Raw genomic sequence first — 62,735 nt, 5'->3', positions numbered from 1 at the left:
GGAAGGAAGCATTCTATAGGCCCCCTGGTAGCAGCAGAGATACCGAGGAGCAGATTAGGAGGCAGATTTTGGAAAGGTGGCGAAATAACAGGGTTGTTATCATTGGTGACTTTAACGTCCCTAATATTGATTGGCACTGGTTTAGTTCCAAGGTTTAGATGGTGCAGAGTTTGTTAAGTGTGTCCAGGATGGATTCCTGTCACAGTATGTTGACAGGCCAACTAGTGGGAATGCCATACTAGATCTAGTATTAGGTAATGGACCGGGTCAGGTCACAGATCTGTCAGTGGGTGAGCATCTGAGGGACAGTGATCACTGCTCCCTGCCTGACCTTTAACATTATCATGGAAAAGGATAGAATAAGAGAGGACAGGAAAATTTTTAATTGGGGAAGGGCAAATTATGAGGCTATAAGGCTAGAACTAGCAGGTGTGAATTGGGATTATGTTTTTGCAGGGAAATGTACTATGGACATGTGGTCGATGTTTAAGGATCTCTTGCAGGATGTTAGGGATAAATTTGTCCCGGTGAGGAAGATAAAGAATGGTAGGGTGAACGAACCATGGGTGACAAGTGAGGTGGAAGAAGGCAGCATACATGAGGTCTAGGAAGCAAGGATCAGATGGGTCTATTGAGGAATATAGGGTAGCAAGAAAGGAGCTTAAGAAGGGGCTGAGAAGAGCAAGAAGGGGGCATGAGAAGGCCTTGGCAAGTAGGGTAAGGGAAAACCCCAAGGCATTCTTCAATTATGTGAAGAACAAAAGGATGACAGGAGTGTAGGTAGGACCGATTGGAGATAAAAGTGGGAAGATGTGCCTGGAGGCTGTGGAAGTGAGCGAGGTCCTCAATGAATACTTCTCTTCGGTATTCACCACTGAGAGGGAACTTGATGACGGTGAGGACAATATGGGTGAGGTTGATGTTCTGGAGCATTTTGATATTAAGGGAGAGGAGGTGTTGGAGTTGTTAAAATACATTAGGACTGACAAGTCCCCAGGGCCTGACGGAATATTCCCCAGGCTGCTCCACGAGGCGAGGGAAGAGATTGCTGAGCCTCTGGCTAGGATCTTTATGTCCTCGTTGTCAACGGGAATGGTACCGGAGGAATGGAGGGTGGCGAATGTTGTCCCCTTGTTCAAAAAAGGTAGTAGGGATAGTCCAGGTATTTATAGACCAGTGAGCCTTATGTCTGTGGTGGGAAAGCTGTTGGAAAAGATGCTTAGAGATGGGATCTATGGGCATTTAGATAATCATGGTCTGATCAGGGACAGTCAGCATGGCTTTGTGAAGGGCAGATCGTGCCTAACAAGCCTGATAGAGTTCTTTGAGGAGGTGACCAGGCATATAGATGAGGGTAGTGCAGTGGATGTGATCTACATGGATTTTAGTAAGGCATTTGACAAGATTCCACATGGTAGGCTTATTCAGAAAGTCAGAAGGCATGGGATCCAGGGAAGTTTGGCCAGGTGGATTCAGAATTGGCTTGCCTGCAGAAGGCAGAGGGTTGTGGTGGAGGGAGTACATTCAGACTGGAGGGTTGTGACTAGTGGTGTCCCACAAGAATCTGTTCTGGGACCTCTACTTTTTGTGATTTTTATTAATGACCTGGATGTGGGGGTAGAAGGGTGAGTTGGCAATTTTGCAGATGACACAAAGGTTGGTGGTGTTGTAGATAGTGTAGAGGATTGTCGAAGATTGCAGAGAGACATTGATAGGTTGCAGAAGTGGCAGATGGAGTTCAACCCAGAGAGGTGTGAGGTGGTACACTTTGGAAGGACAAACTCCAAGGCAAAGTACAAAGTAAATGGCAGGATACTTGGTAGTGTGGAGGAGCAGAGGGATCTTGGGGGTACATGTCCACAGATCCCTGAAAGTTGCCTCTCAGGTAGATAGGGTAGTTAAGAAAGCTTATGGGGTGTTAGCTTTCATAAGTCAAGGGATAGAGTTTTAAGAGACGCAATGTAATGATGCAGCTCTATATAACTCTAGTTAGGCCACACTTGGAGTATTGTGTCCAGTTCTGGCTGCCTCACTATAGGAAGGATGTGGAAGCATTGGAAAGGGTACAGAGGAAATTTACCAGGATGCTGCCTGGTTTAGAGAGTATGCATTATGATGATAGAGTGGACAGCCCGCACCTCTTCCCCAGGGCATCACTGCTCAGTACAAGAGGACATGGTTTTAAGGTAAGGGGAGGGAAGTTCAAGGGGGATATTGGAGGAAGGTTTTTCACTCAGAGAGTGGTTGGTGCGTGGAATGCACTGCCTGAGTCAGTGGTGGAAGCAGATACACTAGTGAAGTTTAAGAGACTACTATGCAGATATATGGAGGAATTTAAGGTGGGGGGGGGGTTATATGGGAGGCAGGGTTTGAGGGTTGGCACAACATTGTGGGCCGAAGTGCTTGTAACGTGCTGTATGTTCTAAACCGTCTAAATGGGGCAGCTGTTTAATTGGGCCAAAATGTACTGGTCCTGCCATGTGCCAATTAATGGAATCTACTTAGAGGCACAGGGAATATCAGAATCAGGTTTATTATCACCGGCATGTGTCATGAAATTTGTTAACTTAGTAGCAGCAGTTCAATGCAATACATAATATAGAAGTAGAAAATAATAATGAATAAATAAGTACAGAAAATCAATTACTTATTAGCAGCAACAGATACATACAGACCATATGAAAGACACGTGCACGAGAGAGAGGCACGCAAACGCACGACCCACATAGGAGAGAGATTCAAAGAGGCGGGCAGGACCTCCCAGTCCTTGTCACCAATTCCACTACCCCGCCTCTCCCCCACCGACATCAGGGTTGTTGATATGCGATTTCCCACTAGAGGGCGTGTGTGAACAGTTGGAGCTACCGACTGTCATCAGCGGGCACCAGGAGCCACGCTGTTCCCACTTTTAACGCAATGGTTACTTACTAATGACTTTCAAACAACCACCTTTACTTACAGAGTGCCTGCATCTAAGGGTAACCTCCCAAGATGCTTCAGTGGAGCGCTGTCTGACCCTGAACCATTAAATATATTGGAGCAGCAGAGTGTGAGAGGGAGGATTGATGCATTGGGGGGGGGGGGGGGTGAATTCCAGAGTCCAGGGGGCAGAAGAAGAGGCAGACTGTGATAGAACAACAGGAATCCGGGGATTAGAATAAAGTTCTCTTACAGGTATTGGCGGAGAAATGGTAACCTGGGCAAATGCGTACTGCACTTGCCCAATGCGTAATTAAATGGTTATTTTAACCTGGGCAAAATCGTACTGCACTTAGAAAAATGAAATTTAAGGGTAACGTAGGCAGTTAACGGCCAGACATTTTACTGCCGATGTATATAGGGATCTGGCGTTCCTAGTCCAAAGCTCTCTGAGAAGACGGCAAAGGAGGGTTGCCTTCACTGGTCGGGAAATTGAGTGGAAGAGTCCGGAAAATGTATAAAACTGGTCAGGTCACACTGGAGGGATTGTGTTCAGTTCTAATCGCTGCGTTCTGGGAGGATGTGAAGGCCTTGAGAGGTTCACCAGGGCGCTGTCTCGATTGGACAGTATGTTGTGCAAGGAGAGGCTGATCGAGGTGTGAGAAACAAAGAATTGGAAAAACCTTGCATACTCTTCCTACAGATCAGGCCATTGAAGAGTAGAAGAAGGTAAAACAATGAGGGAAAGCAGAATAAAGTGTGACAGCTACAGAGAAAGTGCAGTGCCGGTAAGCATTAAAGTACAAGATTATAACCAGGCAGGTTGTGAGGCCAAAAGTCGATCTAACCACTTAATAGTCTTAACTATTAATACGTAGTTATAGTAACTATTAATAGGGGTAATAGGCAGGGTAAGCGGCTGGTATTTTCCCCAGGGTTAAAATGTCAAACACCTGAAGCCATGCATTGAAGCTGAGGTGGGGGGGGGGGGGGTTCCCACCCAGAGAGTGGTGGTTGCTGATGAAAGCAGATCTGATAATAGCATTTAGACTTTGTCTACACTTCTGCCTCAGTAAAGCAGCCAACATCATCAAAGACCCCACCCATCCCAGACATTCTCTCTTCCCCCCTCTCCTAATAGACCAGGCTCAAGGACAGCTTCTATCCAAGTGTTATCAGACTCCTGAATGGATCTTTTGTACAAGAAGCTGGACTCCTGGCCTCACAATCTACCTCATTGTGATCTTGCACCTCATCGTTTACCTGCTCTGCTCTTTCTCTGTTACACTTTATTCTGCATTGTTGTTGTTAGTCTAACAGCAGAAGAGAGCCGGGAGAAATGCAGCTGAGGCTGCCGTCACTACCACGTACACACGTCCCACCTGCAATAGAGCTTGTGGGTCCAGGATAGTCATCAAAGATCTCACCGTTAAAGGAGAGGACATCGTCATCGGATTCCTATGGAGAACTGAAGGAGAAGAACTCAATGCGCCATGATCTGTGCAAGATAAGCTTTTCACTATCTCGTTGCATGTAACAATATTAAACCACTACCAGTACACATTCTATTTATACTGAACAAAGATATTCAATGGAATCACAGGGATATGGTTCATCTGCAGGCAGACCGGATAGAATTTAATTTGGCATCATGTTCAGCACAGGCATTGTGGGCCGAAGGGCCTTTTTCTGTTCTGTTTATATTCTGTGACTGGGGGAATATAGAACAGTACAGTACAGGCCCTTCAGCCCACAATATTCTGCTGAATTTTCAATCTACCCTTAGGATCCACCTACATCAGCCTCTATTTTTCTTTCATCCATGCGCCTATCTATGAGTTTCTTAAATGTCCCTAGTTTACCCCCCCCCCCCCGTTGAGATTTAAGAGGGCTGAAGGGGTTTGTAGAGAAAATGAAGGTGGGGGTATTCGGCAACGGGAGTGGATATTTTTAAGGGAATAGTTCGATGGGCGAGGGACCTCTTTGCTCCAGATAGACTCAGAGTAAATGGACAGCACAGTAGCGTAGTGGTTAGCACAAAGCTGCTGCGGTACCGGCGACCTGGGTTCGATTCCCGCTGTTGCCTGTAGGGAGTTTGTACTTTCTCCCCGTGGCCACATCAGTTTCCTCTGGGTGCTCCGGTTTCCTCTCACATCACAAAGATGTACCGGTTAGTAGGTTGATTGGCCACATGGGTGAAATTGGATGGCATGGGCTGCCTGGGCCTGAAGGTACTGGAACCATAAGGCTGTAAGACACAGAAGTGTAACCCCCAGGGTTCTGAATGAGGTGGCTGAAGGCATTAGTAATTATCTTTCAAGAATCACTAGGTTGCCAAATGTTTCTGGAGGACTGCTAATTTGCAAATGTCACTCCACGCTTCAAGAAAGGAGGGAGGCAGAAGAAAGGGAACTACAGGCCAGTTAGTCTGACCTCAGTGGCCGGGAAGATGTTGGGAGTCGATTGTTAGGTATAGGGTCTCAAGGCACTTGAAGGTACATGGTTTCCTTGAGGGAAAATCTTGCCTAACATGTCTGTTGGAATTCTTTGAAGAAATAACAAGCAGGATAGACAAAGGAGAGTTGGTGGATGTTATGCACGGGATTTTCAGAAGGCCTTTGACAATGTGCCACTCATGAGGTCCCTTAACACAATAAGAGCCCACAGTATTATAAGAGAGATGCCGGTATGGATAGAGCAGTGGCTGATTGGAAGGAGGCAAAGAGTGGGGATAAAAGGAGCCTTTTCTGATAGGTTGCCTGTGACTAGTGGTGCCGGGACTGCTTTGTACACGGTAATGTATGTCGATGATTTGAATTGATGGTTTTGTAGCTAAGCTTGCAGACGATAGAAGATGGGTGGAGGGGCAGGTAGTGCTGAGGAAGCAGGGAGTCTGCAGAAGGACGGACGTTAGGAGAATGGGCAAAGAAGTGGCACATGGAATACAGTGTTGGAAAGAGGATGGTCATACACTTTGATAGGGTTAGGGTTAGAAGCATAGACTTTTATTCTTTAACAGAGAAAATTCAAAAATCTGAGGTGCAAAGGGAATTGGAAGACCTCGTGCAGGATTCCCTAAAGGTTAAATCCCAGGTTGAGTCAGTGGTGAGGAAGGCAAAGGCAGTGTCTGCATTCGCTTCGACAGCAATGGAACGTAGAAGCAAGAGTGGGATGCTGAGGCTTTATAAGACACTGTGAAGTCTTACTCGGAGTCCTGAGAGAAGCTTTCGGGCCCTGATTTCAGAAAGGTCATGCTGCCACTGGAGAGGGTCGAGAGGAGGTTAACAGGAAGGGTTATGGGAATGAAAAGTTTCCCATAATCAATTGATGTTGCTGGGCCTGTACTGGCTGCAGTTTAGTTAAATGGGGCAATCTCATTGAAACCTATCAACCATTGAATGGCCCAGATAGAGTGGATGTGGAGAGAAGGCTTCCTATGGTGGGAGAGTCAAGGACCAGAGGGCACAACCTCAGAATAGAGGGAAGTCAATTTAGAACAGAGGGGAGGAGGAATTTCTTTAGTCAGAGGGTGGTGAATCTGTGGAATGTGTTGTCACAACCAACTGTGGCTTTACCCTCTGGCTAAAGAGATTCCTCCTAATCGTCATACTAAAGGGACATCCTTCCATTTTGAGACCCTTTTTGCTGTATATCTGAAAAATTATATTTACACATTGATACAATGCAGAATTAAGTTCCACAGAAACCTCTTAAACTAAATTAACTCAAGTTTGGACAGGAAAAATGCACATTCAAATCTTTATCTCTGAATCAATAAGTAAATCTTTCCACCGGAACATGGAGGTTCGCTGCTCTGATCTGCTGGCTCTTGGTGGGGAATGGATAGCTTGCTCCCACACACTGTCGGCTTTTATGGCCCGCCATCCCGGAATTGGAAGGTGCTCACCTGAAGGGGAAATACCCCATTACCATCCTGGGCCTTCACCCAACCTCAGCTGATTCAACACCGCCCCGAGTAAGGCAACCTTTGTGTGAAACACATCAGCATTTCTGGAGGGGGGGAGTGGGCGCTGATACATCAAGGGACTTCTCCTCCACGGAGTTGACCTGACATTTGTTCTACTTCAAAGTAGTTCATGAAGCATACACCTGTACCCAATAAACTGCTCACTGAGTATATCGTCATGGACGTCTGCTGCAGTAGCCCATCAACTTCAAAGTTCGATGTGTTGTCATCCAGAGATGCTCTTCTGCACACCACAGTTGTAACACATGTTTATTTGAGTTATTATCACCTTCCTGTCAGCTTGAACCAGTCTGGCCACTCTCCTCTGACCTCGCTCATTAACGAGGTGTTTTCACCCGCAGAACTGCCACTCACTGGATGCCTTTTTGTTTCTCACACCACTCTCTGTAAACTCTGGAGACTGTTGTGTGTGAAAATCCCAGGAGATCGGTAATCTCTGAGATACTCAAACCACCCCGTCTGGCACCAACAATCATTCCAAAGTCATTTAGAGCACGTTTCCTCTCCATTCTGATGTTGGTTTGAAGAACAACTGAATCTCTTGACCGTGTCCGCATGCTTCTATGCTGCCATGTGATTGGCTGATTAGATATTTGATTAATAAGCAGGTGTACAGGTGGTCACAGAGTGTACCTTCGACAGGTGTAATGTTGAAAATGTCCTGACTGGTTGTATCGTGGTCTGGTATGGCGATCAGAATGTGCAGGAATGAAAGAAAAGATAAAGATTAAAGATTAGCTTTCTTTGTCACACATACTTTGAAACATACAGTGAAATGTGTCATTTGCGTCAACAACCAACACAGTCCGAGGGTTGTGCTGGAGACAGTTTGGAAGCGTTGGCATGTTTTCGGTGCCAACTTGGCATCCCCGCACCTTACGTACCCTAACCCAGACGACTTTGGAACGTGTGAGGAAACCCACAAAGTGATGGGGGGGGGGTGAGGGACGTACAAACACCTTACAAAGAGCAGCAAAACTAAACCCCAATCTTACAGCTTGCGCTAACCACTATACTGTACTACCATGGAGAAGATGCAGGGGCTAGTGGACTCTGCCCAGTACATCACGGGCACATCCCTCCCCACCATCGGTCGTATTTACAGGAGTCGCTGCCTCAAGAAGGCAACGTCCATCATCAAAAATCCCCACCACCTGGGCCAGGCCATCTTCTCACAGCTCCCATCGGGAAGGAGGTACAGAAGCCCGAAGCCCCACACCACCAGGTTCAGGAACAGCCACTTCCCTTCAACCATTGACTGGCACAACCCTGATCACCATCTCAGTACAGAAACTGTTACAAGGACGTGGCAGTGGAACCCAAGTGCTGAACACGGGCACGGAGGCCGAGCCGGGAGGCATTGCCATCGTAGCGAGCGTGGGAAGGGTTCCAAGGGAGTCTTTGCCCGGAGTCTTGGTTTGTAGTAGATAATACAGGATCAAGGTTAGACTTAGAACTGATAGTCCTAAGTCCCATGGAATGAGGTTACTCGTACACGAGTCGACCAACGAACTGGCACCTTCTAGTCATGGTCACAGGATTCTTGTACTGCATTGGTTGATGGGATGCAGGTGTACCGGGGAATGATTGGGAACTAAACCAGGTGGTTAAGGCCCAATTCCTGCGGAAGATAGCCAGGTGCCAGAAGGGACCATGACAGTAACACTGTGACCACTTTGTACCACAATGGACTTCGAGCGATTTTTCCTCTAATTGTATTCTTTTTTATAAAAATACAACTTTATTGTTTTTTGAAAACAGCTGCTGAATTGTCTGGACACTCTCAATGACCACTACTCTGAGCTGATAGTACGACCCACAGACTTTCTTTCAAGGAGTCTTTCCAACTCATGTCCGAAGTTCCCTCTAATTTGTAATGTCCAGCGTGCACAAAAATCTTGTGCTGTGCAATTTTTTTTTGCCCAGTGACAACAACATGTGCGCAACTGAATAGTTTCATCGACAAAAACGGTATAAATGAGTCAGTTTGAAAATCTGCAGACAAACCATCACAAACTCCACGTTGTCAACACGGTCCGCATCAGAAACCGGAAAAGGAAATGTGATTGCGTACGATCGTGACATGTCCTCACCATGCCAACCAGGTAGAGGGTGACTACGTTGCGTGCGCAGTTTAAATTCCTTTGTGTGCTAGTAGCCAGGGTTGTTTGCGTGCCCGCGGAGAAAACACTGCTCGTGCTCCCATGACGATCATGTTTCTCTTTTGCACGTTGGTTGTTTGTCACTTTATGTATCGTGAAATTCGAAGTTCAAAGTACATTTTTGTATCTAATGTATACCATACATTATATTCATACAAAGAAACATAGAAACCCTACAGCGCAATACAGGCCCTTCAGCCCACAAAGATGTGCCGAACTTGTCCTTACGCTAGAAATTACCTGCAGTTACCCACAGCCCTCTATTTTACTAAGCTCCATGTATCCATCCAGGAGTCTCTTAAAAGACCCTGTCGTTTCCGCCTCCACCTCCGTTGCCGGCAGCCCATTCCATGCACTCACCGCTCTCTGAGTAAAAAACGTACCCGACATCTCCTCGGTACCTACTCCCAAGCACCTTACAACTATCCCTCTCTTGCTGGCCATTTCAGCCCTGGGGAAAAGCCTCTGCCTGTCCGCACAATCGATGCCCCTATCATCTTGTACGCCTTTATCAGGTCACCTCTCATCCTCCATCGCTCTATTTATGTATATGATAAAACTCCGCCATGGCCGGTCCCAAGCCCGGCTGTGAAAGGGGGAGAGTTGGGCTGGGGGCGAGCAACCCCCTTCTACGGAAACAGAGCAGCAGAAGCCCAGAAGACTAATCCTGGAGGAGGAAGGACCTTGCTGTCCAGTAGTGCTGACGGGCTGAGGAAAAGGTATATACGGCCCTGAGGCACCCACAGGAAGACAAAGAAATATAGTCGAATCGACAAACACACACACACTCACACATTCACACACACACACACACACACTCTCACACACACACACACTCTCACACACACACACACACACACACACACACATACACACACACACACACATACACACACACACACACACACTCTCACACACACATACACTCACACACACACACACATACACACACACTCTCACTCACACACACACATACACACACACACATTCACACACACTCACACTCACACACACACACACACTCACACATTCACACACACTCACACTCACACACACACACTCACACTCACACACACACACACACACACACACACACACACACACACACACATCCGACATGAAAAGTGGACAAATCATGTAAATGATAAAATGATAAACAAGTAATGCTGAGAACGTGAACTGCAGAATCCTGAAAAGTGAGTCCACAGGCTCAGCAAATCCACTTTTCACAATAAAAACCTGGAAGAAAATGAACGTCAAGGTAGTGAGTGGAGACGTATATACACACTGAGATCATAAACTTAATTGGAACTTTGAAAACCCTGTATAATTCTGTTTTATTTTTGCAGAAGCTGCTTGTCTGCTGCGTTGGACCTGTGCTTCCACATGTGACAGTAAATCTGACTTTGACGATACTTTCGTGCACGATTTCTCTTTGATACACACCATCACCAGGTCGGTAAGCGGACTGTGGTGAGTTTGTAGCATCGTCAGTCTGGGTTTTAGCAATGACTGGCAGGCCGTAAAAATGAGAGAATCTGCGGGTGCTGGACATCCAGAGCAAAATCACACAGAACGCCAGAGGAACTCAGCAGGACAGGCGGCGTCTATGGAAATGAATGAACAGCCGGCGTTCCGGCCGACACCCTTCATCAGGCTCGAAGGTGACCTGTGAAACTGGGTGGGTAGGAAAGGTCAAGGGCTGGAGAGGAAGGTATCTGATGGGAGAGGAGAGTGGACCGTAGAGAAGGAAGAGCAGACGAGGTAAGAGGGGAGTGGGAGGGAATATTTTTCACTGAAGGAGAAATCGATATCCATGCCATCAGGATGGAGGCCACCCAGATAGAATACATATAGGGTGTCGCTACTCCGCCTTGAAGGTAGCCACTTGTGGTAGAAGAGGAGGCCATGGACCAATACGTCGGAATGAAAGGACAGAGCAGGAGAGGAATAGCAAGGTAGTGCGTGAGGATCATTCAGAAATCTGATGGTGGAAGGAAAGAAGCTGTTCCTGAAACGTTGACTGTGGGTTTCAACTCCTGATGGCAGCGATGAGGTGGGTGCGGGTCCTTAATGACGGATCACTTCCTGTTCTCGCTAACATTAAGTGCAAGGTTGTTGTTATGACACCGCTCATTGGTCAAAGTCCATCAACCCTCCCTCTCTCATTTGTTCACTCTCTGACTCATCCCCCACCCCCACCGGCGTCTTCCATTGTCAGTCTCTGCTATAAATTTGTGCATGGAATGAGCTGGCAGGTACAAAATGGGCTGAATGGCCTGCAACATTCTGTGATTAGATTTTTTCTCTCTCCTGGATAAGGAGACCATGACTACCCAATGCTCCCGGTGTTGTTGACCTAACAGCGAGACCTCCTTGCTATTCTGAATTGAATCTAATTGCTTTCAAAGACTTTGGGCATCAACACTCCTGTATTTTAGCACTTAACAAATAACTTTGTGCATTTCTGTTTGTGCTCCAAAATTTTTCTACGAACGACATTCCACCGCCAAAACTCCTGCCACAGCCTACTGCGCTTGCGCCGACTGCCTGGCAAAACTAATTCGGTGACGTGTCCTGAGCGTCTACACTCCGCCTCTTGTCCTGTTCATCTCGCAGAACGATTGGCGAAGACAGTAAGAAACCCTGCGTTGGGATTGGCGACTGTCCTAGATTTTGGCGTTGATTGGCTAATCATACGTCTCAATCAAAGCAAAGGCAATCGCCTCACGTCTGACGTCCTCTTACGTTTGCCAGTAAGACAGACATTCCCGGCTTTGATTGGTTGATATGGTCTGTCTGTCATACCGAGGACGGCAGTATTATTGGTTACGTCTCCCTACCCCACGCACGCCGACAGGCCAATGAGGGCAGAAAGACCGTTTCCGATTGGCTCGACGACCCAACCGGCCTCACCTGGTGTCAGGTGGCGCTCCTCCCCCTGCGCGCACAACGATTGGGCGTAAATGGACGAGGAAGGGCGGGGATTGGCTAAAGGGGTTGTCAGTCAGCGGCTGCGGGTGGGGGAAGCTGGCGGCGACGGCGACGAGCGGTGGGCTGACGGAAAATTGGGGCTTGAGTTCGGCTGGCCGAGGAATCGCGGGCCCTGAGGCCATGTCCGTCTTGACCCGCAGGTCCCGACGGGCCGAGCCGGCGGCCCGGGACGGGCCGGACGACGAGGAGAGGCAGCAGGTCGAGCAGCTGGAGGACGAGGAGGATCCGGGCGACTCCAAGGAGCTGCGGCTGACGCTCATGGAGGAAGTGCTGCTGCTCGGCATCAAGGACCGGGAGGTCAGGCCGCTGCTCACCGCGCTGGGTGGTGGGTGGAGGCGCCGGGCCTTCGTGGAAAATAGGGCCGTGGACCAGGTTAGGCCACTGGATTCCCGCGACCGGTGGAGGACCGGGTCCGCCTAGAGTTCAAGGAGCTGCCATAGTGGATCTCCAGGCAGACCCTGGAGCACTAGGTGGGTCACTGACATCTCCACGCAGAAGGTGGCCGTATGCCACCAGATCTCAGTGGAGGTCAGGCCTGTTGGGCCTCTGGAAGTCCAGGTAGCCAACTGGGTTTCCATGGAGATCAGGGCCAGGTTGTCCGTGGAGACTGGGATAGCTGTGGGTCTGTGCTGGAGCCCTGGTCTCCATGGGGTCAGGCCAGTGGGACACTAGATCTCTGTAGAGATCAGAGGAGGGCTGGCTGCTGAACGTCCATTTAGATCGGGCAGTGGTCTGTTGGTTGGGTTGGCGGGAGACTGGGTGCCCATGGAGACAGGATGATCAGCACAATGAGCCACTGGACCCTTTGGCGATCAGGTGAGTTGGACCACCAGATGTCCAGGTGTGCCACTAGGTATCAGTGGATATCAGGGCAAGGTTTGGCTGCTGGAGATCGGGGTATGGTCCACTGATCTCACTGGAAATCACTGATTTCTCATAGGGGAATACAGACAATTTTGATTCTGTTCCACTAGATCCCAGGGTGTACCATATAGGTTTCTTGCTGGTGTGAACAGCTTTACTCTTGTTACAGCAGTCAGATTATTCAGTTGCCATTGGAGTGGCCCTTGGGCACTGGATCCCATAGGGTATGGTCGTAAAATATCTGGAGCATGAGACGCAGGTATTGTGCATCACCTGAATGCACAGGATCATCCCTTTGTTGTTGGCTGGAGATGGCTGGGTGTATATGATGGTGTGCTAATCTCTCTCTGTGAAGGGAATGGAGATATCTGGTCAAATCAGATTTATTTATTTATTTATCAAGCAACACACACAAAATGCTGGTGGAACACAGCAGGCCAGGCAGCATCTATAAGGAGAAGCGCTGTTGACTTTCGTCAGTACATTTATCACATGTACGTGGAAACATACAGTGAAAAGCATCATTTGTGTTAACAATCAAAGGCATACTGGTTAGTAGGTCAATTGGTTATAAATTGTTCTGTGATTAGTTAGTAATGTTAAATATGTAGGTTGCTGCATGGTGCAGATGGCTTTTGTATCTCTAAATTTTAAAAACATTTATATGATCTAAGGATGTGCTGGGGGTAGACTGCAAATGTTGCCAACGTAGCATGCCCACAATGCTCACAGAACAACACTAGCAGCAACAGAGCGACAGCAAAACAGGCCCCTTCTACTACTCGTCCACATAGACAGTTCTCTAGCCCCAAGACAGGCTGCCTCCAGTCACATAGGTAGTTAGAAATACTGACCATGTCAGCATCTATGGGAAGGGGAACAGTTATGGTTACAGGATCTGAGAACCTTTCTCAATACTGACTATTGCAGTTCCTCTTTGTTTCAAAGTAATGGAGTTATCTTCCACCACCACTTGTCTTCTCTTCCACCATTGTCAGGATTCCCCCACCCCTTTAGATGATCTGCCCCTTGTCTCACCCCTGTGCCCCCATTCCTGTGCTGATAATATTTACGGTGGCATGGGGGTTAGTGAAGTGCTAGCTGTAAGGTTGGGGCTCAATTCTTGCCGGTGTCGGTAAGGAGTTTGCACGTTCTGCCCAAAACCACGTGGGTACCCTTGGGTGCTTAGCTTTCCTCCCTCATTCCAAAGACACTAGTTAGGGTGAATCAGTTCCGGGCGCGTTATGTTGGTTTTGGCTGCACCGCTCTTCCAGGCCTGTACGCCGATGGCCGCACCGCTCTTCCAGGCCTGTACACCGATGGCCGCACCGCTCTTCCAGGCCTGTACGCCGATGGCCGCACCGCTCTTCCAGGCCTGTACGCCGATGGCCGCACCGCTCTTCCAGGCCTGTACGCCGATGGCCACACCGCTCTTCCAGCCCTGTACGCCGATGGCCACACCGCTCTTCCAGGCCTGTACGCCGTTGACCCCACTACTGTTCTTTCTCTCTGTCATCAGGTCTACCAGTTTTCAGCTGCGTAATCCCTACCTGAGCCTCCCACTGATGAAGCCCTCATCCATGACTTTGTTAATTCCGTAGTACAATTTTCTGACCCTGTCCTGTGTAAACACCAGCTCATACAAAGGCCTGGCTTGTTCCCTCTTCCTTTCCAGTCCCGGTGGTGGGGGACTTGGCCCAGTACGTTGACTGTTTATTGCACTCCATAGATGCTGCTGAGTTCCTCCAGCATTTCTGTCTCTTGCTCTGGGTTTCCAGCATCTGAAGAATTTCTTGTTTGTCAAAAAATCTGCTGCCTAAGAATCAGAATCACATTTATAGCAGCAGTACAGTGGAAACCAGTGCGAAAGGAGACCAGAACAGGGTGGTAGTGTTCATTGACTTTTCAGGTGGAGGGGAAGAAGCTCAAACTAATGTATTGAGTGTGTGCCTTCAGGTTCTTGAACCTCCTCCCTGATGTTAGTGATGAGAAGAGGGCCTGTCCTGGGTGGTGAGGGCCCTTGAGGCATCACTTTTTGAAGATGTCCTGGATGATGGGGAGGTTTGTGGTCATGGAAACCTAACACTTACAGAGTCCCATTCACGCAGCTAAGCAATTTCTAAAATCCTTAGACTGGTTTTCAGATTTTCTTCCTCCCTGCCTCTCCTCTGTCTTTGCATCCATAACCCATTCCTGCTCCGTGAATCTCTGATCCCTGCATTCCCTGAACTCTGGCCTTGGGCTCCCATCACTCCGCAGTGGGTGGTCAAACCTGCAGCTGTAGGGATCCTGAGCACTGGAGGTCCCACTCTTAACCTCAGAGCCTCTCCCTCTTCCTCGAAAACACCCCCGAGGTTCGGGTTGACCCTGGTGTTGCCAAAGTAAACTTGTTACCAAAGCACATACAGTATATGTCACTGTATGCTACCTTGAGATTCGTTGTCTTGCAGGCATTTAGAGGAAAGTTTTTAAAAAATGCAATAGAATTTAAGAAAAACTATATGCAAATGAAGATCAAAGAACCAGTGTGCAAAAGAATGCAAATTGTGCGATTAAGAACAAAATAATATGGAGAGCGTGAGTGGTAATGAGTCCTTGAAAGTGAATCCATAGGTTGTGGAGTCAGTTACGCCTGAGGTTGTGGGGTAATCGCTGTTCCTGAAAGTGGTGCTGCGGGACCTCCTGCGAGAAGAAAGCGCGGCCTGGATGATGTAGGGAATGGCAGGGAGGGCGTTGCCTGGTATGGACTACGCTGCGACCATTGGACATACACTGGATTAAATGTTGTGAAAGTTAGCTTCTTGCAGCAGCTGACAGTACATACAGACATGATGACATAAACTTAATTAACATAAATTATACACTACTTGCATAATAAAAAACCAATATACATAACAATATGGAAAGGCCTGGATAGAGCAGACATGGTAAGGAGGTTTCCCTCTGCAGGGGAGTCTCGGATCTGAAAGCACGGCCTCAGAATAAAGGGGAGATGAGGGTGGTGAATCTGTGGAATCCATTGCTGGAGATGGCTGCAAGAGGGCAAGTCACTGGCTGTATTGAAGCAGAGGCTGACAGGTTGATGTTGGGTTGGGGGAGGTGGCTGAGTGGATTGGAGAAGAAAATGGCAACTGTTCAATGGATCCCAAACTGCCTGCCCTATGTCATCTTTTTAGGCAATTGGCGAAAGCTGTATTTGTCCTTTAAAATCCTTGTCCTTCAGCGACCGAGCTTCCAGGCACAGGGTTACAGGATAGTGTAATGGTTTGCAGTGTTGATATTGGAGGTTCAGTCCCTGCTGCTGTCTGTGAGGAGTTTGGAGTTGTACGTTCTCCCCATGACAGTGTGGGTTTCCTCCGGGTGCTCCGGATCCCTTCCACACCAAAAACATACTGTTAGGGTCAGTGAGTTGTGGCATGCCATGTTGGCACCAAAAGCACGTGGCAGCCCTTGTGGGCTGCCCTCGGACTGTGTTTGACATTGACATAAAATGATGCATGTCACTGTGTGTTTAGGACATGTGACAAATCAAGCTACTCTTTATTTAATGGGAGACCATGATAAAATCCCCAGAATCAGAATTAGGGTTAACATCATTGTCATATGTCATAACATTTGTTGTTTTGCAGATATAAGTAATAATTTTTAAAAAACTATAAATTATATACACTCACTCACACACGCAGTGGTTTACAGTACAGGCAACCCAGGTTCAATTCCTGCCTCTGTTTGCAGGGAGTTTGTACATTCTCCCTGTGACCATGTGGGTTTCCTCCGTGTGCTCCGGTTTCCAAAGGCGTACGTGTGGGTGGGTTAATTGGTCGTTGTGAATTGTCCTGTGATTAGGCCGGGGTTCAGTCAGGGATCATTGGTGCCGCAGCTCAAAGGGTCAGAGGAGCCTGTTCCCTGTTCCATGCCGATAAATAAATAAAATTAAGATGTGCAAAAAGAGATCAAAAACAAAACAAAATACTGGGGCAGTGTTCATTGTCCATTCAGAAACCTGATGGCAGAGGAGAAGCTGTTCCTGAAACATTGAGTGTGTCTTCAGGCTCCTGTACCACCTCCTTGATGGTAGCAATGAGAAGAGTTTTGTCCATCTAAACAAAATTGTCATGATTAACATGGTGTATATGGGAGCTCACTGAGTAGAAATTGGCCACTGTGTTTCATACATGACACAGTAACTATACTTAGTAATGGGGTTGATAACGAAGCTCTGGAGGAAGCATTCCATGAGCTCCTTCCTCAGCCTCGTTTAGGCCCAGGAAACATTTGCAGCTGTGACCACATGCCAGATCTTTGCCAACGCAATCTGTGTCTGCCTCTATTCACTGGCCCTCTTCCAGTCCCATGCTCCAGCCAGAAAGAAACTCTTCACACCTACCAGGCACTCGAGCTCCAAACAAGAGAATTGTTTCGGCTGGCTTTCAAGGCAGGCTGCAAATTTTTAAAAAGATTTTTGCTGAGCAGATCCATAGACAGGGCCTGAGGTGCTAAAATTTCTAACACTTTTGTTATTTATGGGTTTCCAGTGTCAGCAGTCGTTTCAGTGTGGTGGCTTTTTCAGAGTGGTTGGCCACTGTTAAAGCATATCACCCCTCCCCGTATCCCCCACACCCTGCTGCTGCTTAACTGACTTGCAATGCAGTGTACTGTTCTCTCCAGTAAGGGCTTCAGTCTAGCTTCATGGTGGCTCTGCAGTCCAATGTGTGGGTATTGGTATTGATTTGTTATTACCACACACGACCCATTCAGCCCATCAAGTCTCTTCTGCTGTTCGATCACAGCTGATTTATTATCCTTCTCACCCCTGTTACTGCTGGAAATGGGTCTGCCATGTATAACACTAGGGTACAGTTCTATCATTGTGTAACACTGGGGTATTGCACTAGTGGGGATGGGTCTGTCACTGTATAACACCGGGGTGCAGTACCGCTGGGGATGGGTCTGTCACAGTATAACACCGGGGTGCAGTACCGGTGGGGACGGGTCTGTCACTGTATAACACCGGGGTGCAGTACCGGTGGGGACGGGTCTGTCACTGTATAACATCGGGGTGCAGTACCGGTGGGGATGGGTCTGTCACTGTATAACACCGGGGTGCAGTACCGGTGGGGACGGGTCTGTCACTGTATAACATCGGGGTGCAGTACCGGTGGGGATGGGTCTGTCACTGTATAACACCAGGGTGCAGTACCGGTGGGGAAGGGTCTGTCACTGTGTAACACCGGGGTACGGTACTGGTGGGGACGGGTCTGTCACTGTATAACACTGGGGTACGGTACCGGTGGGGATAGGTCTGTCACTGTATAACACTGGGGTACGGTACCGGTGGGGATGGGTCTGTCACTGTATAACACTGGGGTACGGTACCGGTGGGGACGGGTCTGTCACTGTAGAACACCGGGGTACAATACCGGTGGGGACGGGTCTGTCACTGTGTAACACCGGGGTATGGTACCGGTGGGGACGGGTCTGTCACTGTAGAACACCGGGGTGCAGTACCGGTGGGGAAGGGTCTGTCACTGTGTAACACCGGGGTACGGTACTGGTGGGGACGGGTCTGTCACTGTATAACACTGGGGTACGGTACCGGTGGGGATAGGTCTGTCACTGTATAACACTGGGGTACGTTACCGGTGGGGATGGGTCTGTCACTGTATAACACTGGGGTACGGTACCGGTGGGGACGGGTCTGTCACTGTCTAACACCGGGGTACGGTACCGGTGGGGATGGGTCTGTCACTGTATAAGTTCGGGGTACAGTACCGGTGGGGATGGGTCTGTCACTGTATGACACCGGGGTACAGTACCAGTGGGGATGGGTCTGTCACTGTAGAACACCAGGGTACAGTGCCGGTGGGGACGGGTCTATCACTGTATAACACCGGGGTACGGTACTGGTGGGGACGGGTCTGTCACTGTATAACACCGGGGTACAGTACCGGTGGGGATGGGTCTGTCGCTGTATAACACCGGGGTACGGTACCGGTGGGGATGGGTCTGTCGCTGTATAACACTGGGGTACGGTACCGGTGGGGATGGGTCTGTCACTGTGTAACACCGGGGTACGGTACTGGTGGGGACGGGTCTGTCACTGTATAACACCGGGGTACAGTACCGGTGGGGATGGGTCTGTCGCTGTATAACACCGGGGTACAGTACCGGTGGGGATGGGTCTGTCGCTGTATAACACCGGGGTACAGTACCGGTGGGGATGGGTCTGTCGCTGTATAACACCGGGGTACAGTACCGGTGGGGAAGGGTCTGTCACTGTGTAACACCGGGGTACGGTACTGGTGGGGACGGGTCTGTCACTGTATAACACTGGGGTACGGTACCGGTGGGGATAGGTCTGTCACTGTATAACACTGGGGTACGGTACCGGTGGGGATGGGTCTGTCACTGTATAACACTGGGGTACGGTACCGGTGGGGACGGGTCTGTCACTGTAGAACACCGGGGTACAATACCGGTGGGGACGGGTCTGTCACTGTGTAACACCGGGGTATGGTACCGGTGGGGACGGGTCTGTCACTGTAGAACACCGGGGTGCAGTACCGGTGGGGAAGGGTCTGTCACTGTGTAACACCGGGGTACGGTACTGGTGGGGACGGGTCTGTCACTGTATAACACTGGGGTACGGTACCGGTGGGGATAGGTCTGTCACTGTATAACACTGGGGTACGTTACCGGTGGGGATGGGTCTGTCACTGTATAACACTGGGGTACGGTACCGGTGGGGACGGGTCTGTCACTGTCTAACACCGGGGTACGGTACCGGTGGGGATGGGTCTGTCACTGTATAAGTTCGGGGTACAGTACCGGTGGGGATGGGTCTGTCACTGTATGACACCGGGGTACAGTACCAGTGGGGATGGGTCTGTCACTGTAGAACACCAGGGTACAGTGCCGGTGGGGACGGGTCTATCACTGTATAACACCGGGGTACGGTACTGGTGGGGACGGGTCTGTCACTGTATAACACCGGGGTACAGTACCGGTGGGGATGGGTCTGTCGCTGTATAACACCGGGGTACGGTACCGGTGGGGATGGGTCTGTCGCTGTATAACACTGGGGTACGGTACCGGTGGGGATGGGTCTGTCACTGTGTAACACCGGGGTACGGTACTGGTGGGGACGGGTCTGTCACTGTATAACACCGGGGTACAGTACCGGTGGGGATGGGTCTGTCGCTGTATAACACCGGGGTACAGTACCGGTGGGGATGGGTCTGTCGCTGTATAACACCGGGGTACAGTACCGGTGGGGATGGGTCTGTCACTGTGTAACACCGGGGTACGGTACCGGTGGGGATGGGTCTGTCACTGTATAACACTGGGGTACGGTACCGGTGGGGACGGGTCTGTCACTGTAGAACACCGGGGTACAATACCGGTGGGGACGGGTCTGTCACTGTGTAACACCGGGGTATGGTACCGGTGGGGATGGGTCTGTCACTGTAGAACACCGGGGTGCAGTACCGGTGGGGAAGGGTCTGTCACTGTGTAACACCGGGGTACGGTACTGGTGGGGACGGGTCTGTCACTGTATAACACTGGGGTACGGTACCGGTGGGGATAGGTCTGTCACTGTATAACACTGGGGTACGTTACCAGTGGGGATGGGTCTGTCACTGTATAACACTGGGGTACGGTACCGGTGGGGACGGGTCTGTCACTGTCTAACACCGGGGTACGGTACCGGTGGGGATGGGTCTGTCACTGTATAAGTTCGGGGTACAGTACCGGTGGGGATGGGTCTGTCACTGTATGACACCGGGGTACAGTACCAGTGGGGATGGGTCTGTCACTGTAGAACACCAGGGTACAGTGCCGGTGGGGACGGGTCTATCACTGTATAACACCGGGGTACGGTACTGGTGGGGACGGGTCTGTCACTGTATAACACCGGGGTACAGTACCGGTGGGGATGGGTCTGTCGCTGTATAACACCGGGGTACGGTACCGGTGGGGATGGGTCTGTCGCTGTATAACACTGGGGTACGGTACCGGTGGGGATGGGTCTGTCACTGTGTAACACCGGGGTACGGTACTGGTGGGGACGGGTCTGTCACTGTATAACACCGGGGTACAGTACCGGTGGGGATGGGTCTGTCGCTGTATAACACCGGGGTACAGTACCGGTGGGGATGGGTCTGTCGCTGTATAACACCGGGGTACGGTACTGGTGGGGACGGGTCTGTCACTGTATAACACTGGGGTACGGTACCGGTGGGGATAGGTCTGTCACTGTATAACACTGGGGTACGTTACCGGTGGGGATGGGTCTGTCACTGTATAACACTGGGGTACGGTACCGGTGGGGACGGGTCTGTCACTGTCTAACACCGGGGTACGGTACCGGTGGGGATGGGTCTGTCACTGTATAAGTTCGGGGTACAGTACCGGTGGGGATGGGTCTGTCACTGTATGACACCGGGGTACAGTACCAGTGGGGATGGGTCTGTCACTGTAGAACACCAGGGTACAGTGCCGGTGGGGACGGGTCTATCACTGTATAACACCGGGGTACGGTACTGGTGGGGACGGGTCTGTCACTGTATAACACCGGGGTACAGTACCGGTGGGGATGGGTCTGTCGCTGTATAACACCGGGGTACGGTACCGGTGGGGATGGGTCTGTCGCTGTATAACACTGGGGTACGGTACCGGTGGGGATGGGTCTGTCACTGTGTAACACCGGGGTACGGTACTGGTGGGGACGGGTCTGTCACTGTATAACACCGGGGTACAGTACCGGTGGGGATGGGTCTGTCGCTGTATAACACCGGGGTACAGTACCGGTGGGGATGGGTCTGTCGCTGTATAACACCGGGGTACAGTACCGGTGGGGATGGGTCTGTCACTGTGTAACACCGGGGTACGGTACCGGTGGGGATGGGTCTGTCACTGTATAACACTGGGGTACTGTACCGGTGGGGATGGGTCTGTCACTGTGTAACACCGGGGTACGGTACCGGTGGGGACGGGTCTGTCACTGTATAACACCGGGGTACGGTACCGGTGGGGATGGGTCTGTCACTGTATAACACCAGAGTACAGTACCGGTGGGGATGGGTCTGTCACTGTATAACACCAGAGTACAGTACCGGTGGGGACGGGTCTGTCACTGTATAACACCGGGGTACGGTACCGGTGGGGACGGGTCTGTCACTGTATAACACCGGGGTACGGTACCGGTGGGGACGGGTCTGTCACTGTATAACACCGGGGTACGGTACCGGTGGGGACGGGTCTGTCACTGTGTAACACCGGGGTACGGTACCGGTGGGGACGGGTCTGTCACTGTGTAACACCGGGGTTCGGTACTGGTGGGGACGGGTCTGTCACTGTATAACACTGGGGTACGGTACCGGTGGGGACGGGTCTGTCACTGTGTAACACCGGGGTACGTTACCGGTGGGGATGGGTCTGTCACTGTATAACACCGGGGTACAGTACCGGTGGGGATGGGTCTGTCACTGTATAACACAGGAGTACAGTACTGGTGGGGATGGGTCTGTCACTGTATAACACCAGTGTGCAGTACCGGTGGGGAAGGGTCTGTCACTGTGTAACACCGGGGTACGGTACCGGTGGGGACGGGTCTGTCACTGTATAACACTGGGGTACGGTACCGGTGGGGATAGGTCTGTCACTGTATAACACTGGGGTACGGTACCGGTGGGGATGGGTCTGTCACTGTATAACACTGGGGTACGGTACCGGTGGGGACGGGTCTGTCACTGTGTAACACCGGGGTATGGTACCGGTGGGGACGGGTCTGTCACTGTAGAACACCGGGGTGCAGTACCGGTGGGGAAGGGTCTGTCACTGTATAACACTGGGGTACGGTACCGGTGGGGATAGGTCTGTCACTGTATAACACTGGGGTACGTTACCGGTGGGGATGGGTCTGTCACTGTATAACACTGGGGTACGGTACCGGTGGGGACGGGTCTGTCACTGTCTAACACCGGGGTACGGTACCGGTGGGGATGGGTCTGTCACTGTATAAGTTCGGGGTACAGTACCGGTGGGGATGGGTCTGTCACTGTATGACACCGGGGTACAGTACCAGTGGGGATGGGTCTGTCACTGTAGAACACCAGGGTACAGTGCCGGTGGGGACGGGTCTGTCACTGTAGAACACCTGGGTACGGTACCGGTGGGGACGGGTCTGTCACTGTAGAACACCGGGGTACAATACCGGTGGGGATGGGTCTGTCACTGTATAACACCAGGGTACAGTACCGGTGGGGATGGGTCTGTCACTGTATAACACTGGGGTACAGTACCGGTGGGGACGGGTCTGTCACTGTATAACACAGGGTACAGTACCGGTGGGGATGGGTCTGTCGCTGTATAACACCGGGGTACAGTACCGGTGGGGATGGGTCTGTCGCTGTATAACACCGGGGTACAGTACCGGTGGGGATGGGTCTGTCGCTGTATAACACCGGGGTACAGTACCGGTGGGGACGGGTCTGTCGCTGTATAACACCGGGGTACGGTACCGGTGGGGACGGGTCTGTCACTGTATAACACCGGGGTACGGTACCGGTGGGGACGGGTCTGTCGCTGTATAACACCGGGGTACACGGTGGGGACGGGTCTGTCACTGAATAACACTGGGTTACAGTACCGGTGGGGACGGGTCTGTCACTGTATAACACCGGGGTACAGTACCGGTGGGGACGGGTCTGTCACTGTATAACACCGGGGTACGGTACCGGTGGGGATGGGTCTGTCGCTGTATAACACCGGGGTACACGGTGGGGACGGGTCTGTCACTGAATAACACTGGGTTACAGTACCGGTGGGGACGGGTCTGTCACTGTATAACACCGGGGTACAGTACCGGTGGGGATGGGTCTGTCACTGTATAACACCGGGGTACAGTACCGGTGGGGATGGGTCTGTCGCTGTATAACACCGGGGTACAGTACCGGTGGGGACGGGTCTGTCGCTGTATAACACCGGGGTACGGTACCGGTGGGGACGGGTCTGTCGCTGTATAACACCGGGGTACGGTACCGGTGGGGACGGGTCTGTCACTGTATAACACCGGGGTACGGTACCGGTGGGGACGGGTCTGTCACTGTATAACACCGGGGTACGGTACCGGTGGGGACGGGTCTGTCACTGTGTAACACCGGGGTACGGTACCGGTGGGGATGGGTCTGTCACTGTATAACACCTGGGTACGGTACCGGTGGGGATGGGTCTGTCACTGTGTAACACCGGGGTACAGTACCGGTGGGGACGGGTCTGTCACTGTATAACACCGGGGTACAGTACCGGTGGGGACGGGTCTGTCACTGTATAACACCAGAGTACAGTACCGGTGGGGACGGGTCTGTCACTGTATAACACCGGGGTACGGTACCGGTGGGGACGGGTCTGTCACTGTGTAACACCGGGGTACGGTACCGGTGGGGACGGGTCTGTCACTGTGTAACACCGGGGTACGGTACCGGTGGGGACGGGTCTGTCACTGTATAACACTGGGGTACGGTACCGGTGGGGACGGGTCTGTCACTGTGTAACACCGGGGTACGTTACCGGTGGGGATGGGTCTGTCACTGTATAACACCGGGGTACAGTACTGGTGGGGATGGGTCTGTCACTGTATAACACAGGGGTACAGTACTGGTGGGGATGGGTCTGTCACTGTGTAACACTGGGGTACAGTACCGGTGGGGACGGGTCTGTCACCATATAACACGGGTGTTTATAACCATCTTTGCCTTCACATTGGAGTTCTGTGAATCTCTTTTTAGAAGGTTGTGTTTTCTCAAGTTTAGTCAGGACAAAGCAGTGATGTGTTTTTAGTTCCACCTGATGTATATTTCCTACTCCCACATTCTCAGAAGGGTGCTGGCCCATTATCTGACAGCACTTTCATCCTAATCTGTCACCCAGTAGTTTGGATAGCCTAACAGTTTGGCGTCTCACAAGACATGGGTCCAGAGTGCGAGGGGGATGTATATCTGGCGCTGGATCCCTGAGCATCTGGGATCAGGAGCACAGCTACGTTTGTGGCTGGGTACCGAGTCCAGAACACTTCTATGTTTCTTGCTGCCTTTAAACTCACTTCTGTAACTGGAACGTTGAAGATTTTTAGGACTTACCTTTGTGTCAACAACCAACACGGCCTGAGGGTGGAGTGGGGGCAGCCCACTCGTGTCACCGTGCTTCTGGCACCAGCTCAGCATGCCCACAACTCACTCACCCTGACCCTGGCCCTCATGGCTATGGAACGTGGGGGACACCGGAGCCCCCGGAGGAAACCCACGTGGCGACAGGGAGAACGTACAGACAATGGCAGGAATCGAACCCTGGTCACTGGAACTGTAAAGTGTCGTACTAGTGGTTACGTTTACATGCCGCCCAAACATTCAACTGCATAACTTGCAGTAACTAATTAGAAATGATGTTTATGTGTGAGTAATATAATACTCCAGAAAATCTGCGACCGAAGGTGCTGGGTTATCGGAGTTTGTGAAGGGCTCGGTGTCCAGTTGCACCGATCTCGGATTCAAATTCAAGCTTATTGTCATCTGAGTGTATGTGTCCACAAAACATGTATCACACAAGCCATATCACAAAGTGTTTCCATAAATAAGTTTATAAATTATAATTCAAAATGCATGTAGTGCCCAGTGCAGGTAAACACACGTGGTGACGATCTCGGTGGTGGCAGGGTATTCCTTATTACTCTCAGCCTGGGGGAAGAAGCTGGCAGTCCTATTCCCGATGCCCCTGTGCTTCCTTCTCCGTGGTACTGGGATCCCTGACAATGCTGCTGGTAGATATCCCGGGGGGGGGGGGGGGGGGAGGAGACTCGGCAGTTTTTACTATCTGCTGTAGGATCTTGTGATCCACACAGTGATAATGCCAGACAGGACAGTCTGCTTGGTATTTCGGTAGAAAGTTTTTGTAATGGGGATAGGGAGTGTTGCATGCCTCACACCTTTGAACTTCATATCAGCTGCAGTCTCTCAGCCCCTACAACCTGTTGAACCAGCCAAAGCTAGTTTGCGTAGTTTCACAAACAAGAGAAAATCTGCAGATGCAGATGCAGATCCAAAGATTGACTGGGTGCTCTTTTCCATAGATGCTGCCTGGCCTGCTGAGTTCCTCCGGAGCTCTGTGTGTGTTGCTTGCCTGCGCAGTTCTGCCTGCTTCAATTGTGAATTACCGAGAGGCAGTCCACACCCTAGCTCGAAGAAAGAGGTGTCACAGTCTACATTGGTCCCCGCCCACATGCCAAGCTGGACAAACAGACGGCAACACCGTAAAGGAAATTGTTTAGTGAGCAACGCACAGAGAATGTTGAAGGAACTCAGCAGGAGAGGAGTACATAATCGATGTTTCCTGCTCTTTATGCACTCACTGCCTCTTTTCACTCAGCATCACCTTCCTCTGGTTCCCCTCCTTCCCTTTCTCCCATGGTCCACCACCCTCTCTTATCAGATTTCCTCTTTAGCCCTTTGCCTCTTTCACCTTCTTTTACCCTCCTCTCCCTCCCACCCACCTGCCTTCTCCCTCAGCTGGTCTTGCCTATCACCTGCCAGCTTGCACTCCTTCCCTTCTTCCCCACCTTATTCTGGCTTCTGCCCCCTTCCTTTCTAGTTCTAATGAAGGGTCTCGACCCAAGGTGTCAGCTGTTTATTCCCCTCCATGGATGCCACCCAACCTGCTGTTTCTCCAGCTTTTTGTGTGCGTTGCTCAAGATTTCCAGTGTTTTTAGGAATTGAGTTCCACAGTTTAGGTGTAGTTTAAAAACAGCTGACCTGTGAAGGAGGTTGTTTAAATTTACGAGACCAACAGAAGAAGCCAGGTCATTGGGTAAATTTAAGGTGGAGGTGGATAGGCTCTTCATTAATCAGGGTGTGAACGTTATGTGGAGAAGGCAGAAGAATGGGTTTGAGAAGGAAATGGATCAGTCATGATGAAATGGCAAAGCAGCCTCAATGGGCTGAATGGCCTAATTCTCCAGCTGTGTCTTATGGACTAAGACCTGAGAGCTCAAGCTGGATTGTAAAACAAAAATGATTTTTTGATGCACTCTGGACCCAGACCATTAAGAGCTTTAAAAGGGACCAGTGAGACATTTTAATAGCAAGGTACCAGGATACCAGAGGATTTTGGTGTACAAGTCCAAGGTTTTCTGAAAGTGACAACATAGGTAGGAAGGCAGTGAAGAAGGTGTACAGGATATGTTCTTTCATTATAATAGAACAGGGAAGTTACATTACATTGGTCAAGGCAGAGTTGGGGTACTGTGGCCGGAATCCAAAACACTGTGAAGGCAGAAAGCTCTCACCACAGCTAAGCATGTGGACAAACACTTGAACTGCAAAGTGCTGGTCAGTACTGATTGTACTCAATAATCAGCATAGGTACAGTGAGCCGAAAGGACTGGCTTATCTACTGTCTATCTATATGCCTCTTTAGTGGAGCTGAAAGCTTTTAGTTGAGCCATTTCAACTAATTTGACCGGATGAGTTCTGAGAGGCGGCAGAGAAGATTAGATTAGCTTAATTTGTCATGTATGCTGAAATGTCATTTTGCGTCGACAGCCTACACGGTGCTGAGGGCAGCCCGCAAGTACAGCCAGGCTTCCAGCGTTGGCATAGCTTGCCCAGAAAGTTACTACCCCAACCCACAGACTCCTTACAGACAGCACCGGGAACTGAACCCTGGTCGGTGATCACTGCTGCTGTAGTGTGCTGCACGAAGGCCCAGGGTATTTTGGACTGAGCTGAGGCTGTGAATATTAGGAGGTTCATTCCTTTGGCCGGTGGATTTCTGTGTGTGAATAAAAGGATGTGGAGATTCAATACCTTTGTTTGTATCTCAAGGAAGTGATTGTTTAAACGAGACCAACCCAAGCAGGGAGCCCTCAAGCTGTTGTTTGTACTGTGGCTTATCTTACCAGATCTTCTGAACAGGTGGCTCCCACACAAGCTGAGCATTTTGAGTTTGCTAAGAGTTTGCGTAAGGACTGCCTGCAGGAAGGTATGGTAAAGAGATCCTGAAGGTGTGGGCTGGTGTGATTATGATCCACAGGTATTAGGAAGTGGTCCATTTGGTTAATGTAATAGGTTCCTTTTCCCACATTTCCTGGGACAAAGAGGTGCCCGTTCAGCCCACTGAGTGTCTGCTGGACCTCGTTCCCTCATTGTTTACCCCTATAACCCATTGTACCAACATTCCCCCAGATTGAGTCGCATTGATGAAGTTGTTAACAAGGCATATGGTGTATTTTCCTACGCTAGTCGATGGATTGAGTTGAAGAGCTGTGAAGTAATGTTGCAGCTCTATAAAACTCTAGTTAGACCATGCTTGGAGTATTGTGTTCACTTCTGGTTGCCTCATTAAAGGAAGGATGTAGAAGCTTTGGAGAGGGTGCAGAGGAAATTTACCAGGATGCTAAACACAGGGGATTCTTCAGTTGCTGGAAATACAGAGTAACACACACAAAATGCTGGAAGAACTCAGCAAGTCAGGGAGCATCGATGGAAATGATTAAACAGTTGACATTTCGGGCTGAGACCATTCTTCAGAACTCACTAGGATGCTGCCTGGATTAGAGAGTATGCCTTGTGAGGAAAGGTTGAGCAAACTAGAACTTTTTTTCCTTTGGAGTGAAGGAGTGTGAGAGGTGAATTGATAGAGGTATACAAGGTGATCAGGGGCACAGATAGAGTGGACAGCTGGAGGCTTTTTCCCAGGGAGGAAATGGCTAATGCAAGGGGCATAAGTGCATCGATGCATCGATGCATCGACCGCTCTCCCAGGGGTGATGGTACAGGAGATACATTGGGGATGTTTAAGAAACTCTTAGATAGGCACATGGAGGTGAGGAAAATGGAGGGCTATGTAGGAGGGAAGGGTTAGATTAGTCTTAGAGTAGGTTAAAGGGTCAGCACAACACTGGGCCGAAGGGTCTGTACTGGGGTGGTGCTTGGAGGTAACCTACTGCCAATTGACCCACTAATCCCCACTTCTTTGGTATGTGAGAGGGAATGGGAACAGAGTGGGGTGAACTGTTAAAGTGACAGGAACATGGAAATCGAACGCAAACTACACACACAGGCTTAAACCTGCAGTCACTGAAGATGCGAGACAGCTGCAACGTTGTAATCATCCACCTCCTTGTCCTCAAAACCTGTACCGCTCCCTTTTTAACCTTTGCTCATTATTGTTTCTACGCTGGGTTTCAGCACACCTTATTGTCTGTCCTTTGTCCCTGCACTCGCTCCTGGCTCGGATATATAACTGCTTTTCTCTAAAGCCCAGGGTAACCCTGGCGTACCACGTTGCACTCCAGCGACACGGTAGTGTAGCAGTCAGCTACTGGGGTTCAATTCCTGTCACTGCATGTTCTCCCCATGACCGTGTGGGTTCCCTCTGGGTGCTCCGCTTCCCTCCCACACTCGGAATGGTATCGGTCAGGATTACTAAGTTGTGGGCATTTTGCATTGGTGCCGCTGGAAATGTGGTGACATTTGCAGGCATCCCCAGGGCATCTTGGTCGCTAACACAAACACGTTTCTCTGTACACTTGACAAATAAAGCTAATCTTTCAATCTTTAGTCTTGACTTGCTTGCCAGATCCACGGAAATAAACAACTGCTTCTCCCCCCACCCCATCCCAGGGGATTTATATAACCCCTTCTGTTCGCTCATGTTTGTAAACAGGGCTGCTAATGGGTTTAGCACGGTTAAAAAACTCGTCCATCCATCTTAACGTAACCCTGTATTGCAGCTGACCAGCTCCTCACTCCCCACCGTACCTCCCACCCTATTGCTGCTCAGCTCCACAGCCCCTGTGGTAGAAGACTGAAACTCGTCTTCAGAGTTATGAAATAATGGAAGGCGGATGTAGAGAGGGTTCATATCACCTGTGATCTAATTCAATGACAGAACAGGCTAGACAAGCTTTGAGGCTCTTAACTCTCTGTGTCTTTCTTCCTCTCTCTCTCGTACACTCCCCATCTTTCTCTTTAACTGTCTTCTCCCCCTCCCACTCTCTGCTCCCTCTCACCCCCTCCCCCACTCTGCCCCCTCCCACCCTCTCTCAACCTCCCGCTCTCTGCCCCTTCCCACCCTCTCACTCCCTCCCACCCTTCCAGCCCATCTCCACTCTGCCTCTCCACCTCTCTCTCTCTCTCTCTCTTACTCACTCTGTCACTCTGTCTCTCTCACTCTCACTCTCTCCCTCACAGTCACTCACTCTCCCTGTCTCTGTGATGTGAGTGCACTTACGTCCTCTGCCTGCTCTCTCCCTCAGGGGTACACCTCGTTCTGGAATGATTGCATCTCTGCCGGCCTGCGAGGCTGCATCCTGGTGGAGCTGGCGTTGAGGGGGCGCATTCATCTGGAGCCCGTCACCATGCGCCGCAAGAGCTTGTTGAATCGCAAGGTAAGCGGTGGGACTGGGGCAGGGCCAAGCAAGGGAAGCAGAAACCACGGGCAGCCCCTTCAGGGTGGAAGCGTCTCTGTGCATTCTATCTGTAAAGTGCATCGCAGTGGTTTCGAAGGTGTATGGAGTGCTGGCTGTCATTAGTCAGGGGATTCAGTCCAAACGGCCACAATGTTGCAGCTCTATAAAACTGGTTAGACCACACTTGAGACTATTGTATTCCGTTCTGATTGCCTCACTGTAGGATGGATGTGGGAACTTCACAGAGGATGCAGGAAGGATTTACCTGAATTAGAGAACAGGTCAAACGTGGAAATGTTGAACGATCTAGGACATTGGGGCAAAAGAGAATAGAGATGACTGGATTTAGGTGTATAAGATGAGGCAGAGTTTGAATGGACAGCCAGTGCCTTTTCCTAGGGTGGCAAATGCTAATACTAGATGTTATCCTTCTAAGGTGTGTGGAAAGTCAGAGGTAGGGTGTTTTGGTTCTGCACTTTACTCAAAGCTAATCCCCTCCTCTTATTTTTCCACCCCCCTCCCTTTTTGTTGCAGGTCCTCTTCAAGTCCGATGCCCCAACTGGCGATGTCCTCTTGGACGAAGCCTTGAGACACATCAAGGCCACTGAACCCGCCGAGACAGTGCAGAGCTGGATCGAGCTGCTCACAGGTATTCGTCCTGCCCACAGGCTTTGGATTGGCAGCTACGCAGGGAGTGGGCGTGGGGGTAGATCGGGGCCTATGGTGATCAGTCCTGCTGCCCTCTGATCCCAGGATCAACTGCATTCCCTCCTGTACGAGAGTAGACCTTCGTTCACTGTCTGCCAAACTAGGGATCTAGTGAAATGAGGCAGCAGTTTTAACCTCTGCCCATCCCATGTTTTCATCACCCTGCTTTCTCTCTTCGACCTCAGACTCCCAGTTTGGACGTCTATAAGACCTGGAAGCAGAATCAGGTCTTTCAGTCCCTCTGGTGCTCTGCCATTCAACCACGGCTGATTTACTTCCCTTCTCCACGTAACATTTGACTTTTTGACCAATCTGCCAATCTGGTACTGGAACATCTGAAGGTTCAAAAGTCATATTTAATGTCAGAGAAATGTATATAATATACATCCTGAAATGCTTTTTCTCCGCAAACATCCACGAAAACAGAGGAGTGCCCCAACGAATAAATGACAGTTAAATGTGAGAGCCCCGAAGTCCCCCCTCCCAGCTCCCCTCCCTCCCGCACGTAAGCGGCGAGCAACGACCTCCCCCTTCCCCCCACCAGCAAAACAAAGTACACATCGGTACCATCACTGAGCCCAGGTGTGTGCTAAGCAATAGCAAGGGCACAGATCAAAGTTACCCCAAAAACTTTGCATTTCATCTGAAATTTGACAATCCACAGGTTTGCTCTCTCCCTGGCGAGCGGGAGAGGGAGGTGTCCCTCATTTTCACAGCGAGCGGGAGAAAGAACAACAACCCACTGGTTTACGATGTTAAAAGTTGGTATCGATGCTGTTTTTGAGCTCTGCGTCCAAAGATCACAAAGACCTCGGGTCTTCGGGCCCACAGATTTTCTGGCCTTCCTGATGACACATGAGTCTCCTGCTGTGACCACCCGTCTTCAGAGCCCTGAGATCTTAGGCTTCTGAATACGACCGGAACTCTCAGGCCAAACCCTTGGCATGTCGAATAGCGGCCAGTCGTCGAATGCTGAGAACGGGTCTCATTCCTGCAAAGAACCGAAACCTGCGTGTAACCCCAGGTCAGGGACTTCAAAAAAACCCTGATAGGGAAAAATAAAGATATTAAAGATGGAAATAGAGCTGTTTCTGAAGATGCAAGCAAAGGAGTCGCTGTTAGGCACCCTCATCCCTCCTAAGCTCCACCTCCATTTCCCAACAAATTTCATTCCTCCCCCCCCCCCCCCCCCAACACACCTTCATTACTATAAGCCCCAGCCACACTCTGTTCCCTGACCAGCTCAGCAGACTGGATGCCCCCATATCTGGGCCTCCACCTTGCAGGAAGTACCTTTCATGGAGTCATGGTGGCCCATCGGCCCCCAGAGTTCTGACAGACAACAGAGGACTGAGTTATCAGGAAACGTTGATTAGAACATAGAACAATACAGCACGCTACAGGCTCACAGTGTCGTGCTGAACTTTTCACCTCCTGGGTCCATCCTACATAGCTGTCCATTTTAACTACTTCCATCTTAAATGCCCTTAATTTGCCTCTACCACCACCCCTGGCAGAGCATTCCACCACGTCACCCACCACTCTCCATGTTAAAATAACTACTACCCCGACACTGCCCCCTATATCTTCCTCTAATCATATTAAAATTATGTCCCTTTTATATTATTCATATAAAGACAGTGGTTGTCTGTTCTATCTGTTTATGTTATCATCTTGTGTGTCTCTATCTGGTCACCTCTCATCCTCCTTCACTCCAAAGGGAAAGGCCCGAGCTCACTCCACCTATCCACATTATTCTCTAATTTCGGCAGCACCCTCTCTAAAGCTTCCATATCATTCCTATAATGAGGTAACCATCTCTGAACACAATAGTCCAGGTGTGGTCTAACCAGAGTTTTATAAGGCTCCAACATTACCTCGTGGCTCTTGAACACAATACCCCAACTAGTGAAGGTCAGCACACAACACGACTTAGAGTCGTAGGACACGACAGCACAGAAGCAGGTACTTCGGCTCACCTAGCCTGGCCGAACTAATAATCGGCCTATTGTCCCATTGACGTGGACCATGGTCCTCCTATCTATGTACCTGTCCAAATTTTTCATAAATGTTGAGGCCACACATCATACACCTTCGTAACCACCCTGTTAACTTGTTTGGCAACTTTGAGCAATCAGTGGTTTTGGACCCAAGAATCCCTCCATTAATCATGTATTCTGCCACTGCTCTACCTTGATCAGGTCTTGTGATTACAGTCACAAGAACGCAGTGAGGAGGAGATGTGTAATCTCCTAACAACACGCAAGGCTGCAGAGAAGTTCGACGACTGGATTTGAATGCTCTCGGTCAGCCATAGATGTTGAGCTCCAGCTGTCTGTGTGATACGCAAGCCAGGGCAGTACAATGTGGAGAGTGAGCTGTTGCCCACGTATCAGGCTGCCCCTCTCCACACAGCTGATGAACCCAGAGGAACGGCAGAGACCAGTGCAGTTTGGCACCAGTGGCGTCGCAGGAGTTGCCGGTCAGCATTGAACTCGACATGGGACCGCTATAGGAACCCCAGCTCTGGATTTTTTCACAGGGTTTACTCCTGAAGCCTGGCAGCCAGGGTTTGAGAGTTTTCCATCTAGTTGAGCTGCCAACCACAGCTGCCTGAAGCGACTAGAAACATTGAAAACCTACAGCACAATACAGGCCCTTCGGCCCACAAATCTGTGCTGAACATGTCCCTACTTTACCCATAGCCCTCTATTTTTCTAAGCTCCATGTATCCATCCAGCAGTCTCTTAAAAGACCCTATCGTATCTGTCTCCACCTCCGTCACTGGCAGCCCATTCCACGCACTGGCCACTCTCTACGTAAAAAAAACCTACCCCTGACATCTCCTCTGTACCCACTTCCAAGCACCTTAAAACTGTGCCCTCTCATGCTAGCCATTTCAGCCCTGGGAAAAAGCCTCTGACTATCCACATGATCAATGCCTCTCATCATCTTATACACCTCTATCAAGTCACCTCTCATCCTGTGTCGCTCCAAGGAGAAAAGGCCGAGTTCACTATTCTCATAAGGCATGCTCCCTAATCTAGGGAACACCCTTGTAAATCTCCTCTGCACCCTTTCTATGGCTTCCACATCCTTTCCCGTAGTGAGGCAACCAGAATTCAGCACAGTACTCCAAGTGGGGTCTGACCAGGGTCCTATATAGCTGCAACATTACCTCTCGGCTCTTAAACTCAATTCCACAATTGATGAAGGCCAATGTACTGTATGCCTGCTTAACCACAGAGTCAACCTGCATAGCAGCTTTGAGTGTCTTATGGACACAGACCCCAAGATCCCTCTGATCCTCCACACCGCTAAGTCTTACCATTAATATTATATTCTGCCATCATATTTGACCGACCAAAATGAACCGCTTCACACTTATCTGGGTTGAACTCCATCTGCCACTTCCCAGCCCAGTTTTACATCCTATCAATGTCCCTCTGTAACCTCCGACAGCCCTCCACACTATCCACAACGCCCCCAACCTTTGTGTCATCAGCAAATTTACTAACCCATTCCTCAATTTCCTCATCCAGATCATTTATAAAAATCACAAAGAGTAGGGGTCCCAGAACAGATCCCTGAGGCACTCCATTGGTCACTGGCCTCCATGCAGAATATGACCTGTCTACAACCACTCTTTGTCTTCTGTGGGCAAGCCAGTTATGGATCCACAAAACAATGTCCCCTTGGATCCCATGCCTCCTTACTTTCTCAAAAAGCCTTGCGTGGGGTACCTTATCAAATGCCTTACTGAAATCCATATACACTTTTACAGCTCTACTTTTATGCTTAGTCACATCCTCAAAAAATTTAATCAGGCTCGTAAGGCACGATATGCCTTTGACAAAGCCATGCTGACTATTCCTAATCATATTATGGCTCTACAACTGTTCATAAATGTTCACATACTTGTAGAATGCCTTGGGGTTTTCCTTAATCCTGTCCGCCAAGGCCTTCTCATGGCCTCTTCTGGCTCTCCTAATTTCATTCTTAAACTCCTTCCTGCTAGCCTTATAATCTTCTAAATTCATATCATTATCTTATTTTTTTGAACCTTTTGTAAGTTGTTCTTTTCTTCTTGACTAGATTTACAACAGCCTTTGTACACCACGGTTCCTGTACCCTACCATCCTTTCCATGTCTCATTAGAACATACCTACACAGAACTCCATGCAAGTATCTCCTGAATATTTGCCACATATCTTTGGTATGGTTCCTTGAGAACATCTGTTTCCAATTTATGCTTCCAAGTTCCTGCCTGATAGCCTCATTGTTCCCCTTACTCCAATTAAATGCTTCCCTAGCTTGTCTGTTCCTATCCCTCTCCAATGCTATGGTAAAGGAGATAGAATTGTGATCACTATCTCCAAAATGCTCTCCCACTGAGAGATCTGACACCTGACCAGGTTCATTTCCCAACACCAGATCAAGTACAGCCGCTCCTCTCGTAGGCTTATCTACGTACTGTGTCAAGAAACCTTCCTGAGCACACCTAACAAACTCCACCCCATCTAAACCCCTCACTCTAGGGAGATGCCAATCAATATTTGGGAAGTTGAAATCTCCCACCATGACAACCCTGTTATTATTACTCCTTTCCAGAATCTGTCTCCCTATCTGCTCCTCAATGTCCCTGTTACTATTGGGTGGTCTATAAAAGTAGCGTTATTGACCCCTTCCTATTCCTAACTTCCAACCATAGAGACTCAGTAGACAATACCTCCATGACTTCCTCCTTTTCTGCAGCTGTGACACTATCTCTGATCAACAGTGCCACACCCCCACCTCTTTTGCCTCCCTCCCTGTCCTTTCTGAAACATCTAAAGCCTGGCAGTTGAAGTAGCCATTCCTGCCCCTGCACCATCGGAGTTTAAGGTGCCAGTAACCCGCATTTGTCCCTTCTCCTCTCAGTAGAAGCAGTTCAGCTGGGCTTAGTTGCCAAGCCACACGTGAAGTTCAGGACCTGGACTTGGTTGTCAGGGGCTATCTGAGACAGATGCCATTGTGAGCATTTAATAGGTAGTGGGAGTTTATTCCCCCTACCTTGCTCAGCTACAATAACCTACAGGAACCTTGGAAGGGTTCAGAGTAAACGTCATAACTGATTGCAGCACAAGGTTGATATCTGGAAGGCAGACGATTTGTGATTAACTTGGGCTTCAGGAAGCAACTGTATAAATAGTTGATGATTAAAACGAGAGTTGCAAGCTAATGCAGAACCGCAGATGGGACTGACTGGATTGTTAAATGCTGGACACAGGGAACATATTTCCTCTGTCTGACCAGCTGGGCTCAAATCTCAGAACAAGTGATGAGATTTCTTCACCGGAGCCTTTGGAACTCTGCAGCCTGGAGAGCTGCTCACACATTGAGATTGGAGAGTAATAAATGCCTGGATGTTACAGAGCTAAGGTACATCAGCTGCTTACTCAATGAAGTGGGATGAGTGCTACAACTGCCCAGTTACACTCCCAAGCCATCCTGACTTAAACAGCAATTAAGTACATAACTGAACAAATCCCTTCTGCCTACTCAATGTCCATATCCCTCCATTGTCCGTCTAAGAGCTTCTTAAACACATCTATTGTATCTACCTCCACCACCACCCCTGTAGTGCAGGCACCCCCTCTCACACTGCCCTCTGGTATTAGACATGTTAACCCTAGGGAGAAAGATACAAGCTGCCTACTCTTGTAACCTTATGGACCTCTTATTTCATCCAGTTGCTCCAAATTTTGGCACCTGTAGTCTCTTTTGTCTGCCACCAAATCCCATCCTTGATTATAAGAAGGATGTGGAAGCTTTAGAGAAGTTGTAGAGATTTACCAGGACACTGCCTGGATTAGAGAGCATGTCTTGTGAGGATAGGATGAGAGAGCTTGGGCTTCTCTCTTTGGACTGAAGAGGTTATTTGATAGAGGTGTACAAGATGGTAGAGTGGACAGCCAGCACATTTTTTCCAGGGTGACACATCCTGTTAGGCTGAATGGAGGGAAGTTTCAGGGGGATGTCAGACATTTTTTTACACAGTGTGCTAAGAGCCTGGCAGGCCTTGCTGGGGCAGTGCAAAGGCTGATACATTAGGGACATTTCAGAGACTGGTTTAAATGTAACTTCTAAGAGAAGTTTGGACAATTACTTGGACAGGAGTGGTGTGGAGCACTCCGGTGCCAATATGGGTTGATGGGCTAGGCAGAATTACAGTTCTGCATGGGCTAGATGGGCTGAAGGGCCTGTTTGTAGTACTCAGTGACTCTTGGGGACGTGGTGGGTTATGACCTGTGCAAGAGGGAAGGGCAGAGAGACGATGAGTAGTTTATAGTTTAGTAAGGGGAGGGAAGCTCAAGGGGGATATTAGAGGAGGGTTTTTTACTCAGAGAGTGGTTGGTGCGTGGAATGCACTGCCTGAGTCAGTGGTGGAGGCAGATACACTAGTGAAGTTTAAGAGACTACGATGCAGGTATATGGAGGAATTTAAGGTGGGATAATATATGGGAGGCAGGGTTTAAGGGTTGGCACAACATTATGGGCTGAAGGGCCTGTACTGTGCTGTACTATTCTATGTTCTATATCATGTTGTGCTGTATGTTCTAATTCTATTGCCCTTTTTTTTTTAAACCCTTTGTCCCTCCTGATCCATTTGTTTCTGCCCTGGGCACCAGGCGAGACATGGAACCCCCTCAAGCTGAACTACCAGATCCGCAATGTGCGCGAGCGCTTGGCCAAAAGCCTGGTGGAGAAGGGGGTGCTGACCACCGAGAAGCAGAACTTCCTGCTCTTCGACATGACCACCCACCCGGTGACCAATGACACGCTGAAGCAGCGCCTCATCAAGAAGCTGCAGGACGCTTTCCTAGACAAGTGGGTGAAGGAGCCCCAGCGCATGGAGAAGCGGCTGCTGGCCCTCATCCTGCTGGCCCACAACTCGGACGTTTTGGAGAACGCCTTCGTGCCGCTGCAGGACGAGCAGTACGACCTGGCCACCAGCCGGTCACGGGAGCTGCTGGAGCTCAACCCAGACGTGGAGTGCACCAAGTCGAGCAGTGGCGAGATGATCTGGGCTGTAATGGCAGCCTTTACCAAGTAATGCCCAGATCCTTATTTCCATTTGAACAATGAGAACTCTGGTTGAGGGAACAATCTAATGGTATGGTGTTTCTCTTCACTCCCCCCCCCCCCCCCCCCAAACCTTCCCATCGCTTCCCCTCCCGTGTGCACCCTGCCTCAGTAAGAATGTGCCTCTGTGTGCAATAGGGTGCTGGTAGCTCTTGGGAACAGGACAGGATGTGACCGGATACCTTGGCTGGATTTATTCTGTCTTGCAGTCTCATCTGCCCCCATCCCCAATCCTTTTTAGGCTACCTGATCACCCAAGATGTGGGAAGGGGGTTGGTGGAAGAATCCAAGGAAGCAAGAGGCTTGGATTGGATTGGTGGTGGTCAAGGAGTGCCGCCATGTTGGGTAGGTGCAGTGGATTATTCTGGCCTCTGGGTGGCACTGCTGCTTACTCAGCACATTGCTGCCACCTCTTGGTGATAGTAAGGGACCACCTATTTTGTGAAGGAGAGGAGGTCTAATCTATTTCCATATGATCAGTGAGCTGCACTTTTATTTTAGGTCCCATTTCCCTCACGGCACCCCTCCCTCCACCTCCCAATGAACTCCCAACATGGCCCCCGACCTTGTTTACTTCCGAGTGTTCCCACCATGATTCCTCTGTTCTTGATGTGAGTCAAGATGGTCTGTGCCCCAATCGTTACTCTGTTATAGAAGGCAACTCTACCTTCTACCCCAGGGGTCAATGGTTATTAATACAGCATGCTCTCCTGGGGAGCTAACACATCAACAGTGGGGGAGTGGGTTGAGGTGGGATGTTTCGGAGTGGGTGGGTGACCGCACCTGCGCTCTCCCCTCTTGCCCCCCTTCCCCACTTCCACTGTGAAAAGTCATGAGGGCCGTGATGGTGGCCTTTTACTAAATAACACGCACGCAAGATCCTTCCATCTTATATTTTCCCAAGTTCCCCATCATTAAATGCCTTCTCTGTGTGCCATATCTGTCAGCCCAGTGACAGAAAAGCAGTGTGCTACAGGCCTCCTGTGCCCCATGCACTGCCCTCCATTCCCAGTGTCAGGTCTCCACTGTTACAGATACTGTTGGGCGTTGTCCCTGACTCCAGGTAAAGGTGCTGCCTTGATTCTGGGGATTAATATAACTCCTTTATCTAATTTTTGTTGAAAGAGAGCGTACTGTTCTAAATTATGTCCACGATCCACGTGAATGAATTCTTTCTATTTGCCAATTGAAGCATCTTAACTAACTGATGGTGACACTGGAGATCTTGGGAACGGGATGGGGTGTGACCTGACACCCTGCTGAATAAATGCCTGCTCCCACCTCACAAACCCACTCACTCCCCCACTCAACCTTTTCAAGGTTGTGTGGGGGGAAAGTAGTGGAGCGGGGGAAGGATCTGAGGGATCGAGAGGCTTGGACTGGATGGGTGGTGGTCAAGGAGTGCTGCCATGTTGGGCTGGGTTGCCACAGTGGTTTATTTTGGCCTCGGTGGTGCTCATAAGACAATGTTCGCCCAGCGTATTAGCACCACCCCTCAGTAGCAGTCCATCATTACAGGCTCCTCTTCTGCCAGGGCTGATTTCTTCCCTCTTCCATACACGTCACTCCCTCTCCCACCTCCATATAGGCGACAGGCATGGAGAACCAGTTCAAGGTGAAAGGCTGGTGAAGACCGGTTCCAAACAGCAACAAAGGAGTTCTCCCCAGCATGTGCTGGTCAGTCAGGAGAGGAGTTCCTATCACCTTGCTTCTCAGAGCTTGGGCCACTCCCAATTGTGCCCCTAAGCAGGGAGTGGGAAGGTTAATTAAATTCAACTCTGGAGTCTTTTGAGGCCCAGCCCAGTCCACTTTCCACGAGCCTCTTAAATGTGACATCGGTAATCTGTTTGGTCAGTGATTCAGTTGAATATCTTTATTTTCAGCTCTATGTAATCAATGAAACTGTAAAATAAATTTAAAACTAGTTTAACAAAAAAAAACAGGGACTGTTGGATCATTGGGAAACTTTTTGTTGGACTGTCTTGGAGACTCACAGCATAGAAGCATGCTCTTCAGCCAATGAGACTGTGCTATCAACCACCTGTCTTCACCAATCTGACATTACTGTCATTTATTTCTTCCCAAGCTCCCATTAACTCCCCCACTGATTCCAGCATTCCCCGACGTACGGTGGCTAGTTAACTCAGCGACCCTATGTGTTGAGGTGTGGGAAGGAACCGGAGCTCTCAGAGGCCACAGGGAGAGTATGGAAACTGCGTACACACGAGACATGACATGAGACACGTGACGAGATACACATACACACACAGCGTTGGAAATCAGGATCACAACCAGCTCACTGGCAAAGTGAAGCAGTGCCTCTTCCCTCTGCAAATTTCTGCTCCCCCCCCCCCCCCCCCGCTTGAGACTATGAGACTGTGACATGGACCTCCTTCAAGCCCAAGGGAATCCACTGCTCCCCTGTCTCCCCCTGCCCAATCCTGCCCCTGGTTCCTCCCTTTGCCCCTGATTTCCCCCAACCCTGTCTCCCCCCCATTGCCCCTGTCCCTCCTGCCCCTTCCCCCCCCCCCCCCCCCGCCTGCTCCCTATCACCCTTTCAGACTTTATCCTGTAATGTTATAGGGTACTGGTTTCCTTGGAAATGCTGCAGTTCTGTTACCAGGGCAACATCCTCAATCAGTCCAGTACAAATTGGGAAGAAAAGACAGGTTATCGATCCAAAGACTTGTGCGGATAAATGAGTTTTGAAAGCTGCCCTGACCGTGAAGGGTTGTCTGTGTTCGTTGCTTCCTGTGGGTCAGAAGTCATGACCCAAGTACACTGCTGCTTTGTTGAGTTCTGGGTCAGACTGTCCTGACCCGGGTTAAGTTTCCCGCAATGGGTATTGTTGAGAGGCAGTGGGAGGGAGAGGGGGAGAATGAGAGAGAGAAGGGAAGGGAAGGCCTACAAGGGAGGAGGGGAGAGGGAATGGGGGGAAGGAGGGAAGGGTGGGGGAGGTATGTAAGGGAGAAGGGAGGGGAGAATGAGAGAGAAGGGAAGGCCTACAAGAGAAAGGGAGAGGGAATGGGAGAGGGCAAAGGAAAATGGGGAGGGAGAGGGATAAGGGGAAGGTATATGAGGGGGGGTGGGGTGATACAGCAAGGAGGGGGAGAGAAAGAGAACTGATAGGGTCCTGGACCTGGATTTGACCCATCACTGCACTGTAGAATTTGCCTGCTCCTTGCTGTTAAATACAAGGAGAGATCTCACTCCAGCTCCCTATACCTGGGAAAGCTTGTGTCGTACAACAGTTCCTTCAGCCCGTCGAGTCAGTGTTGCCCATCCACCGCTCATTCACAATGAGCTCATTCCACCTTATGGAAACAGTATAAAATCCCGAGGAGGCCGAGTGCACACAGTATTTCCCCCCGCCCCAGGTTAGGCGAGGGTGGGGGTTCTAAAACTAGGTTGCATAGATTTAAGGTGAGGGGAAAGTTTTGAGGAGCAACTTTTTGATGTAGGTGGGGGTGAGTATATGGAAATGGCAGATGTGGGTATGTTAACGGCATTTGGGTAAATGTCTCGATAGGAGGGAGTTAGAGGGAGGTGGGCCAAATGCAGGCAAATGGGACTAGCTTGGAGAGCAGCAGGAATGTGTTAGGCTGAAGGGCCTGGTTTCACGTGGCTTGCTCCATGACTGCATTTCACACCTGATCTACCTCAGTGACATTAAACCTAGAACCCCAATTTCTCCTGGATCCAAATCGTTGTCTTGAATATCCCCGAAGACCAAGTCTTTGGGGGGGGGGGGGGTGCGGCTCTGGATTCTAGGATCTGTAATATCTTGTGACCCCACAGGATGCTGCGTCAACATAAAATTTGAAAGCAGGGAAAGACACAAACCTGTTCCGCTGCTCAGTGAGTTCAAAGTCTCAAGTGAATTCATTATCAAAGTGTGTACCTGTCACTATAGACTGCCCTGAGATTCATTTACTTGCAGGCTTTTTCAGTAGAGCATTGAAATGGAACAGAATCAGTGAAAACCTGCACACACTGACAAACAATGTGCAGGAAGAGACAAACTGTACAAACACAAAAAGATAATGGTAAATAGAGAGAGACAGATAGTATGGAGAGCACAAGTTACAGAGTCCTTGAAAGTGAGTCCATAGGTCGTGGAATCAGTTCAGTGTTGAGGTTAGTGAAATTATCCACGCTGGTTGTAGGGTAATAACTTCCTGAACTCTAGGGACTTTTAAGAGTCATTTAGATAAGCTTATGACTGTGAGGAAAATTTAAAATTATGGACATTGTGTGTAGGCGGAAGAGATTGGTTAGCCAATTGATTACCAATTTAATTGGCATAACATTGTAGGCTGAAGGGCCTGTCCCTGTGTTTTTCTGTTCCGTGTTCTGTGAACCTAATGGTATGCCAGACTGCAAGAGATGGGGGAAGAATTAGGCCATTCAGCCCATCGAGTCTGCTCGGCCATTCAATCGAGGTTGAATTTTACCAACCCTTTGTCTTGACTTCTCCCCCTATTGTAACACCCTTTACCAATCAATCTCTGCCTTAAGTACACGAAATGACCTTCATCCCCGCTGCATTCTGTGGCAACGAATTGCACAAATTCAGCTTTATCTGAAGAAATCCCTCATACCTTCATTCTGAGGTTGTGCCTTCGAGGACCTAAGGCTTCTGTACTTCTTGCTCGATGGTAGCAACGAGTTTAGTTAGGGGTTTAAGTGCCAGTTTATTTAGCTCGGCACAGCATCGTGGGCCTGACCTGTCCCCTCCAGCACAGCGCGCAGTGCCCCTCAATGACCACCAGGTGGCAGCGCTGTGAAGGGAGAACGACGTTACCAAATTAATGACTCGCCGGCTCACAAACCCCGCCGCAGCCTGCCGAAGTTTCGTGCAGAACGTGTGATCTTTTTTTACCCCATCAGGGCAGAAGTTGGATAACCTACAGCAGGGGAGACAGAGAAGGAATTTCTGCTTGTGCTGGGTATGGAGGGGGTGATTTGGGGCGTATTTATTTACCCCTTAAGCCAGGAGGTATCTATGGAGATGACGTTTCAGTTCCAGAGCAAGGGTTTAGTGGGATGGGTAATAGACATTGAAAACCGGGTTCTTCACATACCGCCGCTCCTCACCGCCAAAACCACCCCCTCCCTCGAACGCACACAGTGCTCTCTTGTTAATTCCCCTCCCACAGCGCGACACTCCCTCCTCACCGCCCCACCCGCGTGAATCTACAATCGAAGGAAGAACTGGTCGGGCCAACAATTACCCAGTACTGAATTAACATTTAAAAGGTCAGTCTTTGAAGAATCGGCTGCCAATGCCAAACCCTGGCCTCATCTCACTCCCGGGTGCCGAGGGAAGGGCGCGGTGCCTCAGGAATGCAGGAAATATGCCGAAATAGAACAAATTAACCTGTCGGTCACACACCAGGACCGGAGCCTCCCACCACCTACTCCGACGCTCAGCAAGGTCAATCCTCAGGCCTGTACCGTTGGACTTTTTGATCCGTTGCATTTCGGACACACTCAGTGACCACTCTGTAAGTTAACTCCCGCCTCAGAAAGTGGCCACGGATTCGTGGTCTGCTGCTATAACCCATCTACTTCCAATTTCGACGTGTTGTGTGTTCAGAGATGCTATGTTATTTGAATTGCCGGCACCTCGAACCAGTCTGGCCATTCTCCTCTGACCTCTCTCATTAACGAGGCGTTTTCGGCCACAGAACTGCCGCTCACTGGATTTTTTTTTACCATTCTCTGTGAACTCTAGAGATTGCTGAGCGTGAAAATAATCGGCCCCAACCTCCTGCCCTCTCCCCGTATCCCTTCATGCCCTGACTAATCAAGGATCTATCAACCTCTGCCTTAAATAGACAGAGACACAGATTCACCACTTTCTGTTTGAAGAAATTCTTCCTCATCTCCACCTTAAAAGGACGCCCCTCTATCCTGAGTCTATGCCCTCTGGTCTTAAACTCTCCCACCATAGGAAACATTCCCTCCACATCCACTCTATCGAGGCTTTGCAGCATTTGATGGGTTTCAATGAGGTCACCCCTCAATCTTCCGAATTTCAGTGAGTCCGTGCTCAGAGCCGTCAAACGCTCTTCATATGACGAGCCTTTCAATCCCGGAGTCATTTCGCGTCCCTCCTCTCCAACGTTAGCACATCAAGGAGCCCAAAACTGCTCACAACACTCCAAGTAGGCCCCACCAGTGCCTTCTAAAGCCTCAGCATTACATCCTTGCTTTTATATTCTAGCCCTCTTGAAATGAATGCTAACATTGCATTTGCCTTCCTCACCACTGACTCAACCAGCAAGTTAACCTTTAGGGTATCTGCAGGAGGATTCTCAAATCCCTTCCCACCTCAGATTTTTGTATTTTATCTCAATTTAGAAAATTGTCCACCCTTTTGTTTTCTCTACCAAAGTGCATGACCATACACTGTACTCTTATCTGCCACTTCTTTGCCAATTCTCCTAATTTGTCTAAGACCTTCTGTAGTCTCTCTGCTTCCTGAGAACTACCTGCCCCTCCACCCACCTATCTTCATATCATCCACAAAGTTGGCCACAAAGCCATCAATTCCTGTGCTGTTCAATGTTCTGTGTAATTCTGTCATCAGAATCATTGATATTAGAACGTAATAAGAGGTGATCCTGACACAGACCCCCGGGGAACAGCGCTGGTCACTGGCAGCCAAACAGAAAAAGTTCCCTTTACTTCCACTCTTTGTCTGTGCTGCTTGATATTTCTTCAAATAATTCCAATAGATCTGGCAGGGAAGATTTTCCCTTGCGGAGACCATGCTGACTACAGGCTATTTTATCATGTGCCTCCAAGTACCCCCAAACCACATCCTTAACAGTCAACTCCAACATCTTCCCGAACACTGAGGTCAGACTAACTGGCCTATAGTTTCCTTCCTTCTGCCCCTCTCCCTTCTCGAAGAGTGGAGTGACATTTACAGTTATCCAGTCTTCCGGAACCATTCCAGAATCAATTGATTCTTGAAAGATCATTATTAATGCCTCCACAGTCTCTTCAGCCACCACTTAGAGAACACTGGGATGTAGACCATTTGGTCCAGTTGATTCATCCACCTTTGGACCTTTCAGTTTCCAAGGACTTTCTCCCTAGTAATGATAACTTCACACACTTCTGCCATATCCTCCACCTCTCCCCCCCCACCCCCGCCTCCAACGCTCTCAAACCTCCGGCATACTATTAGTGTTGTTTACAGTGAAGATTGATGCAAAATACTTATTCTCTTCTACCTTCATCCCTGTCAGTGTTCTTTTCCTATTAATTTTTGTAAACTTTTCTCTCATGCATCTGAAATTCCCTTTACTTGATGGTAATATTGCTACACCTGACTTTGGCTTATCCTTCCCAAACTGTAGGATGAATTCCATCAAATAATGTTCACTGGCCCCTAAGAGTTCTTTTACCTTAAATTCTTTAATCAATTCTGCCCCATTACACAACTCCTAATTCAAAATGGCTGATGCCCTAGTGGGGTCAAACACGAGCTGCTCCAAAAATCCATTTCCATAAGACCATAAGACATAGGAATAGAATTAGGCTATTTGGCCCATTGAGTCTGTTCCACCATTCAATCATGGCTGATCCTTTCTTTTCCCCTCCTTAGCCCCACTCCCTGGCCTTCTCCCCATAACCTTTGATACTGTGTCCAGTCAAGAACCTATCAAGCTCTGCTTTAAATACACCCAACAACCTGGCTTCTACAGCTGCCTATGGTAACAAATTCACAAATTCATCACCTTCTGGCTAAAGAAATTTCTCTGCATCTGTTTTAAATGTTTTAAATGTTTTAAATGTTTTAAATCTATCTTGAGGCTGTGCCCTCTTGTCCTAGACTCCCCCACCATAGGAAACATCCTTTCCACTTCTACTCTATCTAAACCTTTCAACATTCAAAAGGTTTCAATCAGCTTTTCCCCACCCCCCCCCCCCCCCACACCCCATCCTTCTAACTTCCAACAAGTACAGACCCAGAACTATCAAACATTCTTCATATGATCACCCTTTCATTCCTGGGCTCATCCTTGTGAACCTCTTCTGAACCCTCTCCAAAGCCAGCACACCTTTTCTTAGTTGAAAAGCTCAGAACTTTTCACAATACTCAAGGTGAGGCCTCACCAGTACCTTATAAAGCCTCAGCATCACATCCCTGCTCTTCTTTTCTAGACCACTTGAAATGAATGCATTTGCCTTCTTCACCACCAACTCTACCTGCAAGTTAACCTTTAGCATGTTCTGCACAAGGATTCCCAAGTCACTCTGCATCTCAGATTCCTGGATTTTCTCTCCACTTAGAAAATAATCTGCACATTTATTTCTACTACCAAAGTGCATGACCATGCATTTTCCAACATTGTATTTCATTTGCCACTTTCTTGCCCATTGTTCTAATCTGTCCAAGTCCTTCTGCAGTCTACGTGTTTCCTCAACACTACCAGCCCCTCCACTAGTCTTCGTATCATCTGCAAACTTGGCAACAAAGCCATTATTTAAATCACGGATATACAGCATAAAAAGAAGCAGTCCCAACAGCGACCCCTGCAGAACACCACTGGTCACTGGCAGCCAACCAGAAAAGGATCCTTTTATTCCCATTCGCTGCCTCCTACCAATCAGCCAATACACTAACCATGTTAGTAACCTTCCTGTAACACCATGACTTCTTGATTCGGTAAGCAACCTCATGTGTGGCACCTTGTCAAAGGTCTTCTGAAAGTCCAAATATACAACATCCACTGCATCCCCTTTATCTATCCTACTTGTAATCTCCTCAAATAATTCTGACATGTTTGTCAGGCAAGATTTTCCCTTAAGGAAACAATGCTGATTTTGTCCTATCTTGTCCTGTGTCACCAAGTGCTCCATCACCTCATCTTTAACAATTGACTCCAACATTTTCTCAACCACTGGTGTCAGGCTAACTGGTCTATGATTTCCTTTCTGCTGCCTTCCTCCTTTCTTAAAGAGTGGAGTGACAGTTGTAATTTTCCAGTCCTCTGGCACGATGCCAGAATCCAATATTTTTTGAAAGAACATTACTAGTGCCTCCACAATCTCTACTGCTATCTCTTCCAGAACCCTAGGGTGTGGTTCATCTGGTCTGGGTGACTTAAGTATCTTTGGATCTTTCAGCTTTTTGACCACCTTCTCACTTGTAATAGTAACTGCACTCACCTCTCTTCCCTCACACCCTTCAGTGAAGACTGATGCAAAATACTCAGTTCATTTGCCATCTCTCTGTCCCCTATTATTATTTCCCCAACCTCATATTTTCTAGTGTTCCTATAACCACTCTCATCTCTTTTTTTTTACATATTTAAAAAGATTTTACTATCCAATTTGATATTGTTTGCTATCTTGCTTTCATATTTTATCTTTTCCTTTCTAATGATTCTTACAGTTGCTCTCTGTAGCTTTTTTAAAAGCTTCCCAATTCTTCCCACTAATTTCTGCATTGCTGTCTGCCCCCTCTTTTGCTTTTACATTAGCTTCGACTTCCCTTGTCAGCCACGGTTGTACTATTTTGCCATTTGGGTATTTCTTCATTTTGGAATACATCTATCCTGTACCTTCCTCATTTTTCTCAGAAACTCACGCCATTGCTGCTCTGCTGTCATCCCTGGCAGCATCTCCTTCCAATTTACTTTGACCAACTCCTCTCTCATACCACTGTAATTTCCTTTACTCATTTGAAATATTGCTACGTTAGACTTTACGTTCTCCCTATCAAATTTCAAGTTGAACTCAATCATATTGTGGTCACAGCCTCCTAAGGGTTCTTTACCTTAAACTACCTAATCACCTCCAGCTCATTACACAACACCCAATCCAGTATAGCTGATCCCCTACTGGGCTCAATGACAAACTGCTCTAAAAAGCCATCTCGTAGGCGTTCAACAAACTCACTCTCTTGAGATCCATTTCCAACCCGATTTTCCCAATCGAACGGCATGTTGAAATCTCGCATTTCATAACATTGCCCTTTTGGCATGCCTGTTCTATTTCCTGTTGTAATCTGTGGTCTACATCCCAGCTACTATTGGGAGGCTTGTATATAACTGCCATCTACGTCCTTTTACCCTTGCAGTTTCTCAACCCAACCCACAAGGATTTAACATCTTCCAATCCTATGTGATATCTTTCTACTGATTTGATGCCATTCTTTACCAGCAGAGCCACGCCACCCCCTCTGCCTACCTTCCTATCCCTCTGATACAATGTGTAACCTTCGACATTCAGCTCCCAACTACAACCATCCTTCAGCCACGATTCAGTGATCAGCATCATACCTGACAATCTGTAATAGTGGAACAAGATCACCCACATTATTTCTTATACTCTGTGCATTGAGATATCACCTTTCAGAACTGCATTTGCTACCTTTTTTTGATTCTGCATCCCTAACACACTGATACTCGCCCTGCTGGCTGCAATGTTGCCCTAACATCTTGGCAGTTTGACTGCACGCTACCCTTGTTTTTTTTTTAACCATCCGGCCTATCCTGAGTCGCTTCACTGCGGTTGCCAACCCCTGCCAAGTTATTTTAAACCCTCCCCAACAGCTTTAACAAACCTGCCTGTGAGAATATTGCCCCCCCCCCTTCGGGTTAAGGCGCAGTCTATCACTTTTGAACAGGTAATACCTCCCCCAGGAGGGATTCCAATGATCCAAGAACCTGTTGCCCTGCCCCCTGAACCAGCTTCCCAGCCTCAGTGATGCGTGGCGCAGGTAACAATCAGAAATTATTACCTGGGAGACCCTGCTCCTCAGCTTTCTACCTAGGCCTCTAAACCCCTTCTTTCGGGACCTTTTTGCTGAATCATCGGTGCCAATATGTACCACAACATCAGCCTGCTCTCCCTCCCTCTCCAGAATGTCCGAGACGTCCCTGACCCTGGCTCCTGGGAAGCAACGTACCATCAGGTTGTCCCGTTCACATTCACAAAATGTCCTGTCTGTTCTCCTATCACTCCCGCTCCCCTGTCTCCCTCTTTCTCTATGCTCAGTGCCATCAATCCGGTCTCCGTGACGTTCCCCTGGAATGTACCCCCTCCCCCCACACACACAACAGTATCCAAAGCAGTATACTGTACTTATTATTGAGGGGAGTGGCCACAGGGGTGCTCTGCACTAACTGCCTTTTCCTGACAGTTCTCCTGACAGTCACCCTGTACTCACCTCCTGCAACTTCAGGGTGACTACTTCCCTGTAACTCCAAAAGGTGATCTCCTCACTCTCCCGTTCAAGCTGAAGTCACTCTCTGGATCCCCGCGTGGTCTTCAAGGAGCTGCAGCCAGATGCATCTCACGTAGATGCGGTTTCCTGGGAGACTCGGGGTCTCTCCGGGACCCCAACATCCGGCATGAAGAACACACAGCAGCAATTTACTACACTAAATACAGCAAGAGTGAGGGGAAAAGGGAGCCTTAGGAAAGCTTACCCAGAGCCAAGGCTGCTTTCGAGCCGAAGCCTGACTCTCCTACCCCCACCACGGGCCTACTCCCAACAATGGCCGCCTCGCTTGTCCCTTCTGTTCTTTTAAACAAGCGTTGCCGACCTGCGAGAAACCTGGCAGAGGTCTGTTCCTGCCGCTGATTTACTTAATCATTTATTATTATTTTTTTGTTTCGTTTATTATTTTTTCCAGATTATGTATGGCATTGAACTGCTGCTGCTAAGTTAACAAATTTCATGTCACATGCCGGTGATAATAAACCTGATTCTGACTCTTCTCCGACGGGGCACTCCAGAAATCCCCCCTCTTGGGGTCCAGCACCAGCGTGATTTCCCCAGTCCTCCTGCGTATTGAAGTTCCCCATGACATTGCCCTTTTGGGTTCCATTTTCTAAATCCTGATGAGAATCCCAGGAGACTCAAACCAGTAATCATTTCACGGTCAACGTCACTTAGATCACATTCCTTCACGAGTCTGATGTTTGGCCGGAACGCCTTCTGAACCTCTGGGCCATGTCGGCATGCTTTTATGCATTGAGTTGCTGCCACATGATTGGCTGCTTAGATCTTTGCATTAGCGAGTACCTAATAAAGTGGCCACTGTGTGTCGGTTTATGTTTTAACGTCAGTAGGGATGTTGGCTGGGCCTCCATCCATCTGTGACGTCTTGAATGTGGTTAGATATTACAGAGAAGTTTCCCAGGGGCCTTATCCAGGTCTGGTCGAACACCCCCCACTTGCCTGGGTGGAGTTAGTCCAGGCGCTCAACATCTGCCCAGTACCTCTCCCCTGCCTACAAGGCACAGGTCCGGACTGTGATGGGACATTCTCCACTTAACCACGTTTGGAAATCCACCGTTCTGTTGCAGTCCCTCCTCTTTGCCGCCCCCACAGCACCTCATCCTCGCCAGCCCTCCTACTCCCAGGAAGGAGAGATCTCTCTGCTCCCACTCCGTGAACTGACTCTCGGAAGCAGGGACAGCCCTGCCCGAGAAGGGGAGACACTCGGTATCGAATGAACTTCACAAGCGGCGATGTGGATACGGCAGCGGGAAAGGTTGCTGCAATAATCCGGTTTTCCCGCGGAACGCAGGGAAGCTGGGTACATTCTCTGGGCACAGCGGAAGGCTCTCCCCTCTCCGGTAGCAGACCGATCAAGAGACGGGCAGCCGCGCTCACTTTCCGCATTCGCCTCAATGTTTCCATCTGCCTCGGCGCTCCAATCGGCGAAATGGATTCGAACGTCGGTTCAGTCCCCGTCCGCGCACGTTGTCCCTCCCTTCCGAGGTCCTGCACAGCACTGGAACACCCAAACCATCTCCAAACACCAAATCACAGACTCCAGCAGTTCCAGAATCACATCCAAGATGAGAAAACAAAGGTAAAAGACATAAAATACATATATGGTTTCATGATCTATCCAACAGATGTCGACCGAACACGCCATCTTGCCTGGCAGTTTCACTGTTTCTCATCCTGTCCCTCTCTCATACTCGGTGCCCTCTCCTACATTGCATCATTCCCTCCATCTCTGTTTTCCTGTTCTCTGACTGTTACTCTCTCTCCCTCTCGATGTCCCTCTCTGTCTGGTCCCCTTCTCTCCCTCTGTGAGAGTCTCTCTCTCTCTCTCTCGGTGCTGGGTAGCCTCTTTTCTTCCTCATGCTCACTGAAAACGTGTGTAGTGACTTTTCACTCATTCTGTGTCTATACCTCAGACTTCCTCTTCCTCTCCTTCTGTACCTCTCCATCTCTTCCGCGTCTCGCTTCCTGGTTGGTCCTCTCTTCCTCACAGTACCCCTCTCTGCTCTTCTCTGTTCCCTGCCCCCTCTCTCTCTCCCTTCCATATTGTTTGATTTTCTCATCCCCTCTCCCCTTCACTTACTCTCTGTAATCTTCCCTGTTCCAGCCCCCTCTCCTACCCTCTCTCCCGGCTTTATCACACTCTGTCTCTCCTCCTCCCTGCCGCTTCGTCACGTTCTCTCGTGTCTGTCACGTTCTCTCTCTCCTTCGTTAACAGGAGAGATTCTGCAGATGCTGGAAATCTGGAGCAACGCCGACGGGATGCTGAAGGAAATGAGCAGGCCGGGCGGCCCCCATGGAAATGACGTTTCTGCTGGAGCCCCTTCATGAGGACTGGAAAGGAGCCAGAATAGAAAGGGGTGGAAAGGAAGGGCGTTCAAGCTGGCGGGTGATAGGGGAGGGCTGGTGAGGGGTAAGGCAGCTGGAATGAAGTGAGAAGCTGGGATGTGATAGATGGAGAGCCAAAATGCCAAAGGAGAAGAAGGAATCCAGAAACTATTTCTCTCCTTCTACCTGCTCCGTCTTCTCTCCATGTCACGGTGGGGGCTGACAATGACTGAACCCGGGTGCAGAGGAACCCATTTAGAGACATAAACAAGAGGTTTTACATGGGAATTCCAACAGCGACAAGGACCCTGCGGTAAGCACTAAACGGAAGACCACTTTAATTAATCAGTAGGTGGAAGCCCTGTGCCAATCAAAACGAACTATAAGATTAAACAGAGCTCAGAGGCTTAACGAGTCTAGTTAAGACAATAATTAACGGGTGCTCTTTAAACACAGAGCCCAACGCTAGTCCCGCCCAGGCCCGCAGGACTCATGACAACTCGTCTCCCTTTTGCTCTCTCTCACTCTCTTTTCCCAGCCCGCTCTCCCTCAATCCCCCTTTCTTTCTCTCTGTCTCTCTGCCCTTACCTCCCTCCTCTCCTATTTCCCTCTCCTCCTGTGTTATGGAATCGTCTCAAGGGTGGGGAATCCACGAAACACAAGCACTTCACGTATCTCAACGAGTTATATATAATGCTTTCCAGATCTGAAGCCAACCTTCTTTTCTATTTGGCAAAAAAAACTTGGAGCAGTTTCCCCCAAAAGGGAAAAAACCAATGACAACTGAACCAGCCTGCTCAGTCTGATCACTAGCTCAGCACAGCCAGACCGTGACCACTTTACACAGCAACACCGTGACCACTTTACACAGCCACACCGTGACGCTTTACACAGCCACACTGTCACCACTTTACACAGCAACACCGTGACCACTTTACACAGACACACCGTGAACGCTTTACACAGCCACACTGTCACCACTTTACACAGCCACACCGTGACCACTTTACATAGCCACACCGTGACCACTTTACACAACAACACCGTGACCACTTTTCACAGCCACATCGTGACCACTTTACACAGCCACACTGTCACCACTTTACACAGCCACACCGTGACCACTTTACACAGCCACACTGTCACCACTTTACACAGCCACACCGTGACCACTTTACACAGCAACACTGTCACCACTTTACACAGCCACACTGTGACCACTTTACACAGCAACACTCACCACTTTACACACAACACCGGGACCACTTTACACAGCCACACCGTGACCACTTTACACAGCCACACCGCGACCACTTTACACAGCCACACTGTCACCACTTTACACAACAAAACCATGACCACTTTACACAGTAACACCGTGACCACTTTACACAGCCACACTGTCACCACTTTAAACAGCCACACTGTCACCGCTTTACACAGCACACCGTGACCACTTTACACAGCCACACCGCGACCACTTTACACAGCCACACCGTGACCACTTTACACAGCCACACTGTCACCACTTTACACAACAACACCATGACCACTTTACACAGTAACACCGTGACCACTTTACACAGCCACACTGTCACCACTTTACACCGTCACCGCTTTACACAGCCACACCGTGACCACTTTACACAGCCAGACTGTCACCACTTTACACAACAACACCGTGACCACTTTTCACAGCCACACTGTCACCGCTTTACACAGCCACACCGTGACCACTTCTCACAGCCACACTGTGACCACTTTACACAGCCACACCGCGACCACTTTTCACAGCCACACCGCGACCACTTTACACAACAACACTGTGACCACTTTACACTGCAACACCGCGACCACTTTACACAGCAACACCGTGACCACTTTACACAGCCACACCGCGACCACTTTACACAGCCACACTGTCACCACTTTACACGGCCACACCGCGACCACTTTACACAGCCACACTGTCACCACTTTACACAGCAACACCGTGACCGCTTTACACAGCCACACCGTGACAACTTTATACAGCCACACCGTCACCACTTTACACAGCCACACCGTCACCACTTGACACAACCACACCGTCACCACTTTACACAGCCACACCGTGACCACTATACACAGCAACACTGTCACCACTTTACACAGCCACACCGTGACCACTTTACACCGCCACACCGTGACCACTTTACACAGCCACACCGCGACCACTTAATACAGCCACACTGTCACCACTTTACACAGCCACACCGTGACCACTTTACACAGCCACACCGTGACCACTTTACACAGCCACACTGTCACCACTTTACATAGCCACACCGTGACCACTTTACACAGCCACACCGTGACCACTTTACACAGCCACACCGTGACCACTTTACACAGCCACACTGTCACCACTTTACACAGCAACACCGTGACCACTTTACACAGCCACACTGTCACCACTTTACACAGCCACACCGTGACCACTTTACACAGCCACACTGTCACCACTTTACACAGCCACACTGTCACCACTTTACACAGCAACACCGTGACCACTTTACACAGCCATACCGTGACCAGTTTGCACAGCCACACCGTGACCACTTTACACAGCCACACCGCGACCACTTTACACAGCCACACCGCGACCACTTTACACAGCCACACCGTGACCACTTTACACAGCCACACCGTGACCACTTTACACAGCCACACCGCGACCACTTTACACAGCCACACTGTCACCACTTTACACAGCAACACTGTCACCACTATACACAGCCACACCGTGACCACTTTACACAGCCACACCGTGACCACTTTACACAGCCACACTGTCACCACTTCACACAGCCACACTGTCACCACTGTACACAGCCACACTGTGACCACTTTACACAGCCACACCGTCACCACTTTACACAGCCACACCGCGACCACTTTACACAGCCACACTGTCACCACTTTACACAGCAACACTGTCACCACTATACACAGCCACACCGTGACCACTTTACACAGCCACACCGTGACCACTTTACACAGCCAGACTGTCACCACTTTACATAGCCACAATGTCACCACTTTACACAGCCACACCGTGACCACTTTGCACAGCCACACTGTCACCACTTTACACAGCCACACTGTCACCACTGTACACAGCCACACTGTGACCACTTAACACAGCCACACCGTCACCACTTTACACAGCCACACTGTCACCACTTTACACAGCCACACCGTGACCACTTTACACAGCAACACCGTGACCACCTTACACAGCCACACCGCGACCACTTTACAAAGTAACACCGCGACCACTTTACACAGCCACATTGTCACCACTTTACACAGCCACATTGTCACCACTTTACACAGCCACACCATGACCACTTTACACAGCCACACCGCGACCACTTTACACAGCCACACTGTCACCACTTCACACAGCCACACCGTGACCACTTTACACAGCAACACCGTGACCAGTTTACACAGTAACACCGCGACCACTTTACACAGCCACACTGTCACCACTTTACACAGCCACACTGTCACCGCTTTACACAGCCACACCGTGACCACTTTACACAGCAACACCGTGACCACTTTACACAGTAACACCGCGACCACTTTACACAGCAACACTGTCACCATTAGACACAGCCACACCGTGACCACTTTACACAGCCACACCGCGACCACTTTACACAGTAACACCGCGACCACTTTACACAGTAACACCGTGACCACTTTACACAGCCAGACTGTCACCACTTTACACAGCCACACTGTGACCACTTTACACAGCCACACCGTGACCACTTTACACAGCCACACCGCGACCACTTTACACAGCCACACCGCGACCACTTTACACAGCCACACCGCGACCAATTTACACAGTAACACCGCGACCACTTTACACAGCCACACCATGACCACTTTACACAGCCACTCCGTGACCACTTTACACAGCCGCACTGTCACCACTTTACACAGCAACACCGTGACCACTTTACACAGCCATACTGTGACCAGTTTGCACAGCCACACTGACCACTTTACACAGCCACACCGCGACCACTTTACACAGCCACACTGTCACCACTTTACAGAGCAACACTGTCACCACTATACACAGCCACACCGTGACCACTTTACACAGCCAGACTGTCACCACTTTACACAGCCACACCGTGACCACTTTACACAGCCACACTGTCACCACTTTACACAGCCACACCGTCACCACTTTACACAGCCACAATGTCACCACTTTACACATCCACACCGTGACCACTTTACACAGCCACACTGTCACCACTTTACACAGCCACACTGTCACCACTGTACACAGCCACACCGTGACCACTTTACACAGCCACACCGTGACCTCTTTACACAGCCACACCGTGACCACTTTACACAGCCACACCGTCACCACTTTACACAGCAACACCGTGACCACTTTACACAGTAACACCGCGACCACTTTACACAGCCACTCCGTGACCACTTTACACAGCCACACTGTCACCACTTTACACAGCCACACTGTCACCACTTTACACAGCCACACCGTGACCACTTTACACAGCCAGACTGTCACCACTTTACACAACAACACCGTGACCACTTTTCACAGCCACACTGTCACCGCTTTACACAGCCACACCGTGACCACTTCTCACAGCCACACTGTGACCACTTTACACAGCCACACCGCGACCACTTTTCACAGCCACACCGCGACCACTTTACACAACAACACTGTGACCACTTTACACTGCAACACCGCGACCACTTTACACAGCAACACCGTGACCACTTTACACAGCCACACCGCGACCACTTTACACAGCCACACTGTCACCACTTTACACGGCCACACCGCGACCACTTTACACAGCCACACTGTCACCACTTTACACAGCAACACTGTCACCACTTTACACAGCCACACCGTGACCACTTTACACCGCCACACCGTGACCACTTTACACAGCCACACCGCGACCACTTAATACAGCCACACTGTCACCACTTTACACAGCCACACCGTGACCACTTTACACAGCCACACCGTGACCACTTTACACAGCCACACTGTCACCACTTTACATAGCCACACCGTGACCACTTTACACAGCCACACCGTGACCACTTTACACAGCCACACCGTGACCACTTTACACAGCCACACTGTCACCACTTTACACAGCAACACCGTGACCACTTTACACAGCCACACTGTCACCACTTTACACAGCCACACCGTGACCACTTTACACAGCCACACTGTCACCACTTTACACAGCCACACTGTCACCACTTTACACAGCAACACCGTGACCACTTTACACAGCCATACCGTGACCAGTTTGCACAGCCACACCGTGACCACTTTACACAGCCACACCGCGACCACTTTACACAGCCACACCGCGACCACTTTACACAGCCACACCGTGACCACTTTACACAGCCACACCGTGACCACTTTACACAGCCACACCGCGACCACTTTACACAGCCACACTGTCACCACTTTACACAGCAACACTGTCACCACTATACACAGCCACACCGTGACCACTTTACACAGCCACACCGTGACCACTTTACACAGCCACACTGTCACCACTTCACACAGCCACACTGTCACCACTGTACACAGCCACACTGTGACCACTTTACACAGCCACACCGTCACCACTTTACACAGCCACACCGCGACCACTTTACACAGCCACACTGTCACCACTTTACACAGCAACACTGTCACCACTATACACAGCCACACCGTGACCACTTTACACAGCCACACCGTGACCACTTTACACAGCCAGACTGTCACCACTTTACATAGCCACAATGTCACCACTTTACACAGCCACACCGTGACCACTTTGCACAGCCACACTGTCACCACTTTACACAGCCACACTGTCACCACTGTACACAGCCACACTGTGACCACTTAACACAGCCACACCGTCACCACTTTACACAGCCACACTGTCACCACTTTACACAGCCACACCGTGACCACTTTACACAGCAACACCGTGACCACCTTACACAGCCACACCGCGACCACTTTACAAAGTAACACCGCGACCACTTTACACAGCCACATTGTCACCACTTTACACAGCCACATTGTCACCACTTTACACAGCCACACCATGACCACTTTACACAGCCACACCGCGACCACTTTACACAGCCACACTGTCACCACTTCACACAGCCACACCGTGACCACTTTACACAGCAACACCGTGACCAGTTTACACAGTAACACCGCGACCACTTTACACAGCCACACTGTCACCACTTTACACAGCCACACTGTCACCGCTTTACACAGCCACACCGTGACCACTTTACACAGCAACACCGTGACCACTTTACACAGTAACACCGCGACCACTTTACACAGCAACACTGTCACCATTAGACACAGCCACACCGTGACCACTTTACACAGCCACACCGCGACCACTTTACACAGTAACACCGCGACCACTTTACACAGTAACACCGTGACCACTTTACACAGCCAGACTGTCACCACTTTACACAGCCACACTGTGACCACTTTACACAGCCACACCGTGACCACTTTACACAGCCACACCGCGACCACTTTACACAGCCACACCGCGACCACTTTACACAGCCACACCGCGACCAATTTACACAGTAACACCGCGACCACTTTACACAGCCACACCATGACCACTTTACACAGCCACTCCGTGACCACTTTACACAGCCGCACTGTCACCACTTTACACAGCAACACCGTGACCACTTTACACAGCCATACTGTGACCAGTTTGCACAGCCACACTGACCACTTTACACAGCCACACCGCGACCACTTTACACAGCCACACTGTCACCACTTTACAGAGCAACACTGTCACCACTATACACAGCCACACCGTGACCACTTTACACAGCCAGACTGTCACCACTTTACACAGCCACACCGTGACCACTTTACACAGCCACACTGTCACCACTTTACACAGCCACACCGTCACCACTTTACACAGCCACAATGTCACCACTTTACACATCCACACCGTGACCACTTTACACAGCCACACTGTCACCACTTTACACAGCCACACTGTCACCACTGTACACAGCCACACCGTGACCACTTTACACAGCCACACCGTGACCTCTTTACACAGCCACACCGTGACCACTTTACACAGCCACACCGTCACCACTTTACACAGCAACACCGTGACCACTTTACACAGTAACACCGCGACCACTTTACACAGCCACTCCGTGACCACTTTACACAGCCACACTGTCACCACTTTACACAGCAACACCGTGACCACTTTACACAGCCATACTGTGACCAGTTTGCACAGCCACACCGCGACCACTTTACAAAGTAACACCGCGACCACTTTACACAGCCACATTGTCACCACTTTACACAGCCACACCATGACCACTTTACACAGCCACATTGTCACCACTTTACACAGCCACACCGTGACCACTTTACACAGCCACATTGTCACCACTTTACACAGCCACACCGTGATCACTTTACACAGCCACATTGTCACCACTTTACACAGCCACACCATGACCACTTTACACAGCCACACCGTGACCACTTTACACAGCCACACCGTGACCTCTTTACACAGCCACACCGTGACCACTTTACACAGCCACACCGTGACCTCTTTACACAGCCACACCGTGACCACTTTACACAGCCACACCGTGACCTCTTTACACAGCCACACCGTGACCACTTTACACAGCCACACCGTCACCACTTTACACAGCAACACCGTGACCACTTTACACAGCCACACCGCGACCACTTTACACAGCCACACTGTCACCACTTTACACAGCCACACTGCGACCACTTTACACAGCCACACCGCGACCACTTTACAGAGCTACACCGCGACCACTTTACACAGCCACACCGTGACCACTTTACACAGCCACACCGTGACCACTTTACACAGCCACACTGTCACCACTTTACACAACAACACCGTGACCACTTCTCACAGCCACACTGTGACCACTTTACACAGCCACACTGTCACCACTTTAAACAGCCACACTGTCACCGCTTTACACAGCACACCGTGACCACTTTACACAGCCACACCGCGACCACTTTACACAGCCACACCGTGACCACTTTACACAGCCACACTGTCACCACTTTACACAACAACACCATGACCACTTTACACAGTAACACCGTGACCACTTTACACAGCCACACTGTCACCACTTTACACCGTCACCGCTTTACACAGCCACACCGTGACCACTTTACACAGCCAGACTGTCACCACTTTACACAACAACACCGTGACCACTTTTCACAGCCACACTGTCACCGCTTTACACAGCCACACCGTGACCACTTCTCACAGCCACACCGTGACCACTTTACACAGCCACACCGCGACCACTTTTCACAGCCACACCGCGACCACTTTACACAACAACACTGTGACCACTTTACACTGCAACACCGCGACCACTTTACACAGCAACACCGTGACCACTTTACACAGCCACACCGCGACCACTTTACACAGCCACACTGTCACCACTTTACACGGCCACACCGCGACCACTTTACACAGCAACACCGTGACCGCTTTACACAGCCACACCGTGACAACTTTATACAGCCACACCGTCACCACTTTACACAGCCACACCGTCACCACTTGACACAACCACACCGTCACCACTTTACACAGCCACACCGTGACCACTATACACAGCAACACTGTCACCACTTTACACAGCCACACCGTGACCACTTTACACCGCCACACTGTGACCACTTTACACAGCCACACCGCGACCACTTAATACAGCCACACTGTCACCACTTTACACAGCCACACCGTGACCACTTTACACAGCCACACCGTGACCACTTTACACAGCCACACTGTCACCACTTTACATAGCCACACCGTGACCACTTTACACAGCCACACCGTGACCACTTTACACAGCCACACCGTGACCACTTTACACAGCCACACTGTCACCACTTTACACAGCAACACCGTGACCACTTTACACAGCCACACTGTCACCACTTTACACAGCCACACCGTGACCACTTTACACAGCCACACTGTCACCACTTTACACAGCCACACTGTCACCACTTTACACAGCAACACCGTGACCACTTTACACAGCCATACCGTGACCAGTTTGCACAGCCACACCGTGACCACTTTACACAGCCACACCGCGACCACTTTACACAGCCACACCGTGACCACTTTACACAGCCACACCGTGACCACTTTACACAGCCACACCGCGACCACTTTACACAGCCACACTGTCACCACTTTACACAGCAACACTGTCACCACTATACACAGCCACACCGTGACCACTTTACACAGCCACACCGTGACCACTTTACACAGCCAGACTGTCAACACTTTACATAGCCACAATGTCACCACTTTACACAGCCACACTGTCACCACTTTACACAGCCACACCGCGACCATTTTACACAGTAACACCGCGACCACTTTACACAGCCACACCATGACCACTTTACACAGCCACACCGCGACCACTTTACACAGCCACACTGTCACCACTTTACACAGCCACACTGTCACCACTGTACACAGCAACACCGTGACCACTTTACACAGCCACACCGTGACCACTTTACACAGCCACACTGTCACCACTTTACACAACAACACCGTGACCACTTTACACAGCCACACCGTGACCACTTTACACAGCCACACCGCGACCACTTTACACAGCCACACCGCGACCACTTTACACGGCCACACCGTGACCACTTTACACAGCCACACCGCGACCACTTTACACAGCCACACCGCGACCACTTTACACAGCCACACTGTCACCACTTTACACAGCCACACTGTCACCACTTTACACAGCAACACCGTGACAACTTTATACAGCCACACCGTGACAACTTTACACAGCCACACCGTCACCACTTGACACAACCACACCGTCACCACTTTACACAGCCACACCGTGACCACTATACACAGCAACACTGTCACCACTTTACACCGCCACACCGTGACCACTTTACACAGCCACACCGCGACCACTTTATACAGCCACACTGTCACCACTTTACACAGCCACACCGTGACCACTTTACACAGCCACACCGTGACCACTTTACACCGCCACACCGTGACCACTTTACACAGCCACACCGCGACCACTTTATACAGCCACACTTCACCACTTTACACAGCCACACCGTGACCACTTTACACAGCCACACCGCGACCACTTTATACAGCCACACTGTCACCACTTTACACAGCCACACCGTGACCACTTTACACAGCCACACCGTGACCACTTTACACAGCCACACTGTCACCACTTTACACAGCAACACCGTGACCACTTTACACAGCCACACTGTCACCACTTTACACAGCCACACCGTGACCACTTTACACAGCCACACTGTCACCACTTTACACAGCCACACTGTCACCACTTAACACAGCAACACCGTGACCACTTTACACAGCCATACTGTGACCAGTTTGCACAGCCACACCGTGACCACTTTACACAGCCACACCGCGACCACTTTACACAGCCACACCGTGACCACTTTACACAGCCACACCGTGACCACTTTACACTGCCACACCGCGACCACTTTACACAGCCACACTGTCACCACTTTACACAGCAACACTGTCACCACTATACACAGCCACACCGTGACCACTTTACACAGCCACACCGTGACCACTTTACACAGCCAGACTGTCACCACTTTACATAGCCACAATGTCACCACTTTACACAGCCACACCGTGACCA

General features: G+C 49.8%; 1 protein-coding gene and 2 long non-coding RNA genes across 3 annotated transcripts; 2 read left to right on the top strand and 1 right to left on the bottom strand.

Annotated features, from left to right (window-relative positions):
* The first annotated feature begins 12,064 nt into the window (after positions 1–12,064).
* Positions 12,065–40,164, top strand: LOC132399544 (Golgi phosphoprotein 3-like). The gene is made up of 4 exons (XM_059980023.1): positions 12,065–12,360; positions 30,239–30,370; positions 30,926–31,040; positions 37,771–40,164. The coding sequence occupies exons 1-4, from the start codon at positions 12,184–12,186 to the stop codon at positions 38,193–38,195; spliced, it is 849 nt and encodes a 282-aa protein (XP_059836006.1). The 5' UTR covers positions 12,065–12,183; the 3' UTR covers positions 38,196–40,164.
* Positions 31,053–43,558, bottom strand: LOC132399545 (uncharacterized). Its single transcript, XR_009514018.1, has 3 exons — positions 43,459–43,558; positions 42,826–43,005; positions 31,053–32,144 (listed from the first exon to the last, which is right to left on the bottom strand). It is a non-coding gene; the product is annotated as an uncharacterized LOC132399545 (long non-coding RNA).
* A 48-nt stretch (positions 43,559–43,606) lies between these two features.
* Positions 43,607–52,143, top strand: LOC132399546 (uncharacterized). The gene is made up of 3 exons (XR_009514019.1): positions 43,607–43,731; positions 49,888–51,075; positions 51,712–52,143. It is a non-coding gene; the product is annotated as an uncharacterized LOC132399546 (long non-coding RNA).
* The last annotated feature ends 10,592 nt before the right edge of the window (positions 52,144–62,735 follow it).

Source organism: Hypanus sabinus, chromosome 9, assembly GCF_030144855.1.
Source record: "Hypanus sabinus isolate sHypSab1 chromosome 9, sHypSab1.hap1, whole genome shotgun sequence".
Classification (NCBI taxonomy): Eukaryota; Metazoa; Chordata; class Chondrichthyes; order Myliobatiformes; family Dasyatidae; genus Hypanus; species Hypanus sabinus.
The sequence above is the reverse complement of the archived record's forward strand: the minus strand, read 5'-3'. Positions and strand labels throughout refer to the sequence as shown.

What these genes read in the sequence shown, in the direction of transcription:
- LOC132399544 (XM_059980023.1), top strand. Translation starts at nt 12,184, where the DNA reads ATGTCCGTCTTGACCCGCAGGTCCCGACGGGCCGAGCCGGCGGCCCGG. An exon ending in AGAGCTTGTTGAATCGCAAG is followed by an intron (nt 30,371 to 30,925) that starts GTAAGCGGTGGG and finishes TTTTTGTTGCAG; the next exon opens with GTCCTCTTCAAGTCCGATGC. An exon ending in CTGGATCGAGCTGCTCACAG is followed by an intron (nt 31,041 to 37,770) that starts GTATTCGTCCTG and finishes CCTGGGCACCAG; the next exon opens with GCGAGACATGGAACCCCCTC.